The 71,134-nt window shown below is 48.2% G+C and overlaps 2 protein-coding genes and 1 long non-coding RNA gene across 6 annotated transcripts; all 3 read right to left on the bottom strand.

Annotated features, from left to right (window-relative positions):
* Positions 1-19,149: 19,149 nt before the first annotated feature.
* Positions 19,150-22,365, bottom strand: LOC103646288 (uncharacterized). Its single transcript, XR_002267534.2, has 5 exons — positions 22,004-22,365; positions 21,499-21,726; positions 21,096-21,150; positions 20,069-20,169; positions 19,150-19,416 (listed from the first exon to the last, which is right to left on the bottom strand). It is a non-coding gene; the product is annotated as an uncharacterized lncRNA (long non-coding RNA).
* A 5,704-nt stretch (positions 22,366-28,069) lies between these two features.
* LOC100273422 (putative protein kinase superfamily protein) lies at positions 28,070-31,708 on the bottom strand. 4 transcript variants are annotated; one of them, NM_001147859.1, is made up of 7 exons: positions 31,062-31,263; positions 30,483-30,851; positions 30,072-30,369; positions 29,842-29,974; positions 29,294-29,380; positions 29,071-29,209; positions 28,070-28,399 (listed from the first exon to the last, which is right to left on the bottom strand). In NM_001147859.1, the coding sequence occupies exons 1-6, from the start codon at positions 31,180-31,182 to the stop codon at positions 29,093-29,095; spliced, it is 1,125 nt and encodes a 374-aa protein (NP_001141331.1). In that variant the 5' UTR covers positions 31,183-31,263; the 3' UTR covers positions 28,070-28,399; positions 29,071-29,092. The 4 variants fall into 4 exon arrangements, 3 of the variants coding, with proteins under 3 accessions (NP_001141331.1, XP_020403127.1, XP_008667516.1); XM_008669294.4 differs by lacking the exon at positions 28,070-28,399 and having other exon boundaries at positions 28,803-29,209; positions 31,062-31,708; XR_004855887.1 differs by lacking the exon at positions 28,070-28,399 and having other exon boundaries at positions 28,825-29,209; positions 29,294-29,546; positions 31,062-31,291.
* A 25,257-nt stretch (positions 31,709-56,965) lies between these two features.
* On the bottom strand, positions 56,966-66,133 carry LOC100281716 (uncharacterized). The gene is made up of 4 exons (NM_001368086.2): positions 65,595-66,133; positions 60,600-60,875; positions 58,913-59,050; positions 56,966-58,823 (listed from the first exon to the last, which is right to left on the bottom strand). Exons 1-4 carry the CDS (start codon positions 65,937-65,939, stop codon positions 57,273-57,275), a joined length of 2,310 nt encoding a protein of 769 aa, NP_001355015.1. The 5' UTR covers positions 65,940-66,133; the 3' UTR covers positions 56,966-57,272.
* Between the last annotated feature and the right edge of the window lie 5,001 nt (positions 66,134-71,134).

Raw genomic sequence — 71,134 nt, forward strand, 5'->3', positions numbered from 1 at the left:
TTTGGTGATTGATGCCAACACAAACCAAAGCAAATATAAAAGTGCAGAATTGAACTAGTTTGCATAGGGTAAGTGCAAAGGTTGCTTGAAATGAAACCAATAATCATTTCTACTAGATATGCATGGATGGCTTTCTTCTAATTTAAAATTTTGGACCACACTTGCTCCACATGTTTTGTTTTGCAAATGTTTTGGAAATTCTTTTCAAAGTCTTTTGCAAAGTAGTCAAAGGTAAATGAATAGGATTTTGAGAAGCATTTTCAAGATTTAAAATTTTCTTCCCCCGTTTCAAATGCTTTTCCTTTGACTAAACAAAACTCCCCCTTAATTAAATCCTCCTCTTAGTGTTCAAGAGTGTTTTAGATATTAATTTTGAAGAGGGTATACCAATTTGAAATTGTATCAATAATAAGATACCAATTTGAAAACACTACTTTAAAAACAAATTGAAAGACTAAATTTTTTGAAATTGGTGGTGGTGCGGTCCTTTTGCTTTGGGCTAATACTTTCTCCCCCTTTGGCATGAATCACCAAAAACGGAGTCATTAGAGCCCTTTTAAACTACTTTCTCCCCCTACGGTAAATAAAATATGAGTGAAGATTATACCAAAGTTGGAGAGCGGTGCGGAGCGACTGCGAAGGATGAAAAATTCGATGGAGTGGAGTGGAAGCCTTGTCTTCGCCGAAGACTCCATTTCCTTTTTCAATCTATGACTTAGCCTAAAATACACTTGAAAGCCACATTATTCATAGCAAACAGATATGATCAAAGGTATATAAATGAGCTATGTGTGCAAAACATCAATCAAAATTCCTAAAATCAAGAATATTTAGCTCATGCCTAAATTTGGTAAAAGTTTGCTCATCTAATGGCTTGGTAAAGATATCGGCTAATTGTTCTTTGGTGTTAACATATGCAATCTCGATATCCCCCTTTTGTTGGTGATCCCTTAATAAATGATACCGAATGGCTATGTGTTTAGTGCGACTATGCTCAACGGGATTATCCGCCATGCGGATTGCACTCTCATTGTCACATAGAAGAGGAACTTTGGTTAATTTGTAACCGTAGTCCCTAAGGGTTTGCCTCATCCAAAGAAATTGCGCGCAACAATGACCTACGGCCATATACTCAGCTTCGGCGGTAGAAAGAGCCACAAAATTTTGCTTCTTTGAAGCCCAAGGCACCAGAGATCTTCCCAAGAACTGGCAAGTCCCTGATGTGCTCTTTCTATTAATTTTACACCCTGCCCAATCAGCATCGGAATAACCAATTAAATCAAATGTGGATCCCCTGGGGTACCAAAGGCCAAACTTAGGAGTATAAACTAAATATCTCAAGATTCGTTTCACGGCCCTAAGGTGAACTTCCTTAGGATCGGCTTGGAATCTTGCACACATGCATACGGAAAGCATAATATCCGGTCGTGAAGCACATAAATAGAGTAAAGAACCTATCATCGACCGATATACCTTTTGATCTACGGATTTACCTCCCGTGTCGAGGTCGAGATGCCCATTAGTTCCCATGGGTGTCTTGATGGGCTTGGCATCCTTCATCCCAAACTTTGTGAGTATGTCTTAAATGTACTTTGTTTGGCTAATGAAGGTGCCCTCTTGGAGTTGCTTTACTTGAAATCCTAAGAAATACTTCAACTCCCCCATCATTGACATCTCGAATTTTTGAGTCATGATCCTACTAAACTCTTCACATGTAGATTCATTAGTAGACCCAAATATGATATCATCAACATAAATTTGGCATACAAACAAATCATTTGCAAGTGTTTTAGTAAAGAGAGTAGGATCGGCTTTTTCGACTTTGAAGTCATTAGCGATAAGAAAATCTCTTAGACATTCATGCCATGCTCTTAGGGCTTGCTTGAGCCCATAAAGCGCCTTAGAGAGTTTATAAACATGGTTAGGGTACTCACTATCTTCAAAGCTGGGAGGTTGCTCAACATAGACCTCTTCCTTGATTGGTCCATTGAGGAAGGCACTTTTCACGTCCATTTGGTAAAGCTTAAAGCCATGCTAAGTAGCATAGGCAAGTAATATACGAATTGACTCAAGCCTAGCTACGGGTGCATAGGTTTCACCGAAATCCAAACCTTCGACTTGTGAATACCCTTTGGCCACAAGTTGGGCTTTGTTCCTTGTCACCACACCATGCTCATCTTGCTTGTTGCAGAAGACCCACTTAGTTCCTACAACATTTTGGTTAGGACGTGGAACTAAATGCCATACCTCATTCCTCGTGAAGTTGTTGAGCTCCTCTTGCATCGCCATCACCCAATCCAAATCTTGAAGTGCTTCCTCTACCCTGTGTGGCTCAATAGAGGAGACAAAAGAGTAATGTTCACAAAAATGAGCAACACGAGATCGAGTAGTTACCCCCTTATGAATTTCACCGAGGATGGTGTTCATGGGGTGATCTCGCTTGATTGCTTGGTGGACTCTTGGGTGTGGTGGTCTTGGACCCTCATCATCTTCCTTGTGTTGATCATTAGCATCTCCCCCTTGATCATTGTCCTCCTCTTGAGGTGGCTCCTCTTGATCTTCATCATCATCATCTTGAGCTTGATCCTCATCTTGAGTTGGTGGAGATGCTTGCATTGAGGAAGATGGTTGATCTTGTGCTTGTGGAGGCTCTTCGGATTCCTTAGGATACACATCCCCAATGGACATGTTCCTTAGCGCGACGCACGGAGCCTCTTCATCATCTAGCTCATCAAGATCAACTTGCTCTACTTGAGAGCCGTTAGTCTCATCAAACACAATGTCACAAGAAACTTCAACTAGTCCAGTGGACTTGTTAAAGACTCTATATGCCCTTGTGTTTGAATCATAGCCAAGTAAAAAGCCTTCTACAGCCTTAGGAGCAAATTTAGATTTTCTACCTCTTTTAACAAGAATAAAGCATTTGCTACCAAAGACTCTAAAATATGAAACATTGGGCTTTTTACCGGTGAGGAGTTCATATGATGTCTTCTTGAGGATTCGGTGAAGATATAACCGGTTGATGGCGTAGCAAGCGGTGTTGACCGACTCGGCCCAAAACCGATCCGAAGTCTTGTACTCATCAAGCATGGTCCTTGCCATGTCCAATAGAGTTCTATTCTTCCTCTCCACTACACCATTTTGTTGTGGCGTGTAGGGAGAAGAGAACTCATGCTTGATGCCCTCCTCCTCAAGAAAGCTTTCGATTTGTGAGTTCTTGAACTCCGTCCCATTGTCGCTTCTTATCTTCTTGATCCTCAAGCCGAACTCATTTTGAGACTGTCTCAAGAATCCCTTTAAAGTTTCTTGGGTTTGAGATTTGTCCTGCAAAAAGAACACCCAAGTGAAGCGAGAATAATCATCCACATCTACAAGACAATACTTACTCCTGCTGATGCTTATGTAAGCAATCGGGCCGAATAGATCCATGTGGAGTAGCTCAAGCGGCCTGTCGGTCGTCATGATGTTCTTGTGTGGATGATGAACACCAACTTGCTTCCCTGCTTGACATGCGCTACAAACCCTATCTTTCTCAAAATGAACATTGGTTAGTCCCAAAATGTGCTTTCCCTTTAGAAGTTTATGAAGATTCTTCATCCCAACATGAGCTAGTCGGCGATGCTAGAGCCAACCCATGTTAGTCTTAGCAATTAAGTAAGTGTCGAGTTCAGCTCTATCAAAATCTACTAAGTATAGTCGACCCTCTAACACTCCCTTAAATGCTACTGAATCATCACTTCTTCTAAAGACAGTAACACCTATATCCATAAAAAGACAGTTGTAGCCCATTTTGCATAATTGAGAAACAGAAAGCAAATTGTAATCTAAAGAATCTACAAGAAAAACATTGGAAATAGAATGGTCAGAAGATATAGCAATTTTACCCAATCCTTTGACCAAACCTTGATTTCCATCCCCGAATGTGATCGCTCTTTGGGGATCTTGGTTTTTCTCATAGGAGGAGAACATCTTCTTCTCCCCTGTCATGTGGTTTGTGCACCCGCTATCGATGATCCAACTTGAGCCCCCGGATGCATAAACCTACAAAACAATTTTAGGCCTTGTTCTTAGGTACCCAAACGGTCTTGGGTCCTTTGACATTAGAAACAAGCACCTTGGGTACCCAAACACAAGTCTTGGACCCCTTGTGTTTGCCCCCAACATATTTGGCAACTATTTTGCCTGATTTATTAGTAAGCACATAAGATGCATCAAAAGTATTAAATGAAACATTAAGTTCATTTGATGCAATAGGAGTTGTCTTCTTAGGCAATTTAGCATGGGTTGATTGCCTAGAACTAGATGCCTCACTCTTATACATAAAAGCATGATTAGAGCCAGAGTGAGACTTCCTAGAATGAATTCTCCTAATTTTGTGCTCGGGATAACCGGCAGGGTACAAAATGTAACCCTCGTTATCCTGAGGCATGGGAGCCTTGCCCATAACAAAGTTAGATAATCTTTTAGGAGGGGCATTGAGTTTGACATTGCCTCCCTGTTGGAAGCCAATGCCATCCTTAATGCCAGGGCGTCTCCCACTATAGAGCATGCTTCTAGCAAATTTAAATTTTTCATTTTCTAAGTCATGCTCATCAATCTTAGCACTTAGTTGAGCTATGTGATCATTTTGTTTCTTAATTAAAGCTAGGTGATCATGAATAGCATCAACATTAATGTCTCTACATCTAGTGCAAATAGTAACATGCTCAACGGTAGATGTAGAGGGTTTGCAAGAATTCAATTCAACAATCTTAGCATGTAATATGGCATTTTCATCTCTAAGATTGGAAATGGAAACATTGCAAATATTTAAATCTTTAGCCTTAGCAATTAATTTTTCATTCTCATTTCTAAGGCTAGCAAGAGAGGCATTTAATTTTTCAATCTTAGCATTTGAACTAGCATTATCATTTCTAAGATTGTCAATTGACTCATTACAAACATTTGATTTCTCAACCTTAGCAATTAATTTGACATTTTCATTTCTAAGGTTGGAAATAACATCATGGCAAGTGCTTAGCTCACTAGATAATTTTTCATATTTTTCTACCTCTAGAGCATAAGCATTTTTAATCTTAACATGCTTTTTGTTTTCTTTAATTAGGAAGTCCTCTTGGGTGTTTAAGAGTTCATCCTTCTCATGAATAGCACTAATCAACTCATTTAATTTCTCCTTTTGTTGCATGTTTAGGTTGGCAAAAAGCGTTAATAAATTATCCTCATCATCACTAGAGCAAGCCTCATCACTAGATGTTGCATACTTAGTGGAGGATTTAGATTTTATCTTCTTCTTCTTGCCATCCTTTGCTATGAGGCACTTGTGGTCGACGTTGGGGAAGAGGAGGCCCTTGTTGATGGCGATGTTGGCGGCGTCCTCGTCGGAGGAGGAGTCGGTGGAGCTCTCGTCGGAGTCCCACTCCCGGCAAACATGGACATCGCCGCCCTTCTTCTTGTAATATCTCTTCTTCTCCTTTCTTCTCCCCTTCTTGTCGTCGCCCCTGTCACTATCACTTGATAATGGACATTTAGCAATGAAATGATCGAGCTTACCACACTTGTAACAAACGTTCTTGGAGCGTGGCTTGTAGTCCTTCCCCCTCCTTTGCTTGAGGATTTGGCGGAAGCTCTTGATGATGAGCGCCATCTCCTCATTGTCGAGCTTGGAGGCATCGATGTGGACTCTACTCGGTGTAGAGTTTTCTTTCTTCTCCTCTGTTGCCTTGAATGCCACGGGTTGCACATCAGGTGTGGAGGAGGCACCTTGCTCGATGATTTTCTTGGAGCCTTTGATCATCAACTCAAAGCTCACAAATTTTCCTATTACTTCCTCGGGAGACATTAGTGTGTATCTAGGATCACCACGAATTAATTGAACTTGCGTAGGGTTAAGGAACACGAGTGATCTAAGAATAACCTTGACCATTTCATGGTCATCCCATTTGGTGCTCCCGAGGTTGCGCACTTGGTTCACCAAGGTCTTGAGCCGGTTGTACATCACTTGTGGCTCCTCCCCTTGGTGAAGCATGAAGCGACCGAGCTCCCCCTCGATCATCTCCCGCTTGGTGATCTTGGTCACCTCGTCTCCTTCGTGCGCGGTCTTGAGCACGTCCCAAATTTCCTTTGCGCTCTTCAACCCTTGCACCTTATTATACTCCTCTCGACTTAGAGAGGCGAGGAGTATAGTAGTGGATTGGGAGTTGAAGTGTTGGATTTGTTCGACCTCCTCTGAGTCGTAAACCTTGTCTCCCTTCTTTGGTACCTGCGCTCCATACTCAACAATATCCCATATGCTTTTGTGGAGTGAGGTTAGGTGATGCCTCATTTTATCACTCCACATAGAATAATCTTCACCTTCAAGCATAGGTGGTTTGCCTAATGGAACGGAAAGTAATGGAGTGTGTTTTGAAATACGAGGATAGCGAAGGGGCATCTTACTATACTTCTTGCGCTCATGGCGCTTAGAAGTGGCGGATGTCGATTCCGAGCCAGAGGTGGAGGGTGACGAAGAGTCGGTCTCGTAGTAGACCACTTCTTCATTTTCTTCTTCTTGTCACCCTTCCGTTGGGACTTGATGGAGGAAGAGGATTCCTCCTTGTGCTTGTGGGCGGACTCCCTTGAGTGCGTTCTCCCCGAGCTTGCGAACTTGTCGCTGGTCCCGATCTCCCTCTTGGTGGATGCTCCCGACATCACTTCGAGCGGTTAGGCTCTAATCAAGTACTGGGCTCTGATACCAATTGAAAGTCGCCTAGAGAGGGGTGAATAGGGCGAATCTAAAATTTACAAACTTTAAGCACAACTACAAGTCGGGGTTAGTGTTAGAATTAAATTCGAGTCTGGAAGAGAAGGTGAAAACAAATCACAAGCAAATAAGGCGGATGACACTGTGATTTGTTTTACCGAGGTTCGGTCCTTGTCAACCTACTCCCCGTTGAGGTGGTCACAAAGACCGGGTCTCTTTCAACCCTTTCCCTCTCTCAAACGGTCACTTAGACCGAGTGAGCTTCTCTTCTCAATCAAACGGGACACTAAGTCCCCACAAGGACCACCACACAATTGGTGTCTCTTGTCTTGGTTACAATTGAGTTGAACACAAGAAAGAATGAAGAAGAAAAGCAATCCAAGCGCAAGAGCTCAAATGAACACAAGTCTCTCTCTCACAAGTCACTATTTGATTGGAATGATCTTTGGACTTGGGAGAGGATTTGATCTCTTTGGTTGTGCCTTGTATTGAATGTTTTAGCTCTTGTAAGGTGTTTGAAGGTTGAAAACTTGGATGCAATGAATGGTGGGTGGTTGGGGGTATTTATAGCCCCAACCACCAAAGTGACCGTTGGTGAGGGCTTCTGTCGCATGGCGCACCGGACAGTCCGGTGCGCCACCGGACACTGTCCGGTGTGCCAGCCACGTCACCCGGCCGTTGGATTCTGACCGTTGAAGCTTCTGACTTCTGGGTCACCGGACAGTCCGGTGGTGCACCGGACAGTCACTGTTCACTGTCCGGTGCGCCTTCTGGCTCTGCTCTGACTTCTGCGCACACTGTAGCGCATTAACTCCCATTGCAGACGACCGTTGGCGCTGTAGTAGCCGTTACTCCGCTGGCACACCGGACAGTCCGGTGCTACACCGGACAGTCCGGTGAATTATAGCGAAGCGGCTCCGAGAATTCCCGAAGGTGAGCAGTTTGGAGTTTGGTTCCCTGGTGCACCGGACACTGTCCGGTGGCACACCGGACAGTCCGGTGCGCCATACCAGGGCACACTTCGGTTGTCTTTTGCTCTCTTTATTTGAATCCTTTATTGGTCTTTTTATTGGTTTGTTGTGAACCTTTGGCACCTGTAGAACTTATAATCTAGAGCAAACTAGTTAGTCCAATTATTTGTGTTGGGCAATTCAACCACCAAAATCAATTAGGAAAAGGTGTATGCCTATTTCCCTTTCAGACCTGTTTGGGGAGTGACAACCCGGGATAACAATGCAACCATGAGGGTGGAATGAGACGCCCTTATCTGATTAATTAGAGGAACCAGAGGAGTAGTTGGCTTCGTCGTAGGGCCGTCAATGGTGTCCGGGCACACTACTTGCTCTGCCGAGGCTGGTTGCAGAGGTTCTTTGATTTGGTTTTGTTAGTCACCCTTCCTCTAGGTAGATGTATTGTGTTTATCAAACTGGAGAAACCTAACGGGCGACTATGACCTCTGGGAAATCTTTGTAAAGGCTTCGTAGTGAGACCCTGCTAGGTCACCTTGGTAGTGATCAATGGGGAGGCTAGAACCCTGGGCAGAATGGGAATCACGGCTTGTGGGTAAAGTGTGCAACCTCTGTAGAGTGTTAGAAACTGGTATATCAGTCATGCTCACAGTTAAGAGCAGCCTTGAGATCCTCTTTGATTAGAAGAACTTTGATTACCTTTATGATGATGATTAGCAATGATGAGTATAATTCTGATCTATGGTATTTCCTCTTGGAGGGAGTACTTCTGGGTAATAACTGGGTTATTACTAAAACTTGGCTCTACTTATAGTAATAGAAGTTGACCAACTAAAAGCAACTGCTTAACCTTAACTCCACATATAGCTAGTCCACTTTAGCCAAACGGGACATTTGTTGAGTACGTTGATGTGTACTCACCCTTGCTTTACAAACCACCCCACCCCAAGTTGTCCCCACTGTACTCAGTGCTCAGGAGGAGATGTTGGCAACATGGAGGACTTTGAGGAGTTCTAGGACTACGACGAGTTCTAGTTTACTTTAGTGGCAAACCCCCAATCAGTTGCCTATGTAGGCTTATCTTCTACATTTCGATACTCCGCACTTTGATGTTAATGTTAAACACTATGGATATGTATTAGATTCTATGGATGTCTTAGACATCTTGATGTAATAAAGTACATTTCTGCTATTTATTTCGAGCATTATGTGATGATGTCCAATTACGTTGTGTACGTGAGTTCTGATCCTGGCACGTACATGGTTCGCATTCGGTTTACCTTCTAAAACCGGGTGTGACTATAGGATATGGAAAACTCCTTCAATTCTGATATGTCCTCTTCGGAAAATTGTTGGCCACCCAGGAGCCGAAGGTCGAAATTCTTATCTTCTGAAGTGGTCTCTTCAATTCTGTTTCCCTTATCAGGAGGCACTGCAGCTACATCTTTTTCAGCAACCACATCGATATAAGGCTATCAATTTTTGACATTGTGGTTGCAAGATTATTGGCTTCGGCTCCGGTGGTATCTTCAACATCGACAGGCATAATAGCTTTATCCGCCGAAGCAGGGGGCGGGGCCTATTCAATAGCTTGCATCACATTCATCATCCGTTGTTTCTTCTGCCCTCGGCTTTCCCCTCGGTAGCCAAAGCGGTTTCATTTGACTGCAAGAGGCTAGTCAGATCTAACCTTAGAGGACTTAGCATTGCAAACGAGGTGGATTCAATCATTATCTTCAAAATTTCTGAAACATCAATAGCAGAAGGCGAAGAAGGACCTATAGTCTTATCTGGCACATCTTGTACCTTCGTCTCTACAGAAGATATTCTGACGAGTTTTCGCTTCTTGGGAGCTAAATCCTTCGGCTCCGATAGAATTTTTTTGCTTCTTCAAAGCTTTCTGGTCTTCCTTGACTAACCAGATGACTTGTCTATTCAGAATGCTCACAACTCTTTTCCTTTTAGCTCCTCCGGCCCCTTCATCAAGTCTCTCGTAATCTGGATACTCAAAATTCAGAGCATCCATCACATGGTTCAATCTTCATTTTTGATGGGTGCCGAAGGCAGCAGTCATCAATTGATCATCTTTCTTCGTATAATTTCCAAGAATTTCATTGCACATCATCTCTATCATCTCTAGCCATTCAGTGCACGGTTTGCTAAATTTCTTCTAGAATTTAAACTTGTAAGGAAGTCGAACAAGTTCATACTTCTTTCCTTCCTCCTTTTTCTTCGGCACTCCCCAACCGCCAGAGGTTGGAAACATCATGTTCGCCAAGATTCTTGTACCAAGTTCCTGGTGCTAATGTGCTCAGCCACAACGCTAAACTCCACCTCAGCAAGTTGGCATGGGGACCCCCAGCTGCATATTGCACAGAGGTCGAGTCATGCTGAAGTTCAGTCTCAAGGGACTCATTACCATGCTCATGAGCTTCTCCCTTTTCTTCTCATCGGCTTTCACGTCAAAGCACTTGTTTGTCCACCCGGTCGGCCATTTGGTACAGTAGCCAATCATGGGGAGCCTTTGGGTCCTTCTGTTATGCAAAGTTGTAGCATCCAAAATTCTTGTGCAGGCCATCGGCTCTTGCCTTCGTCTGATAATGAAGCTCGTGCACCCGACAGAACCCTTCGGCGTTGGCACTTTTTCCTTGGCTTCGAAGAGCCTAGATATACACGCTAAGCCTAACAATGGCGTTGGGGGTCAGCTGGTGTAGGTAGATTTCAAACTTTTTCAAAACTTCACCAATCATCTCATAAAGGGGAACCGAAGTCCTGCCCTGAAGAAGCTCTTGAAGACTATAAGTTCATCCTCTTTTGGCTCTGGAATCGTCTCCTCTCTAGCAAAACGAACCAATTCATCATCATTTTCTCCAAAATATCCTAGTTTCTTAATTAGAACTAAATCCTCAGCTTTAACTGTGGATCTCCCGAATTCAATTTGGATGGGCTTAGTCGGACATAGGATACTATCATCATCCTCACTTTCATTTTCACTTTCAACTTCAACCACGGTCTGTTCAGCTTCGGCATTAGTAATAACTTATATCAGAAGGATGTAAATACTACATTTCTTAATAGTGAATTAGTTGAGAATGTCTACATGGCACAACCCAATGGTTTTGTCATGAAGGGCAATGAAAACCTAGGATATTGTCTAAAGAAAGCATCGAGACAATGATATCTTATGTTTGACAAGATAATTAGAACTCCAGGTTTAAGGATGTAGGAAACGGGTGACGCCTAAGAGGGGGGTGAATTAGGACTTCCAAACTTTTACTAAACTAGGCCACAATTAAATCCCTAGAGCAAAACCTTTGCAAGTAATCAAACTAGAGTGTGCAAACTAGGTTTTGTCTAAGTGTTGCTATCTCTACCGCAAAGGTTAAGTTTCAATCTACACTAAACAAGTATGACTACAAGATTGAAACTTAAATGCTTAATATAAATATGGAAAGTAAAGAGCTAGGTAGAGAAGCAAACTCTCGTGGATGACGCCGGTATTTTTACCGAGGTATCCGGAACCATGCAAGGTCCCGACTAATCCTCGTTGGTGCCCCTACGCAAAGGGAAGCCCACGCGAGGGCCAAGCACCTCGGTCGAGTAACTCCGTAGAGAGCCGCGGGCCTTCTCCACGCGCAAGTGGTGCTCCGCTTCCGGCTCCTCTCGGACGCTCCCCGCCGTCTCCACTATCGAGCTTCCGGCCGAAACGCCGCGGGCCTCGTTCCCTCCGGTACACGGTGGCGGCCGTGACACAAACGCGGTTGTCACGGTCTCGCAAGACTCTCGCCCCACTCGATACAATTACAACGACTCACGCAAGAGCCGAGGGGTTGTGTGGTTTTACAAAACTCACTCAACTAACTAGGGTTCACCTAGAGCAAGCGCTAAAGCGGTCTAACTAACCTAAGCACTTCGCAAAGCACCTACGCTAATCACCGAGTGATTCTATTAAGCACTTGGGTGTTTGAGCTCTTGGAAATGTGCACTATATGCCTTGGTATGTTGCTTGGGCTCTCACACTTGAGAATGGCCGGTTGGGGTGGTATTTATAGCCCCCACACCCCCAACTAGCCGTTGGACAGAAAGCAGCAGCTTTCTGTCGTCGGGTGCACCGGACAGTCCGGTGCACCACCGGACACTGCACAGTAGATGTCCGGTGCACGCCACGTCAGCCGACCGTTGGCGCCTGTAGCAGTCGACCGTTGGATCCGACCGTTGTCGTCTGCCCGTTGGCACACCGGACAGTCCGGTGCACACCGGACAGTCCGGTGCTACAGCCAGAGAGCGCATGTCTGTGGCCTCTCTGCGCAGACTGTCCGGTGCCTCACCGGACAGTCCGGTGCGCCACCAGGCGCTGGCTGACAGCCCTTATCTTGGATTTCTTCGCTGATTTCTTCGGGCTTCTTTGTTCTTGAGTATTGGACTCCTATGCATCTTTTTATGTCTTCTTTTGAGGTGTTGCATCCTCATTGCCTTGGTCCAATTCTCTTCGCATCCTGTGAACTACAAACACAAACACTAGAAAACTTATTAGTTCACGGATTGTGTTGTTCATCAAACACCAAATCTCAATTAGCCAAAAGGCCCGGGGTCCATTTTCCTTACAATCTCCCCCTTTTTGGTGATTGATGACAACACAACCAAAGCAAGCAAATAATACAAGTATTTGAGTGAAAATATGCAATCTACTTGCTAAGATGCATGATTGTCCCCATAATGTGATATTATGGACTTAAGCCTCCCCCTAACTCCATAATTCACTTACCTCCTATTTTTGGACCAAATAACCAAAACCACTTGAAAAAGTCATTTGGAGATATATAAAATTTTAAATTGGTGGTGTTTGGTGTTTGATATAGTTTTCATTGCTTTGGTCCCTAAACTTCTCCCCCTTTGGCATCAACCACCGAAAAGGAAGACATTAAAAGCATGTAGGAAGTAAATAAAAGCTTGCCCTCATCAAGAATTGAATCAAATGATATCACTAGAAGGGTATTAAATTAAGCCATGAATGATACCAGATGTAGGAGTCCTCAAAAGATTACTCCCCCTAAATGAGTATTCTCCTTTAGAAAGAGTTTTTCTCCCCCTTTAGAGATGAAGAAATACTCCCCCTGACAGAGATCCTCTACTTAGGAAAAAGCATGTGAAAAATTAGAGGTGCAAGACATGATTTGAAAAGACTAACTTCCCTTATGCATAGGTAACAGAATATGAGTTAATCACTTATGCATTTTTAGCAACATGGAAGTATATGATATGAAATATAGTCTAATCAAATATTGGAGAAGACATGTAAATGATACTGAATGTAGTCTCAAAAGATACCAATTGAAAGTCAATGGTGAGCTTGAGAGACATGAGAGTTCTTGGAGATTTTGCAGTGGAAGATTGTTGTCTTTCTCCGGGAACTTCATTTTCCTTACAATGAGACTATCACATGAAATAGACTTGAAAAGGTGTTAGTCTCAAAGTGTTAGATTATAGAGTAACCTTCCCCTAAAGGTGTGCATACAAGTTTTGGATACTTGTAGGAGACATGCACTTTGATTTGATATCAAGAGGGGCAAATTATCCATAATCCAAACTTTGGCACATATAAGTTAAATGATACACTTTGTAGAAATCAAAATTTTCAATTGATGCATCATTTATTATGGAGTGATATAGAAGCTATGTGCCGTGCTTAAATAAACATTTTAAGCCATGTAGGTTTGCTTAAGTATATGAATTAAAACCAATCAATCCTACCATATGATTTACCTAGTATGCATGATTTTAAACAGAAGTACATAATAAATGTAATACTAGGCAAGAAAGGTAAACTAGATAAAAGGTAAATAGATACGCATATCTAAAAACAAAGAATACAATAAAACTAGTTACCTTAGTCATGGGTGGGAAATTTGGGTCCAAAATTTTCACTAACCCACTTGGCAATAAACTTGATCCAATATGATGTATCCCATGATATACATCCCAATTTAGCCAAGTCTCCAAATTTCCCGAAGACCTTTGGTCCACTCACTTCCCTTTCGGGATCCAAACCTTCTTGGTGCTTTTCATGGTTGAAATTATCTCCTTTGGCACCCACATGCGTTTGGCCCCTTTTCCTTTGTTGGCTTGCTTGTTGGCCTTGATTGCTATCACCTTTCCATTCTTTTTCTTCTTGATCAAATATGGTGTAGCATCCTTTTTGTTCACCTTTTTGATGTAGGTGTTTGAGATTTTGCTTGATGGCTTTTGCTTGAGCTTTTGCCTTTGTTTATCCTCGGTCATCGCCTTGCATTGGAAAGACTTGTGGCCTTCCATGTGGCATAGCCTACAAATCACAGTTTCTCCCTCTACAGGCTTGTTCACTCCCGCAGTGGTGTTATCCTGTGGAGGTCGGATTTGTTTGGCTTTGCCTTTCTTGTCATACAAAGCCTTGCCAAGGCGAGCCACTTCTTGCTTTAATTGTTCATTTTCCTTTGCAACCTCATCCGAACATGTCTCTACAACAATATTCTCAACAACGACTTGGTTGCAGGGGTTAGAATCATCAATTAAATCAAAGCAGGAAGTAGAAGCATCTTTCTTAATTATTTCAGTTATTTCAACTAAAGATGCTGCTGGGGTGCTACCAATGTTTTCTAGCTTAGTAGTTAGCTCATTATTGTGTATGCTAAGAATTTCCATTTTCTCTAGCAAATTTTCAATAGCTTCTTGGGAGCTAGCTAACTTAGCCTTAAGTTTTTCATTCTTTTTAATAAGGCTATCATCGGTAGCAGTGGATGGAGCACTAGATTCTAATAGCTCAATTTTAGTTGATAGCTCATTATTTAAGTTTGCAAAAGTTTTAAATTTTTCTAGCAAACCTTTGTAATCATTTTGAGAGCTAACCAACTTATTTTTCAAAGTTTTAAGTTGAGCTTTTTGCTTAGTGCAAACATCCTGGAAAAATTCTATGGCTTCCGCAAGCTCTTCTAGAGAGGGCTTTCCCTCACCTTCATCATCACTACTACTTTCATCACTAGAGGATGGAATGCTTTTGTTACCTCTTGCCATAAGGCATTTGTGTGATGACCGTGATGAGCGTGATGAGGATCGGTGGCTGCGCGTCCTTGGAGGTTCATCTTCACTTGAAGAATCATCCCAAGTTCTAACACTTGTGAGCGCCTTGCCTTTGCTCCTCTCCTTTTTGGGTTTGGCCATATTTGGACAGTTGTCCCTGAAGTGGCCCTTCTCCCCACATGCGAAGCATCCTCTCTTCCTTTGCTTTTTCCTGTCAATGTTAAAGAGAAGATCCTCGACCTGCAGGGGCACACCCATTAGATTAATCTTGCGGATCATCCTCATTACCTTTCCGACACGTCGGATTGTTTCTTCGTCCTCGGAGGATGATGTGCATGGTTGATTATCTTCACCATCATCACTTTCTTCTTCTTCTTCCTCTTCTTCGCTTGAGGAACTTGGAGTGGGAGCCTTCTTTTTGCCCTTCCTTTCATCACATGCAAAAGCATATGGTCTTGAGGAAGTTGGCTCCTCTCCCCGACTCATTTTTCGCGACATCTCAAAGGCCGCGATTTTCCCAATCACGATGGTCGGGGTCATGTTGCTCAAGTCCTCCATGTTGTGAAGGATGGTGATGATGCTCCCATATCTTTGTTGTGGTAGCAGGGAGATAATCTTCCTTACAATGTCCGCATCACCTAGCTTATTAATGCCAATAGAATTGAGCTCATTGATAATTAGATTCAAGCGAGAATACATGTCTCTAACAAGCTCATCATCTTTCATAGCAAAAGAATTATACTCATTTAAGACTAGGCAATGTTTTTGCTCACGGACATTGGATGTGCCGTCATGGAGCTCATGCAATTTTAGCCAAATCTCATTAGCAGTTTTCAGGGTAAATACTTGATTGAAAATATCCATGCTAAGAGATTCATACAAGCAATTTTTGGCTCTAGCATTTAAATGAATTTCTTTTTCTTCACTCGTGGTGGGTTTCTCGGGATTCTTGAGGGGTTTCATCCCGTCACGAGTGACTCTCCAAACACCTAGATCAACGGCCTCTAGGTAACAAGCCATTCTAGCACTATAATATGGGAAGTTAGTGCCGTCGAAGTGTGGTGGCCTATGGGTATCCATCCCTTCCTCTAAAAAGCGTCGGCTCTTTTTAGCGGTGAAGCTAAAGCGTTTCAAATGAGCCAAACCGGGTTCTGATACCACTTGTAGGAAACGGGTGACGCCTAAGAGGGGGGGTGAATTAGGACTTCCAAACTTTTACTAAACTAGGCCACAATTAAATCCCTAGAGCAAAACCTTTGCAAGTAATCAAACTAGAGTGTGCAAACTAGGTTTTGTCTAAGTGTTGCTATCTCTACCGCAAAGGTTAAGTTTCAATCTACACTAAACAAGTATGACTACAAGATTGAAACTTAAATGCTTAATATAAATATGGAAAGTAAAGAGCTAGGTAGAGAAGCAAACTCTCGTGGATGACGCCGGTATTTTTACCGAGGTATCCGGAACCACGCAAGGTCCCGACTAATCCTCGTTGGTGCCCCTACGCAAAGGGAAGCCCACGCGAGGGCCAAGCACCTCGGTCGAGTAACTCCGTAGAGAGCCGCGGGCCTTCTCCACGCGCAAGTGGTGCTCCGCTTCCGGCTCCTCTCGGACGCTCCCCGTCGTCTCCACTATCGAGCTTCCGGCCGAAACGCCGCGGGCCTCGTTCCCTCCGGTACACGGTGGCGGCTGTGACACAAACGCGGTTGTCACGGTCTCGCAAGACTCTCGCCCCACTCGATACAATTACAACGACTCACGCAAGAGCCGAGGGGTTGTGTGGTTTTACAAAACTCACTCAACTAACTAGGGTTCACCTAGAGCAAGCGCTAAAGCGGTCTAACTAACCTAAGCACTTCGCAAAGCACCTACGCTAATCACCGAGTGATTCTATTAAGCACTTGGGTGTTTGAGCTCTTGGAAATGTGCACTATATGCCTTGGTATGTTGCTTGGGCTCTCACACTTGAGAATGGCCGGTTGGGGTGGTATTTATAGCCCCCACACCCCCAACTAGCCGTTGGACAGAAAGCAGCAGCTTTCTGTCGTCGGGTGCACCGGACAGTCCGGTGCACCACCGGACACTGCACAGTAGATGTCCGGTGCACGCCACGTCAGCCGACCGTTGGCGCCTGTAGCAGTCGACCGTTGGATCCGACCGTTGCCGTCTGCCCGTTGGCACACCGGACAGTCCGGTGCACACCGGACAGTCCGGTGCTACAGCCAGAGAGCGCCTGTCTGCGGCCTCTCTGCGCAGACTGTCCGGTGCCTCACCGGACAGTCCGGTGCACACCGGACACCAATGTTCGGTGCGCCACCAGGCGCTGGCTGACAGCCCTTATCTTGGATTTCTTCGCTGATTTCTTCGGGCTTCTTTGTTCTTGAGTATTGGACTCCTATGCATCTTTTTATGTCTTCTTTTGAGGTGTTGCATCCTCATTGCCTTGGTCCAATTCTCTTCGCATCCTGTGAACTACAAACACAAACACTAGAAAACTTATTAGTTCACGGATTGTGTTGTTCACCAAACACCAAAACTCAATTAGCCAAAAGGCCCAGGGTCCATTTTCCTTACAAAGGACAATTGTGTTTATGCTAAGTTTAAGAATGGGAAATTCATCTTTCTCGTATTATGCGTGGATGATATCTTGTTGGTAAGACATGATAAGAATATGTTGTTCAAAACTAAAAATTTCCTATCTTCACGCTTTGACATGAAAAATCTCGGAGATGCATCTTATGCCTTGGGAATTAAGACTCGTGAGATAGAAATAAAGGGGGTATTATGTTTATTGCAAAAAACATGCATACAAAATGTTCTTAAGAAATTTAGTATACATGTGTGTAACCACAAACCTGCTCATGTAGTAAAGGGCGATAAGTTGGGGAGTGATCAATGCCCTAGGAACCAACATGAGATTGATGAATGAAATCAATTTCATACTCTTTAGCTATCGAAAGCATAATATATGCTTAAATATGCACTCGCCCAAACTTGGCATTCATATCCAGGATGTTTGGCTTTCAGAAGAATCTAGAAATAGAACACTAGAAAGTTGTTAAGAAAGTCTTACAGTATTTTTCAGGAACAAAATGCCTCATGTTAATATATAGAAAGTCAAATAGCCTTAAAACAATAGGCTACTCAAATTCAGGTTACGTGGGGTGTGAAGAAGGCAGAAAGCCCACATCAAATTATATGTTCACACTTGCACGAGGAGCTATATCGTGGAAAGATGAAAATAAACACCCACTACACCATCCATAATGTATGTTGAGTTTGTCACATGTGTATGAGGTAACATGGCATGCTACATGATTTAAGAAATTTATACTTTAGTTTAAAAGTGGTAGACAATATATAAAAACCACTGAAGTTATACTATAATAATAATCCAATAGTATGTTACTCCTACAATAATAAGTCAAGTGCTACTACTGAGCATATTGATATTAAGTATTATGTTGTTAAGGAGAGAATCCAAGATCAAAATAGTTGACCTTGAGCATGTACGAACAAAGTAAATGCTTGTGGATCCGCTCACTAAAGGGCTTTCACCCAACATGTTCATAAAATGTAACAATCTCTCTCAAGTGTCAAGTATTAAGTTATTCACTTCAAGATAGAAATGTGTGCTAGAGTTATTGAGTTCAGTTGTATTTAACAAGTTCCTGTAATGCCTCAGTTTTGGCACACTAGAATCATAAGTTAAGTAACTAGGTGAGTGCCCGTGCGTTGCAACGGGAACATATAATACCACGATAACTTATGTAAAAATGTATGTTATATTGTTATGAGAAAAGGTCCATGGGCACCTGGTTGGCCTGGGGGCGACAGCGACATCTTGGTGTAGCGTGTGAGGTCGTGCCCGTAGAGCAAGTCGTCGTGGCCCTCAGAGTTGTCCTCAGAGAAGGTTGCGGGACGAGGGGCCAGTGAGGTGGGCTAGACCCCGCCGCACACCGAGAGGAGCCTGAGGAGCAGGTCTAATATGCTCCCACCACATCGTCGATCAGCGCATGCCCGAGGTGGTGCGGGGAGGACGGGTAGTCGCTGGTGGTGGCTGCGGAGGCGGGGCATTTTCAGTGGTGTGGGGAGACGAGGGCAAGGGTTGCAATCGGTTGTGTATGAGAAGAATGATGGGAACGAAATGGAAAGGCCGAGCGCCCGAGTCAAACAAGTGGAATTGACGACGCAAAGGTCGTAGGTGAGGGCAACGACAAGGTTTCTGGGGGACGAGCGGGCGGGGACAACAATCAGGAGGACGGGGGCGAGGGGGCACCGGGACAAGGGCATGGCCTCGCCCCTATGCACGCCCTCCTTTGCCCCTTAGTAATAGGAGTAGAGATATGATATTTATGAATAATATCAATTTTCTTGCTACCTTAAATGCTCAACCTATAAATAATGCACTAAACCAAAATCTCAAACAACATATGTTCAACAAGGAAATGATTGTTTGTGAAATGAAGTTTTGCATTACAAAGTCCAAAGGGCTATTTCTTTTAGCCACATCATGTTTTCCCTTTAGCATATCTTACCCTGCCATTCCATCTTTTTAAAGAACAATTATTTCCCCATCCTTATTTTCTAGTGTTGGTGTTCAGCATTTGCATAACACCTTTGCTGGCACCGTCTGTCAGTCAAATGAGTTCTGGATCACTGGAACAAGCAGAGCATAGAAGCGTTAGAAATATCATGGCTTACCACTCTAGCAAAACAAATATAGAACCCATGAAAGGAACCACTATTATCTGCTTTGGTACAAGCAATAAGGATAGCACAATGTGCAATAATGATAGGAAATAATGGTAAATTCAGCATGTAAAATAAAATAGCACTGACAAAATACATATTAAGACCAATGTTCAATATAAATCATGCAAACAAACTTTGAGGATCTCTTGATAGTGAAATGAGGCAATGAAAGGATCAAAACACAATGCATTACAAAGCAGGCATAAGATAATAAAAGATGTAGTATGTTACCGGGTAGAACAAAATGACACAAAAAAGATCCTACAGTTCAAATAAATAGAAGATACTAACATTCAAGCAGACAATAGAGCAAGGAATGCTACAGATCCTTGCATATCCATACATCCAAGAATGTGACAATAGAGCAAGAAATTTCTCAACTGGAGAAGCGCAACAACCAAGGCATCCAATCTATATTCATATATCTAATAACTACTTTCACAGACAAATCCAATAGTAAGCAAAATACTAACAAATAGAGAACACACTTGCATCAACCAAATAGCATCGTTGTCACCACTTTGCATATCCTTGAACTTTGCAGCACCCAACGAACCTTGTTAAAATGATGTCATATAGATTGTTCGCCATTTTGAAGTACATTGTGTACACTTGAATTCCACTCTTGTGCTCCAACACTTATCAGAATTGATTCATCTAGCAGTTCATGGTAATAAACTAATAGTCACTGTTAAAACAGAGGATAATCGTTATCTGTGGTGAACTACAAGTAAGACTCGATCTTAGAATTGGATGTGGCCATGTGGGGCTCTTTCTAGCAGCCACCACTGCTGCTTAACGTCGCCTTCCTACGACACTTGAATAGGCTGTCGACCTCCTACCATATCTAAAACGTCGTGTAACATCACTCTTGGCCTAGAGATAAGCAATTGTGTCAGATTGACAACTGCCATGGATTGATCACAACTTCGATTCTTTTTCTTGAAAATGCGTGACAGTATTACTAACCAAAAAGACCAAGTACCGGTAAAGCTAAAGCTATAGGATTATCATTTGTATAATAGTACTTCTACAAAGGTAACTGCCTCATGACATTGCTTTTGCAGAAAACCACTGATTCATTTATCCGTGGATCTATCCATGGCATTCATATAATTCTACAGTAAATCTCTTCTGGGAATCTATATAATTGTGTACTATTATTGCTGGTGATTGTTTATGAGATTTAGAAACACCATCTTCATCCTAGTTCTGGTTAGATAACCATCTGGACTGTATCTTTTCAAAATGTGTTTATATTAATGATTTAAGGTGTGGGTTTGATTAGTGTGTGCAGTCATCTTGTATTTCCATATGTGATGATAAAACTACTATAACCCCTACAGCAAGAGGAACGTAATCAGTTAATATATAGCAGGGGAGAGATTGCATACTTATATCACAATGGGTACTTTGAATTAACAGTGAAATATACATGTGGAAGTTTAAGTTGGGATTAAGATTTTCATTGCGGGTACAAATGATGATAGGTAGGTGGTAGCCATTGAACTAACTTTATATCTGATCAAACTTGTACACTCCAAACTTACATATTATATAAAACCTAGTGTAGTGATTCTTACCTATCCAATCCATCGCGTATAGTTCATATGCACATGCTATCACCTTCCGAGCAAACTGCAAAAACAATTAACTGGAAATGTAAGATCAATGGTTTTGGCATTCGCATCATCATTACTTGCACTCTGGGTTGAATCACATTTGCACAAACTTTGCTAACTAACCGTTTTATCTGTTATCATTCCAGCAACAACTTCAGCTATTAGTCATGGACACACTATTGCAAATAAAATGGATAAGATCAGGATGGAGAAAGATAACATCAGGATAAAACAACTATGCTACAAAATTGTATCCATCTCATTGGTATGTGGTTAAGAAATCAGGCTAGCCTTAATATACGACCAAGGTAGTGGAGCACCAAAATGGCCAACAGATGTTACCATACTCTGAAAATGTGCTAACCTTCCGCCTGCATCGCGTTATAAAGCTCCACCAGCCAGTCTCGCCCTGGAGCCATCCCAACACAGCACAACATGGGCAACATAATCTCACTCTATTGCGCCAACCCTTCCGCCTGCATCGCACTAAACAGCTCCAACGCCCACTCCTGCGCCTCCGCGTTGTCGCACGCGTACTCGTGTATCATGGCGTTCCTAGTGACAACGCTCTGCTGCAACTCAAAGACCAGTCCTGAAAATGGCACATTGTGTTTAGGCATGTATATTATTTATGTAATGGCACAAAGACTAATCCTGAAAATGGCTAAACTATTTAGACATATATTATGTACATAATGGCAAGATTGGATGTCATCAAAAAACAAAGATAATTAACCAAACATAAGAATGGCAAGAATTGTGTAAATGACTTTCAACATTGTTCACAACTCATAAGGTACTATTTTAAGGCATAAGAAATAATCTAACTTGCTTTTATAAGTTTAGCAAATTCAAGAGATGCCCTTTACCAGGGGTTGCCACCAAGGATCAAGTCAACACTACCAAATAAATTGAGAACGACCTCAGTGCCTCGGGAGGTAATGCAATCACCCAAAATGCCAACAACAACACCAATGAAGTTCAATAGAAGTGAGGTGGTAGGAGGTATCAATAAGGTAGTCCATTTGAATGTATATAGCTCTGAGAACTCATCATCTCCACCCTTTGATGTCACATTGATGCTTTTATCCACACCAGCTATGACCTTGAGATGTCCCTGCAACACAGCAAAGAGGTGCGAGGACACACCTCCAATGACCCGAAACTGCTCATTCCTCCATCAATCATCAATTCCAACACCACTCCATCTCATTTATAGGATGCTTGTAGTAAAAATGCAGATGAAAAGTGATATGAACTACAGGCATGGCAACATTATTCAGCAGCAGCAGATCCAACAATGAGCATAAGCTTCAGACATTCCGCAATATACAAAAATAAGTCGCTTAAACACAGAATAAGAGCACTTTAATTTGAACTGATCTTAGAGAAAAATGTGATAGTTTTTGTTAGCAACTTTCATGTATATTGATAGTCACTTGTGTTCCAAAAGAAGCCGCTCCTTCGGTTGATTATCCATGTGGAAGATGAGGTCCATAGATGACATCTTTGGAATGTGGGAGATGAGGTCCATAAACAACGCTTCGATTCATAAGTGTCATTTGGTTCACCTGCGGTGTTGCTTGATAAGCATTTGGAGCATTAACTTGATTGTGGGCGTTAACATGCTGATGAATATTTGCACTGGTATCCTTCTGGTTAGCCTTTGGCTTGCTCCTAGCAGTCCGTTTGTTCTCCATAGGACTGTCTGCAGTCAGCTTGTCCACTTGTTGTTGGATATCATTAAGTGGACTAATGGACAATTTTGACTTGGCGCTCCTTTTCAAGCTATAGGACCTGTACTCAAGATGGTACAAGGCGAGGGCATCAGAAGCATTGATCTCACACTGAGGGCCATCGCTAAGTTTTTTGGCCTCGGTGCAAAACATAAAAATAGGCCCGGAGACCTATAGTATATAGAGATAAAAACAATATAAAATGTATCCTTTCATATTTGATCTATTCTCATATTCTTGTCCTCTCATATTATCTATTTCAAAGTCGAGATTTCACAAAACAATAAAAAATCTTTGCCTTTTTATACCATTTATATTAAAAAACTTAAAAAGTTGGGGTCCTAAAAATTTGGAGGCCCTGTGCTGTCGCTCCAATTGCGTTGGGCACTGGACGACCTTGCTCACACTCAAAATGATGCCACTCATGGCTGCTTGATGGTTGTGAGTCCATGTAATAGGACCTATTCAAACCTACAAGATCTTTCATTACCTGCTCCCATGATTCATACCACCCATGACCAGTGTAATCTAACAATGACCTTTGCTTCCGGTTACCACTCTCGAATGTTCTTCTTGGAGTGTCAAAGAATAACCATTCATGGTGCAAAAATTATGGCAAAGGTGTAAGCATATATAAAAGTAAAATGTAAAACTAAAGTATGATTCGTACAACACAACATATAAGAATATATGACAAACAATTTCGTATCTAATTTATTATGTAAACAAATTGCAAATTAAAATAATCACCTCTCATTTGTTGATATGCTTTATCCTCTCCCATTCAATATAGTTTGCCTTGTCTTTATCTGTCTTCCACATTTGAAATTAGTGTTCGATGTATCCAAACCCACATTTTATACCTACCATATTGTACTCCTCCAGCCATTTTCTTCCTCGCAAGCCAGCAACCATTTTTTATCTTCTCCATGATTTCTCTCCTGGATGGCTCCTCTTTGGCTTTCGCTATCTGTTCGTCAATGCTAGCCAGGAGCTTAGAAGGATTCACGAGACCTGGTAAATTTTGTTAGCGTTAAAAATATCAAGCATCTGAATCAGAGTCGATCAGTAAGTACATGTACTGTAAATAGGAATGTCAGATTCTGCAGAGACCATGTCACGACAGGTAGGAAAAACCACATGATGGCTCATCAGTTTCGCAAATTCATTTCTAGGTACTGAGATTGAATCGAACCGATGTAATTGAAAAAAGAAGGAAAGAACAATCAGAGCCCATGTAGGCTTGCAGATCCCATTTCACCCTCGCATGGCACCTGACAAAGAGGATGTACACCGTCTCCACTCCTTTATACTGTTCACATAATAAAATTTAAAATACAAGACGGGATGGGAGGTAGGATGAGTAAGTTGATGTTGTATCCCTTGTAGAAAGAAACTGTCGCTGCTGCAAGTGTGCTTCTCTTCTCTCAGATCAGTAGCAGCAGTAGAAGGGCAGCTGCTGCTTATTCATTCAAGAAACGAGATAAGTTGCTTTGGAACGGTGGGACGGAGGAGAAAACAACTTGGACGGACTCCTCCATTCCTGTCCAGGAATTGCCGCTTCTCAGTTCAGATAAGAAAACAATTTCAGAAAAGTCCCAGTTAGTACAAACCATTCGGTCGTGGTAAAAGTAACATTTGAAGGAAACCTCATCCTCTCCCCATTTGAGATATTCCCTCGCTCGCTCAGCAGGACGCAGCGGCTGCTGTCAACAACTGGCTGTCCGGCACCGCATTTAAGCTTCACCCTCCCCTCCGGCCTCCTCCACTAAAACTCGGATAGATCTCAGTGCAGTGCTTCCCTGTTCCCTCCATCGAGAAACAGCAAACATCCAGTGCAGAGAGAGAGAAGCGCCATGGCACTCTGAACAAGAAAAGAAAAGAAAGAGCTAGAGAGAGAGATCTCACTCAGCCAGTCTCTCACAACACAATGCCGGCAACCACCAAGCCGATCTTGCTCCCAAGGGCGTGGGCAGCAGCGCCACTCCTCCTGCTGCTGCTCGTCCTGCACGGGAGAGGAGGCCACTGCTTCGGTATGGAGGCGGAGCTAGAGATGGACTCGGAGGCGCACCGGCGGCTGCTGTGGGAGGCGACCACGGGGCGAAGGTACACGCAGGGCGTCGTGGTGCCGTGCTCCAGGACCGGGTGGTGGCGATGCAGCGGAGGAGATCCCGGGCGCATGGCTCGCTCCGGCAAACCTCGAGGCGGGCGGCGGCAACGCAGTGGAGGAGAGCCTGGGCGCATGGTCCGCTCTAGATTCGGGGGGAGGAGCGATGGTTTCGGCCTTTCAAGTAATGGGGTGACCTGTCTGCGGGGCTGGTTGGTGAGAGCGGACGATGGTGCGTGATCATGCGGATTAGATTACAGAACAGTAGAACGGGTGGCTGAGATCGTCTAACGGCAGAACGGCAGGCTACCCTTACAGGCTTAATAGGTAGTAGAGATTAAGAAAGTAACTCTTAAGTATAAGTAAAGAAGTATAAGATCAAAGTGGGAATGTTGGATTGGTCTTAGTGACCTATTTCTAGCTTATCCTAAATAGATTACGTCCTAGTTTATCCTATCTCTAGATCCAGTTTAGCCGCACCCTAATTACCATAGTTGCGACTCACTTTCACGCCTGCGCTATATAAAAGGCTAAAGGTGTCGACTCTCAAACAACTGTTCCACGGAATACCGTGCCACTTCTCTAAGCAATGAACAACAAGAAGAGAAGAGAACATCTAATGGCTAGTCCATCGAACACCAAAATTTAAACTGTTATTGTTCTTAATCTAGTGGTTAGGTAAAGTCGCTGCCAGATTTGCCGAGTAAGGGGATAAACTGGGATGTACTGCTTGGTTCAACGGCTGAGCAGAAAAGCCAAGATGAGGAAGAAGATTGTTACCTTTGATCGGAGGCGTAGTCAGGGTAGTTACTACCCCAAATCCAGCACCCCGGTTAGCTGTTGTCGCGCCATACACATCATGTTCTTGTCCGCAGGAAGTAGAGAAGTCCCCATATGGGTGTTCATCGACAGAATTTGTTCCTCAGAACCCCCGTCGAACACCTTGCGTGCAGCAGAGTAATCACCTTGAATAGCCACCATTTCTTTCACCTAGGCGGAGAGCTAACTAATCTCCACCGGCAGATTGCCCACATCTGCCTCAATGTGAAGTCTCCAAGAGGACAGATCACGAACTGCAATATTTTCTTCTAGAGCTGTCTTGATCGACTCATTATGTGACTGCATCGCTTGAAGTAGCTTGGACAGTTCGTCGATGCCTTGCTCCATGACGTCGGATTGCTTCTAAGCGCGGGTTTTGTACTGCGGACGCAATACGTAGCTTGGTGGTTCTGCTAGGATCGGACGGATGAATCTGATACCAGTTGTGAGAACACTAAATTGGGGTGGGATGTGCACCGCTCCTGGGACACTTCTCTCACGAAGATCTTAGAAGTATAGAGTATGGTGGAGATTACAAGGCGGATTCGCCCACCATCCGGACGCAGTTAGCCAAGAGTTCTCAAAATCCTCCACATCACGCTCAAGCTTCTTAGGTCCCTTCTTAACCCCCTCTCCAAGCTCCCCTGGCTTACAACACGCACACACCCTAGTGGGTCCATTCCAGCCCACTAAACCTTGAGTTGGGCCTCTTTTTCATGTCTTGGCCTGCTCCTCACTGATGATTCATCATGTGTCATGACACTAATGCACTAATGCTTATTATGTACCATAGTCTCTTCCCTCTTTTTGGGGGCAAAAATGATAGTTAACTTATGTTGTTGATTTAAAAAAAAAGAAAAACTGACCTGGCAGGCAAGACATCCTTTGGTATTGGTTCGCTGTCTAACTTGTCACACTTTGTCTAACTTTCTGTCTAATGTTAGTTCTTCAATTCGAACGACTAACATTAGACAAAGTGTTAGCCACGAGCCAAACATGCCATCAATAAGAACTCGCTCAGGTGAGAAACCCCAACTGATTTAGTGACCAGCTCATTCCCTGTGCAGTTTTTTTTTGTACACCTTCACAAATCATTCTCAGAGAAAAATATATTGTTATTACAAACTAGCCCATTGTTTTATGCATGGTCGTACCAAAGATTTGGCAAGAAAAAACTGCTAAAACTAAGGCATGAATAATTGCCATAAATTTGGCATGCTAATTGTGAGATGTTGCCAAATTTTGGTAGCCAACCAAGTGGCTGCCAAAATTTTGGCTTGCCCATGTTTTGGTAAAATTTTGGACATCAACCAATCAGACCCAATGAGGCGATTTCTGTTTCACAGGTCCTCTGAGTTGAGTCTTGTTTTGTAAATATGACTGTTGGTGCCGCTGATGATGTAAGCGACTCATTTTTTGATTGAATAAATCAAGAACTGACATTTTTTTGTGGAGGGGGTCTCTAATCATGTCTATGCTCGCACTGGTTTCTGGCAAGGCATCTTAGCGGAACTGATGAGAGAAAACCACTGCTGCCAATTTGAGATTACACTCAGCCCCGTTTGTTTCGTTAGAATTTTATTTTATTTTAATAATTATAATTTAGACAAAACTAATTAAGTTCATATATTTATATATGTAATATATTTGTATATTATCCTAAATTATATGAGAGAGATATTTATATACTATATTTATGTTATAACGAAGCAAATAGAAGAGTGTGTTATAAGTTGTACATCGGAAAAATAATATTTAATCTATAGAATCAATTTCCATTTCTCATCCATGAATTTGAGATAGGCTTATATGATAACTTTGGAAAGTGGTGGAATGTCACATACTAAAAAAATAGCCTATTACATTAGTAAAATTCTAATTCCTCAAAATGAAAGGAAACAAACGCCCCCTTAAGGTACATCTCATGCTTATAATCTTTTGTTTGTATGAGGAACATTAGTGACCAGCATGTAAATGATGACTTGATGGCACTGAAAAATATAAACCTAATTTGCTGGCATAACGGTACAACAGTTCATCTACATGTTCAAAGTCTTTTTAGCAGTGCACTCTAAACTTACATAGGAACATCTCATTCATAAGGATTTTTTCTGAAGTCGATTTATTTGGTCCTGCAGGTAGGTATAGAAGAAATTCTTCTTCTTTTTTTGCTGAGAGTAGAACAAATGACTTGTCAACTGTATACGCAAAAGAAATATCTATACACGCAGAAGCAGAATTCGGGCCACCTTGTTCCTCTGTTTTCTTGTTTTATAGCCCCACATTTTGGGCCAATAGATTTTTTTTATTATGGAAACAAGAGTTCCGGCTTTAGCATACAAATACGTACATCCATTACATAACGATTATTGCACCATAGAGTAGTTGCTTGAATAATTAAACTAACTCAAAGAAAACAAAATGTCATGACTATAGAAAACACTAGCCATCTTCAATTCTTGCATTCGAGCGCCATCCATGCATTGCAAAAACTTACATCGCCACCACCTCCAAAGCTCGACATGCATCGAGAATTTGTTGGTGCTTTTCCTCCTTCTGTAGAAGTCTCCAGAATCTGAACAGTGAGTAACCCTAAAAATAACCTGCACAATTGATAGTATTGGTTTATGATTAAACACCACCTCGTTTCGACAGAGCCAGATGGACCAAAATAAAGCTGATATTCAAGTCAGTAATAATTTTTTGTATGCCAGAGCATTATTAGATTCCCAAGATCCGATAATATGATTAATGCTAATGGGCATGTCTATTTTTAAAGCAAAGTAAATGATTCTCCATATACTTTTGGGCCAATAGATGGAACACAACTAATGCAAAATGACAGTGTACAACTTTTGTTGTTGATTTTTTTTTTTAAAAAAAGAAAAACTGACCTAGGGTGCAAGACATTTTTTGGTATTGCATGTCTAAGTTTAGTACTTCAATTCGAACGACTAAACTTAGATAAAATGTGGCGAGTTAGCCACGAATTAAATATGCCATCAATAAGAACTCGCTCAGGTCGAGAAACCCCAACTGATTTAGTGACCAGCTCCTGTATCTTTTTTTTTTTGTACACCTTCACAAAACATTCTCAGAGAAAAATATATTGTTATTACAAACTAGCCCATTGTTTTATGTGGTCGTAACCGCAACCCATTCCGTGCTGCTTCCAAGGATAGTATCCATTCTCAGATAATAACCGCTGCTCAAACATGGCCAGCTTACTTAACATAGCACAGCAAGACATGCATGATATTCACAGCTATAGTACCAAAATTCGGCACGCCATCAAATCAGACGACGCCCTGCTGGTCTCGCAAGACGGCGTAGTTGATGACGCGGGCGACGGTGCCCATGGACGGCCGGAAGGTGGGGTCGTACTGCAGGCACTGCACCGCGATTCGCCCGAGCTGCATGCAGGTCGACAAGGTTAGGTACGGTTCTGCAGAAGAAAAGTTTTCGTGTGTAGAAAATTGTTATGGGTTAAGAGAGACCTTGACAGCTCCAGCAGGAGGATACTGATCACCAAGTTGCGGATCGATGCATTCCTGAACCCTGTCTTCCGTCAGCATCGGAGTTGCCTGATGCATCAACATGATCAGGAAATCGCCAGACGTTTTTTTTTTCTCTCCCATTTTTTGGTGCTCGTTGGGGTTGGGGTTATTCCATCCAGGGTGCATCAACATTATTGGTTATAGCACTCGGAGGGCAAGCTCCATCGATTTTTAATCTGGGGTCTAGAACTTTCTTGAAGTTGAACAAAGAAAACACATTTTGATCAGTTTGACAGAATGCCACCCAAATCTTCCACTTGTGTCTAGGAAAGTACCTCTTTCGATCGATTCTCAGCTGGGTTAGGTAAGAATGCGGTGATTAGTAGTAGGATACACTAACTGGTTGCAATTATTCCAGTTTGGTTTCGCGTTTATTTTTCACTGTTTGATTGATGCGGACTATCATTTTGGTTGCCTTCAGATTACGTAACTAATAATGGAATCAGAGTCAGGGGGTGGGTGACCTACAAGTATTCGATAATTCTTACCCAGTTCACCAGGCTTCGCTGGCCCGGCGGCAACGTCCGGTCCAATGGCTTCCTACCCGTCAGGAGCTCCAGGAGAACGATGCCGAAGCTGTACACGTCGCTCTTGTCCGTCATCTGGCCCGTCATGGCGTACCTGAAGGAACAACCACGAATCCGTCAGAGACCCACCCGACCCGATCCCAAACATGAAACAGCAGTGCTGTGCTGCTACACGAACTGAAGGCACGTACTCGGGCGCCTGGTAGCCGAAGGAACCGAGCGTGTGCGTGGAGCGGTTGAGCCTGGCCATGTCCGCGGCCTGGCTGAACATGTTGTAGTCGGCGATCTTGGCCCTGAAGCCCTCGAACAGCAGGACGTTGGTGGAGCGCACGTCCTTGTGCGTCACCGGCGGCTGCACCATCTCGTGCAGGTACTCCAGCCCCCTCGCCGCGTCCAGCGCGATGTGCACGCGGTGAATCCAGCTCAGCAGCACCGGCCTGGCGGCGCTGCCCTGCTCCGGCGGCGGCAGCCTCAGCACATCCCTGTCCCCTGCGTACGTGGTTGGTTCGTTGTCGTTGGTCCAAGAGTGGCTGCTGCCTGGATACATGTTTCTGACCACCACCAGCAGCAGCAACAGCAGGGGAGGGGGGAGGGAGACCCACCGTGAAGCACGTCGTGGAGGGTGCCCATGGTGGCGAACTCGTAGACCAGCACGCGGAGGTCGCCGCTGATGGTGTACCCGAGCAGGCGGACGAAGTTGTCGTGCTTGAGCCTGGACGCCACCCCGAGCTGCTTGAGGAAGACGTCGTTGGACGCGTGCTTGGAGGGCTTCTCCAGCCGCTTGACGACAGCCAGCCTGCCGCTCCGCGTCGTGGCCTGGTAGACCTTGGCGTAGGACCCTTGCCCGATCAGCTTCTCGCCTGAGAAGGACGCCGTGATCCCGTTCAGCTCGCGCAGGGGCACCTCCGGCACCTCCACCGTGATCACCTCCTCCGGGGCGGGGGCGGGGCCGCCTGACCCTCTCCGTTTTTCTGAAGCAAAGCAGCAATAGTTATCCAGCAAGCAGCAATAGCCAGGTTTCAGAATTTTCATAGCAGAGCAAGGGACATGCATGCACACACTCGCATAAAAGCAAAATAACGGTGCTTTTTTTTACTGCAAAACACGAGGATAATAATCCGATCGAAACCTAAGGGGCCAGACTATCAGAGCAAAGAAGAAAAAAGGAGCAGAAAACGCACCGCTCCCAGGATCCGCCGGGAAAGCGTACGAGTTCTTGGACTGCTTCCTCCCGATCCTCGGGAAGCAGCCGACGTTCCCGGCGTCGCCGAACACGCTCTTGGCGTTCTCCCACCACCCCATCGCCGGCGCACGCGGTGGCAGCTGCCGCTCCTATGTAAATAGTAGTAACTCTTATCGGTGGTTGCAGAGGTTAAGCTTCTCCTAGTCCTAGCTAGCGTTCTGATGAGCAAGACGCAACGACCGGTGGCTGTCGGCTTATGTAATCCGCCGATGGTTTCGCTGAAATTTTCTCAACCCGTCCCGTCCTGTTCCTGTGGACGGCAACGCTGCAGGAGGGAGAGGAGCAGCAGGAGGCCAGCAGCGCAGAGGTGGACAAAGTTCCGAGACCGACGAACGAGCGGGCGGGCCAGCGATGTGAAGCACGGCCGCGACATCTCGGTCGCGGGGGGCCGGCCAGCGATGTGAAGCTCCGGCCTCCGGACAGACCGTGTACATACGTGTTTGGACTTTGGACCGAGTCCAGTCCGCGGTCCGTTCGCACCGCTGCACCCACGACGCCCGACGCCTCACGTCGTTTGCTCGTCCTCCCAACCTGCCCGCCCCCGGGAGAGGGCGTTGGTCACTCACATGGCTAACGTGTCGCTGGCGTGCAGTGCCTCTGAGCTCGACACGGCTGCTCTCACGCGTGCAACGGAATGCCATGCGCTTGGTCTTCGCGGCAGGAATAATGTCCCGGCCGGAGCGGCCCCCCCGCGGGCGGTGACCGCTGCGAAACGTCGAAAACTCAGTTAGGGGATGCAGTTCATCTCACGTCACGCAACAATCTTTTGATTTTAGTTTTTTTACACCACATATAATAAAAAGTAACGAGATTAATATGCGAGCCAATATTCCCTATACCTTCTCGTTTCTAAGCATATCCAATCTACTTCTTTGCAGTCGATGAGATCATCATATCTTCAACACTTCACCTATATATCAAAAACATTGTTTTGCACTATAAATTACACTTTTTGTAGAGTGTTGTTTACATATAAGAACGAGAAAGGTAAGCTGCTAGAGGTAGCCTAAGTGTCGGCGTTTCGGACCCGAGGACCCTCAACCGGACCGACTAGTGAATTTTGTGCCGCGTGTCCCTATCCAGATGGGTTGATGCAAGATGAAACACAAGAGAAGGGATGAGGTTTATATTATTTTGCACCGGGGTGCTTGCAGTAGGGGCTACAAGCTTCGTGAGGGAAACCGGCCCTAGGCCTCTTGAGAAGCCTAGTGTTGCGGAGTGGAGTTCGATGTTTGAGTGAGTCCGTCTCCATCGTTCTTACCGCCCGTGCCTCCCTCTCCCTCTTGAGAAGGCTCTGTGCATCCCCTTTTATAGATACAAGGGATGATACAACTGTACATATGGGGTGTAGCTATGTGCTAACATGGCCGGCGGAGAAGTGCTTGAGCCCTGTATGAAGCGTAGCTGGCGGTGCGGCCCTAGGTCCTGCTGACGTTTCTTTGCCTTCGTAGAGAGCTTGAGAATAATCGACGTCATGGGCGCATGCAGGGAACCATCATTACCTGTTGCCGGAGTAATCTAGATGTGACACCGGTCTTGTTCCTTCGTAGCCTGAGGCGGCTAGCTAGAGGTAGGGTAATCATGTGTCCCCTGTAGCGTAGTCGGTCCGAAGCCGAGGTCGGGCGAGGCGGTGACTTCTCCGAGGCTGAGGCCGAGGTCGGGGTCGGGCGAGGCGGAGACCTTCTCCCGAGGTCGAGGCTGAGGCCGAGGTCGGGGTCGGGCGAGGCGGAGACCTTCTCCCGAGGCCAAGGCTGAGGCCGAGGCCTGGGGTTGGGCGAAGCGGAGCTCCCTGTTGCGCCCGAGGCTGAACTCGGGAAAGGCCGTGACTCACTGTTGTTAGTCTTTCCCTGGTGGTTGACACAGTAGTCGGAACGGGGTAAATAGTGTTGTTTTCCTGTCAGGACGATCAGTAAAGGGGCGAAGTGACCGCGGTCATTTCGACCTTGCCAACTGAGGCGCGCGTGTCAGGATAAGGTGTCAGGTGATCCCTGCATTAAATGCGCATGCGATACGATCGGAGGTAAGGCGATTTGGCCGAGGTTGCTATACGACAAAGTTCGCCCGAGCTTAGCCTCGGGCGAGCCGAGGGTGCGCCTGCTGCCTGAGGAGGCCCTCGGGCGAGGCGTGAATCCATCCGGGACCACTGTTCTTGCCCGAGGCCGGGCTCGGGCGAAGCGAGATTGCGTCCCTTGGTAGATGAGGCTTTAACTTTGCGATGTGCTTACCATCCTTTACGGTTTGTTTTGAAGATGTTTTCCAGCTATGCTAAGGAGTATTGGGGGTACCCCTAATTACGGTACCCGATAGTAGCCCCCGAGCCTCAAAGGGAGTGTAGACACTCGCTTGGAGGTTCTGCCGGATTTTTTTTTGCAAGGGGACTAGCCTTTCTCGGTCGTATTTTGTTCCGATGGGTCCGCGCGAGCGCACCCGTCGGGTGTAGCCCCCGAGGCCTCGGAGGAGTGGTTCGACTCCTCTGAGGTCTTAATTTTTCTTGTGATTCCTCGTTCGGCCTTGTTGTTCCCTCGTGCGGCCTGGCCGCAGACCGGGTCCATGGTCAGGCTCCAAGTTTTTAAGCTGGTTAGTTGACGTGGTCAATAATTTGGTCGTAGCCTGGTGCGAGAGCAGCCTCCGAGCCTCTGCACGTACCGAGAGGACGATCGAGGACCGTCTCGGCTTTTTATTGTACGCCCCTTCGTCGCCTTTCCGCAAGGAGGAGGGGGGAACGCGCCGTGTTACCCTTGATGGGCACCGAACACTGTGTTTCCAGTGAGTTGCTAACGGGTAATCCGAGTGGACGCCCGAGCCCCATTCGATAAGGGTTGGCTAGTGGCCCAGAGGCGCGCTCCAAAAGTACCTGCAGGTGATTTGCTGGACCCGGGCCCATTTGATAGGGTTCGAGGGCTCGGTGCCTCCCTCTGGTGGGATTCCATTACAAAATTGTTCCCGCTGGTCTCGGAAATGTCCTAGGGTACCTCGGGAGCGTAGCTCGAGCCTTGGCCATGTAACGGACGTACCTAGGGTTATCCGTGACTCTGCATGTTCTGGGCGGCTGTCGAATCCCTTCGAGGGGCCAGCCTTCGAACCCCTGATCAGTAAAGGGCTCGGGGCCCGAGTGCTCTAGGGCGGTCGCCGAACCCCATGGGGCGCAACCTTCGAACCCCTGATCAGTAGGAGGGCTCGGGGCCCGTTTCCTTCGCTACGAAGGACTCCTTCGAAATGTCCCCTTTTTCCCGATCCCTGTGGAGAGAGAGAAAGAGTGAGGAAAGGAAGAAAGGAGATATTTTGAAACAGTGTGGCGCACCTTTTTGAGGCAGCCATCATAGCGGAGGCGAAACGGCGCCCGCCCGCCTGCCAGAGGAGACGTGTGTCCTGCCAGGGAGTTAATGCGACAGAACGGGCAACTCGCGGGGTATCTGTTGCGCGTGCGCGAGTCGTTCGAGGAACAGAAAAACCGTTTTGCCTTCGAGTTTGAAATCCATGAAGGGTTCGGGCGAAGTTTTGGGTGGGTTTCGCTCGGGCCTTTATATACCTAGGAGGGGGACCAGCAACAGTTCTTTACCCTGCCACTCGTGCTTCCGCTCTTGCCTTCTGCCTTTGCTTTCGCAACCTGAGAGAGTAGACAGAGATAAAAAACTGTGCACCTCTTCCCCTCCGCTTCCACCGCCTCCGTTCGGCAATGGCTGACAAGCTGACCGTTATTCCGCCGCGTGACCCGTGGCCATTTTCCACCGTCACCGCAGAGGATCTGCAGGCCCTTGTTGCCGAGGGTTTGCTCCATCCTCTCTCCGGCGGGCCGCAGCCCGAGTGGCTGGCCCCTGGGAGCGAGGCTGACCCAACTCCGCCAACGAGGTACATGGTCAGCTTCACCCCCTTCCATGAGCGGGGGTTTGGGATGCCGGCGAGTCGCTTCATGCGGGCGCTCCCGCACTACTATGGGGTGGAGCTGCATAACTTCAACCCCAACTCCATCACGCTGGCGGCCATTTTCGTGGTGGTTTGCAAGGGGTTTTCGAGGATTGACCCCCACTGGGACCTGTGGACCCATCTCTTTTGTGCGGAGTTTTTTGCTGCGTCGACGGACGTGAAGAAGGTCCATATGGCGGTGCGGGCTGGTGGCTACACCCTTCAGCTGAGGTCGGGGCGCGCAGAGCAGTACATCCCGGCCTCCCTTGTGTCTTCGAACAAGGGGTGGCAGAACCGGTGGTTCTATCTCCGGAATGACGACGGGGTGCTACCGCCATTTTCTCAACGAGTGGTGACCGCCGCCGGTGATAGCTGGCGTTGGGGGGCCACACGCGAGAACCAGGAGAAGCTCCAGTCCATTCTCCGCGCCCTGCAGAAGCTTCAAGCCGAAGGCCTTACTGCTGCGGGGGTCGTCGCCGCTATCCACCGCCGGAGGGTGCTCCCATTGGCCGAGCGGCGGTTGCGGCTTTCGGAGATGAAGCCGGGGGTTGATCTGGAGGGTTCACGGATGTCTCCGACCCCCCTCTCCACCGACGACCTCCTCAAACGGGTAGCGGGCACGGTAGGGAGGCTGGACGCTGGCGTTCTTAACCAGCCCCCGATGCGTCCCGAACATGGGTATGTGTCCCTGGTAAGTGTCCAACCCTTCTTCTGTTTTGCGTCGTGTTTCTTACGTCTTTAGTCCTTACCCTTGGGATTTTTTGTTCGTCCCCAGGGGCTGAGGAACTTTAAACTCTCCCGGCCATCGGTCCCGGAGGACGCGGCGGGCCGGACCACGCGTAGCCTTGCCGTGGAGAAGGACAAGGAGAGGAAGGACGCGGAAAAGGCCCGAGCACGTGAGAGGATGCAAGCTCGGGAAGCCTTGGAGAAGCGTCGTAGGAGGCAAGCAAGGGATGGGCTCCCGTTGGAGTCGTCGCCGGACACGCCTGACGATGATGATGACGAAGACGACGACATGGCGGCCCGGCTTAGCCTTAGTCCGGATCCGAGGCTGGGCCAGAGGTCATCAAGCCAGCCTCCAGGTGGGCTGGCGCTACCAGAGTTAGGGGCCGGGACGCCGGGGTCCTGGTCCGAGGAGCGGAGGCGGGCCGATGGGGTACTTGACCCCTTGGCCAAGATAATCGAGGTGACCCCGGGGGGTCAGGCCAAACCGCATGTCCCCCAAGAGCACGTGCTCGTGCCAGCCGTACGGGAAGCCGGTCCCTTGACGGTCATAACGTCACTAGGGCAGGCCGCCCCCTCGGCGCCTCGGGCGTCCGAGGCGGAAGCGGCGTCAAAGCCGGCTGTGGGACAACCCCCGGCAGCGCCTGCGGAGACTGGGGCTCGAGGGGTCTCCCCGCAGGCACGATTGGCCTTGCCCCGAAGCGGGTAAGTATCTGAGGGTACCCCTATTTCAGTTATTTCGTTGTGTGTCTTGAATTTGCCCCTTCTCCCTTTCAGAAAGCGGAGGCAGGGCTCGGCTGGACTGGCCCCCACAAAGGCGCTTAAGATGGGGCCGGCCTCTGCAGCCGGAGTTGCGGCGCGCCATGCTGGTTGGTTGGCCTTCGCGCAAGGCGCCCTCCGGCGGGGGGCCCAAGCGGCACGGGCTGTCATGGGGCAAGCCTCCTAGGTCGAGCCCCCTGTTGGAGCGGCCATCATGCCGGGGGAGGCCGTTGACGTGGCCGCGGCCCCGAGTCCGCATGTCTTGTTGCCGGCGCCGGCACCGATTCCTGCCGGGGCCGTTGCTGATTCATCCGTGGAGCCGCCCGCCACCGCCGATGTTGAGATGGCTGGGGCGCCTCTGCCCTCGGTCACCCCCGATCTCCCCCATTTTCGACCATGAGGAGGGGGCGGCTGTTGTTGCCGAGGTCGGTGAGCGGAGGCCTGTCACCTTGGCCGAGGAGAGGCCCAACACGTCGACTGCGGCGGCGCCCGATGCATCGACTGCAGGGGGACCCGGCGCCTCGATCGCGGGGCATGCAGAACCGTGGCTCGTCTAGGGGAGCAGCGGCCTTATCCCCATGTAGCTCAATCCCAATGAGTGGTGTGGGCAGCCGCTCCTGTTCTGGAGCCGCGACACCTCGGAGCCCCTCCTTTCCCTTAACGATGAGTTGGAGGAGCAGTTCCGGGGTAATTTCCATGAATATACCGAGGCGGCGATGAGGTCGCTCCGGACGACCATGGAAATCCTTTCTAGGGACGTTCCCAGGGTCTTCCAGGTAAGGATTTAGGCGTACGCCTCGCGTGATCAGGGCATTCTTTGTGATATCCTATTTTTCTTCCTCAGGAGCTCACGGACATGAGCACCGCTAAGTCGTTGTTCATCCGTCGCGAGAGCGACGTTTGGGAGTCGCTGCGGTCCCAGTGGGCCACGCTTACTGAGGCGAATGAGCGCCTTACCCAATGGAGCACCGAGGTGGCGGACCTTCGGCTGCTATGTGATGAGCTGAAGTCGGAGGCAGCGACGGCGCGGACAGAGGCGGCGTCGGCACGAACAGAGGCTTCGTCGGCATGGGAGCAGGTGGCCTCCCAGGCCGAGGAGATGCAGCAGCGGCAGCTGGAGCTTGGCCAGGTCACCAGCGAGCGGGACCAATTCTGGAGCCAAGCCGCCGAGGGCGGGAGCCGGGCTGAGGCCCTTAGGGGATAGCTGACTGAGGTTACGGAGCGGCTAGCCGAGGCGACCGCTCGGGCCGGGACCCTTGCGGAGGGCCTGGCCGTGGCCATCGGGTCTGCCTGGTCCGCCCAAGCCATAGCCTCACAGCAGCGCGCCCAGGCCGAAGGTATGTTTTGCCTGCTCTGCGACTTTGTTTCAGCTTCATCCTTTTCTTCGTGTCTGAAGGATATCGTCCGGTTGTCTTTAGGGTTCAAGGCGGCTCTCGACGAGTCAGTCAAGAACTATAAGGCGCTTGCCCAGGCGGCTGAGCAGAAAGAGGTCGACCGCATGGCCATGTCCGAGGCCATCTCGACCTTCTGCCGGACCTTTGGCCTCGACGACGTCCCTTCGGGCAGCTCCCCCCAGAGTCGCCTGCGGGCCTTGGGCGGCCACGTGCGTAGCAGACTCCACGGGGCGCTGCACACTGTGTTAGGCGGGCCTTCACCGTCCTTGCTTCCCACTATGACTTGGATTTGGAGTGGGTCAGCGAAGGCTACTGCCTACCTGATGATGAGGACGCCGCCCTGGCGGAGGTCCAAAGGCTTGATGCGGCTGCCGAGGGCCCAGGCGCGGCATTGGCTTCCTTCTTTGAGGTGGAGATCCTTCCACCTGCGTCACCGTCCGAGGTCGGGCCAGATTCCGCCGTGGGTAGGAACGACGCTGAGGGTGCTGCTCCTCCCCCTACCGACGCCTGAGCCTATGGGGAACAGTTTGTTCTAAGTATGTGTATGTTTCTTGCGGCCACTGAGGCCTAAATGTTTTTAGTGTTAGAGTATAAAGCTGTGTTTTCTTTCCTCTCGTTTCAAGCGTTAGGACTTGTTCGGTAGCAGAATCACTTATCCGGGCGCGAGTTACTTTTCACGGAAGGTGATGAGCGAGGTATCCGTATCCCGGAGGCGTAGGAGTCCCTCGGCTCGGTCGGCCTTGCCGTTCAAGGTCTCTCTCGCTTGTTTTTAGGATTCTGTTATCGATATAGTCGAAAGGCACGAAAGCCGTTTTCTACCCGAGCGTTAGGACTTGTTCGGTAGCAGAATCACTTATCCGAGTGTGAGCTACCTTTCGCGGAAGGTGATGAGTGAAGTATCCGTATCCCGGAGGCGTAGGAGTCCCTCAGCTCGGTCGACCTTGCCGTTCAAGGTCTCTCGTGTCGTTTTTAGGATTCCGCTATCGATATAGTCGAAAGGCACGAAAGTCGTTTTGGTAGAAAACTTTTCCAAGGAAAATTTTGACGTAGAGGGGGTCCCCCCTTCTAGCCCCCGAGGGAGGGTCGGTTTTTGCTGAGGCAAGGCCGATCCTCCCTTGCCAGCTAGACTTTTTATTTGTACATGTAAAGGGACCGAGATACATGAACGACTTGAAACACTTTAAGGGTAAAAGCGACGTAGCTGTTCGATGTTCCAAGCGTTGTTGTAGACCTCGCCTTGATCGTTGGCCAGCTTGTATGTCCCAGGCTTCAAAATTTTAGCGATGATGAACGGCCCTTCCTAGGGAGGAGTAAGCTTGTGGCGCCCTCGGGCGTCTTGTCGTAGCCGAAGCACCAAATCTCCCACCTGGAAGCCTCGGGGCTAAATCCTTCGGGCGTGGTAGCATCGCAGAGACTGCTGATACCGCGCGGAGTGTAGTAAGGCTACGTTCCGAGCCTCTTCCAGCTGGTCCAATGAATCCTCTCGGCTGGTTTGGTTGTTTTGTTCGTCGTACGCCTTTGTCCTCAGGAGCCGTATTCTAAGTCCGTGGGTAGGATGGCCTCGGCCCCATAGACTAGAAAAAACGGCGAGAAACCCGTGGCCCGGCTCGGCGTCGTCCTCAGACTCCAAACCACCGAGGGTAGCTCTTTTATCCACCGCTTGCCAAACTTGTTGAGGTCGTTGTAGATCCTTGGTTTTAGCCCCTGCAAAATCATGCCATTGGCGCGCTCCACCTGCCCATTTGTCATTGGGTGAGCCACGGCGGCCTAGTCCACATGGATGTGGTAGCCTTCGCAGAAGTCTAGAAACTTTTTCCTAGTGAACTGCGTGCCGTTGTCGGTGATGATAGAGTTTGGGATCCCAAAGCGGTGGATGATATTTGTAAAGAACGCCACTGCCTGCTTGGACCTGATGCTGGTTAAGGGTCGGACTTCGATCCACTTGGAGAATTTGTCGATGGCGACCAGCAGGTGCGAGAAGCCCTCGGGTGCCTTCTACAAGGGACCGACGAGGTCCAGACCCCACACAGCAAACGACCAAGTGATAGGCATTGTCTGTAGAGCCTGAGCAAGCAGGTGTGTTCGTCTCACGTAGAATTGACACCCTCGACAGGAGCGTACAATCCTAGTGGTGTCGGCCACTGTGGTCGGCCAGTAGAAACCTTGTCAGAAAGTGTTTCCTACGAGGGCTCGAGGTGCTGCATGGTGACCGCAAGCCCCCGAGTGTATTTCTTGTAACAGCTCTTATCCTTGGGCGACGGATATGCATCGTTGGAAAATGCCTGAAGGGCTACAGTGGTACAACTCTTTTTCATCACCCAGTAAAACGAACGACTTGGCTGAAAGGGAAATGTGCCCTTGGGCCATTTCTATAAGATTTTGGTGATTAAGTGCTCCACACAAAAATGCTTTGAGTGATATTTGTGCCAAAGACTCAAGAAGTGCAAATCAAGATTAAAGGTATGTTTCTAGACTTAGTATATTGTTTTGAAGACTAATGTATTATGTCTAAGTGCTAGAAACAGGAGAAATCGTTTTGGAGAGAAGCTGGTTATGTTCAGCCAAAAGACTGCTCGGTCTGGGTGCACCGGACTGTCCGGTGGTGCACCAGACAGTGTCCGGTGTGCCAGGACCAGTCCAGATGAACAGCCTGCTCTCAGGTCTCGACGACGGCGTACGACTATAAATCACCGGACTGTCCGGTGGTGCACTGGACTGTCCGGTGAGTCGTCTGCGGTGAAGTCGTCGCTCTCAGGAAACAGTCAACAGCGTACGGCTAAAAATCACCGGACTGTCCGGTGGTGCACCGGACTGTCCGGTGGTGCACCGGACTGTCCGGTGAGCCAACGGTCGACTGCGCCAACGGTCGGCCACGCAATCCACGCGTGACGCGTGGTCGGGCCAACGGTCATATGGGGGCACCGGACTGTCCGGTGTGCACCGGACAGTGTCCGGTGCGCCAACGGCTCCAAATCTTCAACGGTCGGTTGCGCTAATTTAGGAAAGCAATATGCACCGGACAGTGAATAGAGGATGTCGGGTGGTGCACCGGACTGTCCGGTGCGCCACCCGACAGAAGGCAAGAATTGCCTTCCTAGATTGCTTCCAACGGCTCCTAGCTGCCTTGGGGCTATAAAAGGGACCCCTAGGCGCATGGAGGAGCTATCCAAGCATACCTTGAACATTCTAAGACTCCCACACTCCATATTTGCGCACTCGATTGACATTCTTAGTGATTTGAGCTCCGTTCTAGTGGTGAACTTGTTGCGTTTCAATTGAGCTCAAGTCTTGGCTTGTGTGTGTGTGTATTGCTGGGATTTGTGTGTGTTGCTTCCCTACCTTACTCTAGTGCTTTCACTTTGATCCTTATTGTAAGGGCGAGAGACTCCAAGTTGTGGAGATTCCTCGCAAACGGGAAAGAGTAAAGAAAGAAGAACACTGTGGTATTCAAGTTGATCATTGGATCACTTGAGAGGAGTTGAGTGCAACTCTCGTCCGTTGGGACGCCACAACGTGGAGTAGGCAAGTGTTATACTTGGCCGAACCACGGGATAAACCATCGTGTCTCTTGTGCTTGTTCTCACTGTGACTATTGTGTTTCACAAGAGCTTGGTCCTTAGCCACTTGACTTTATTGTGCTAACCCTTAATCAAGTTTTGTGGCTTTAAGTTTTAAGTTTTTACAGGATCACCTATTCACCCCCCCTCTAGGTGCTCTCAATTGGTATCAGAGTCGTTCTCTTCAAGAAAGGGACTAATCGCCCGAAGGGATGGATCCTAAGGGAAAGGGGATGGTGATCAACGACAAGGAGAAGGAATCCTTCCTCAATGAGCCAAAAGACGACAATCCCACTGACTCAGGCTCAAGTCACAAGAAGAAGGACGGGAAGAAGAAGAGACACATTAAGAAGATAGTCTACTACGACAGTGACGAGTCCTCTTCTTCCCAAAGAGACGACGACTACGACGAGAAAAAGAAAACGGTCAACTCAAACTTTTCTTTTGATTATTCTCGAATTCTGCAAAATTCCAATGCTCATTTGCTTTCCATTCCTCTTGGTAAACCTCCACACTTTGATGGAGAGGACTACGGATTTTGGAGTCACAAAATGCGTAGTCACTTGTTCTCTCTTCATCCAAGTATATGGGAGATAGTAGAAAATGGAATGCAATTTGATAGTACGGATAATCCCATGTTTATCAATGAACAAATTCACAAAAATGCACAAGCTACCACTATTCTTTTAGCATCTTTGTGCAGGGAAGAGTATCATAAGGTGAGCGGCTTGGATAACGCCAAGCAGATTTGGGACACCCTCAAGATCTCGCATGAGGGGAATGATGTGACCATGATCACTAAGATAGAATTGGTGGAGGGCGAACTGGGAAGGTTCGCAATGATCAGGGGGGAGGAGCCAACCCAAACATACAACAGGCTCAAGACCCTGGTCAACAAAATAAGGAGCTATGGAAGCACGAGATGGACGGACCATGACGTCGTCCGGCTTATGCTAAGATCCTTCACTGTCCTTGATCCTCATCTAGTAAACTCTATTCGTGAAAATCCTAGGTACACCAAGATGACGCCTGAGGAAATACTCGAAAAGTTTATAAGCGGGCGAATGATGATCAAGGAGGCGAGATATGTTGATGAGGAGTTGAATGGCCCAATGCCGATCCACGAGCCTCAAACCGTTGCTCTCAAAGCAACAAGTAGCAGGGAGGCACTACCTAGCAAGGTGGCGCAAGTTGAGGCGGCCGGACTTAACGAAGAAGAAATGGCCCTCATCATCAAGCGTTTTAAGACGGCGCTTAAAGGAAGAAAGGAGCATCCAAACAAGAGCAAAGCAAAAGGAAAACACTCCTGCTTTAAATGTGGTAAGTATGGTCATTTTATAGCGAATTGTCCCGACAATACTAATGACCAGGAACAAGAGAAAGGCGGGAAGAGGGAAAAAGAAGAAGGCCTACAAGAAGGCGAAGGGCGAGGCACACCTCGGCAAATAGTGGGACTCGGATTGTTCATCGTCCGACTCCGACGACGAAGGACTCGCCGCCTCTGCCTTCAACAAGTCGTCGCTCTTCCCCAACGAGCGCCACACTTGCCTAATGGCAAAAGAGAAGAAGGTAAACGCTCGTAACACTCCCAAGTACTCTACTTCTAGTGATGAGTACTCTAGTGATGATGAAGTAGACTACACTAGCTTGTTCAAAGGATTAGATAGAGCTAAGGTACAAAAGATTAATGAGCTAATTGATGCATTGAATGAAAAAGATAAACTTTTAGAAAAGCAAGAGGATCTTTTATATGAAGAGCATGATAAATTTGTAAGTGTGCAAAAGTCTCTTGCTTTAGAAGTTAAAAGGAATGAAATGCTTTCTTGTGAATTATCTACTTGTCATGAGACTGTGGCTAGCTTAAGAAGTATTAATGATGATTTGAATGCTAAGCTAAAAGTAGCAAATAAATCTAGTTCTTGTGTAGAGCATGTTGTGATCTGCAATAGGTGTAAGGATTTTAATGTCGATGCTTGTAGTGAACATTTAATTTCCATAACTAGATTAAATGATGAAGTGGCTAGTCTTAATACCCAACTTAAGACTAGCAAAAATGAGTTTGATAAACTAAAATTTGCAAGGGATGCCTACACTGTAGGTAGACATCCCTCTATTAAGGATGGGCTTGGCTTTCGAAGAGAAGCCAAGAACTTAACAAGTCAAAGGGCTCCTATCTCCGCCAAGGACAAAGGGAAGGCCCCTATGACTAGTAATGCTCAAAGGAATCATGCTTTTATCTATAGTGATAGGAAATTTTCTAGACATGCTAATAAGAGTTATAATGCTTTTGACTCACATGCCATGTTTGCTTCGAGTTCCAATTTTAATGGTAGACCTAGGAGGAACTTTGTGTCTCATGCTCCTAGGAAAGTGTATAATGGATCTACCACTGTCTTTCATGCTTGCAATACTAAGTTTGTTCTTTCATGTAAAAATGAAAAAGTGATTGCTAAAAGGGTGGGGGCCAAATGCAAGGGAGACAAGACTTGCATTTGGGTCCCTAAGGCTATTATAACTAACCTTGTAGGACCCAACAAGAGTTGGGTACCTAAAACCCAAGCCTAATTTGCCTTGCAGGTTTATGCATCCGGGGGCTCAAGCTGGATTATCGACAACAGATGCACAAACCACATGACGGGGGAGAAGAAGATGTTCACCTCCTACGTCAAGAACAAAGATTCCCAAGACTCAATCATATTCGGTGACGGGAATCAAGGCAAGGTTAAAGGATTAGGAAAGATAGCTATTTCATCCGAGCATTCCATATCTAATGTGTTTTTAGTTGAATCGCTCGGGTATAACTTGTTGTCCGTTAGTCAATTATGTAATATGGGTTACAATTGCTTATTTACCAATGTAGATGTGTCTGTCTTTAGAAGGAGTGATGGTTCATTAGCTTTTAAGGGTGTACTAGACGACAAACTCTATTTAGTTGATTTTTCGAAGGAGGAGGCCGGTCTAGATGCATGCTTAATTGCTAAGACTAGCATGGGCTGGCTGTGGCATCGCCGTCTTGCACATGTTGGGATGAAGAACCTTCACAAACTTCTAAAGGGAGAACACGTGTTAGGTCTAACTAATGTGCTTTTCGAAAAAGATAGACCTTGTGCAGCTTGTCAAGCAGGTAAACAGGTGGAAAGCGCTCATCACAACAAGAATGTGATGACTACATCAAGACCTCTGGAGCTATTGCATATGGACCTCTTCGGACTCGTCGCCTATCTTAGCATCGGGGGAAGTAAGTATGGTCTAGTTGTTGTTGATGATTTTCCCGCTTCACTTGGGTATTCTTTTTGCAGGATAAAACAGAAACCCAAGGGACCCTTAAGCGCTTTCTAAGGCGAGCTCAAAACGAATTTGAGCTCAAGGTGAAAAAGATTAGAAGCGACAATGGGTCCGAGTTCAAGAACCTTCAAGTGGAGGAGTACCTTGAGGAGGAAGGAATCAAGCACGAGTTCTCCGCTCCCTACACACCACAGCAAAACAGTGTGGTAGAGAGGAAGAACAGGATGCTTATAGACATGGCAAGGACGATGCTTGGAGAATTCAAGACGCCCGAGCGGTTTTGGTCGGAAGCTGTGAACACAGCTTGCCACGCCATAAACCGGGTCTACCTTCATTGCCTCCTCAAGAAGACGTCATACGAATTTCTAACCGGTAACAAACCCAACGTTTCATATTTTCGAGTTTTTGGGAGTAAATGCTACATTCTAGTGAAGAAAGGTAGGAATTCAAAATTTGCTCCCAAAGCTGTAGAAGGGTTTTTGTTAGGTTATGACTCAAATACAAAGGCGTATAGAGTCTTCAACAAATCATCGGGTTTGGTTGAAGTCTCTAGCGACGTTGTATTTGATGAAACTAATGGCTCTCCAAGAGAGCAAGTTGATCTTGATGATGTAGATGAGGATGATGTTCCAACGGACGCAATTCGCACCATGGCAATTTGAGATGTGCAACCACAAGAACACCAAGTGCAAGATCAACCTTCTTCCTCAACAATGGTGCACCCCCCAACTCAATATGATGAACAGGTTCCTCAAGAGGAGGCGTGTGATCAAAGGGGAGCACAAGAAGACCAAGTTGAGGAAGAAGAAGTACCACGGGCCCCTCCAACTCAAGTTCGAGCGACGATTCAAAGGAATCATCCCGTCGACCAGATTTTGGGTGACATAAGCAAGGGAGTAACCACTCGCTCTAGATTGGCTAATTTTTGTGAGCATTACTCTTTTGTCTCTTCTATTGAGCCTCTCAGGGTAGAAGAGGCCTTGCTAGATCTGGACTGGGTGTTGGCCATGCAGGAAGAGCTCAACAACTTCAAACGAAATGAAGTTTGGACACTGGTGCCACGTCCCAAGCAAACGTTGTGGGAACCAAGTAGGTGTTCCGCAACAAACAGGACGAGCACGGGGTGGTGACAAGGAACAAGGCTCGACTTGTGGCAAAAGGTTATGCCCAAGTCGCAGGTTTGGACTTTGAGGAGACTTTTGCTCCTGTGGCTAGGCTAGAGTCGATTCATATTTTGTTAGCCTATGCCGCTCACCATTCTTTCAGGTTGTTCCAAATGGACGTGAAGAGCGCTTTCCTCAACGGGCCAATCAAGGAGGAGGTGTACGTGGAGCAACCCCCTGGCTTTGAGGATGAACGGTACCCCGACCACGTGTGTAAGCTCTCTAAGGCGCTATATGGACTTAAGCAAACCCCAAGAGCATGGTATGAATGCCTTAGAGATTTTCTAATTGCTAATGCTTTCAAGGTTGGGAAAGCCGATCCAACTCTTTTTACTAAGACTTGTGATGGTGACCTATTTGTATGCCAAATTTATGTCGATGACATAATATTTGGTTCTACTAACCAAAAGTCTTGTGAAGAGTTTAGCAGGGTGATGACACAGAAATTCAAGATGTCAATGATGGGCGAGTTGAACTACTTCCTTGGGTTCCAAGTGAAGCAACTCAAGGACGGCACCATCATCTCTCAAACAAAGTACACGCAAGACTTGCTCAAGCGATTTGGGATGAAGGACGCCAAGCCCGCAAAGACTCCAATGGGAACCGACAGACATGTCGACCTCAACAAAGGAGGTAAGTCCGTTGATCAAAAGGCATACCGGTCTATGATAGGGTCTTTACTTTATTTATGTGCTAGTAGACCAGATATTATGCTTAGCGTATGCATGTGTGCTAGATTTCAATCTGACCCAAGGGAGGGTCACCTTGTGGCCGTTAAGCGAATCCTTAGATATTTAGTTGCTACGCCTTGCTTCGGGATCTGGTATCCAAAGGGGTCTACCTTTGACTTAATTGGATATTCAGACTCCGATTATGCTGGATGTAAGGTCGATAGGAAGAGTACATCAGGGACGTGCCAATTCCTAGGAAGGTCCCTGGTGTCGTGGAGTTCTAAGAAACAAACCTCTGTTGCCCTATCCACCGCTGAGGCCGAGTATATTGCCGCAGGACAGTGTTGCGCGCAACTACTTTGGATGAGGCAAACCCTCAGGGACTTTGGCTAAAATCTAAGCAAAGTCCCACTCCTATGTGATAATGAGAGTGCTATCCGCATGGCGGACAATCCTGTTGAACACAGCCGCACAAAGCACATAGACATTCGGCATCACTTTTTGAGAGACCAGCAGCAAAAGGGGGATATCGAAGTGTTTTATGTTAGCACCGAGAACCAGCTAGCCGATATCTTTACCAAGCCTTTAGATGAGAAGACCTTTTGTAGGCTGCGTAGTGAGCTAAATGTCTTAGATTCGCGGAACTTGGATTGATCTATAGCATACATGTGTTTTATGCCTTTGATCATGTTCCTTTATGCATTTTATTGCTTATTTACGGTGCTCAAGTTTTGCAAGGGATCCACGGACCTCACAAGTCCATGTGTGAATGATGCACATACTTAGGGGGAGAAATGCCACAACTTGACCCTTCGAGACTAACCGTGTGCTTGAGTTTTCGTTTTAGTCTCAAAGGTGGATTGAAAGGGAAAAGGTGAACTTGGACCATGCAAGACTTCCACTGCACTCCGATGCGAGGGTAATTTACTCCAAGTTCATCTTCGTGCTCTTATTGCCTTTTACTCTTAATTGAAGATTTTGGTGAGGCAATGGGGTTTAAGGGCCAATAATAATCCCGTTTTGGTGCTTAATGCCAAAGGGGGAGAAATTAAGGCCAAAGCAAGAAATGGATCAGCTACCACTTGAGAATTTTGAAAATAGTAGAGTTAGAGCTTTTGTTTTGTCAAAACACTCTTATTGTCTCTTATTGTCAAAAGTTGGCCTCTTGTGAGGAGAATGTTTGATTATGGGAAAAAGGGGGAGTTTTTGAATCTTTGATCAATTTCTCTTAGAATACCTCTCTCTATGCCTCAACAAGTGAATTTGACTTAGAGATAGGAATTTGAGTTTGATTTGCAAAAACAAACCAAGTGGTGGCAAAGAATGATCCAAATATGCCAAATTTGAATCAAAAACAAATTTTTGTTCTCATTTGCATTGATGTTGCACTTCTTCTAGTTGCTTTTTGTTGTGTTGGCATAAATCACCAAAAAGGGGGAGATTGAAAGGGAAATGTGCCCTTGGGCCATTTCTATAAGATTTTGGTGATTAAGTGCTCCACACAAAAATGCTTTGAGTGATATTTGTGCCAAAGACTCAAGAAGTGCAAATCATGATTGAAGGTATGTTTCTAGACTTAGTACATTGTTTTGAAGACTAATGCATTATGTCTAAGTGCTAGAAACAGGAGAAATCGTTTTGGAGAGAAGCTGGCTATGTTCAGCCAAAAGACTACTCGGTCTGGGTGCACCGGACAGTGTCCGGTGTGCCAAGACCAGTCCAGATGAACAGCCTGCTCTCAGGTCTCGACGGCGGCGTACGGCTATAAATCACCGGACTGTCCGGTGAGTCGTCTGCGGTGAAGTCGCCGCTCTCGGGAAACAGTCAACAGCGTACGGCTAAAAATCACCGGACTATCCGGTGGTGCACCGGACTGTCCGGTGAGCCAACGGTCGACTGCGCCAATGGTCGGTCGCGCAATCCGCGCGTGACGCGTGGCTGGGCCAACGGTCATATGGGGGCACCGGACTGTCTAGTGTGCACCGGACAGTGTCCGGTGCGCCAACGGCTCCAAATCTTCAACGGTCGGCTGCGCCAATTTAGGAAAGCAATCTGCACCGGACAGTGAACAGGGGATGTCCGGTGGTGCACCGGACTGTCCGGTGTGCCACCCGACAGAAGGCAAGAATTGTCTTCCTGGATTGCTTCCAACGACTCCTAGCTGCCTTGGGGCTATAAAAGGGACCCGACCCCTAGGCGCATGGAGGAGCTATCCAAGCATACCTTGAACATTCTAAGACTCCCACACTCCATCTTTGCGCACTCGATTGACATTCTTAGTGATTTGAGTTCCGTTCTAGTGGTGAACTTGTTGCGTTTCAATTGGGCTCAAGTCTTGGCTTGTGTGTGTGCGTATTGCTGGGATTTGTGTGTGTTGCTTCCCTACCTTACTCTAGTTCTTTCACTTTGATCCTTATTGTAAGGGCGAGAGACTCCAAGTTGTGGAGATTCCTCGCAAACGGGAAAGAGTAAAGAAAGAAGAACACTGTGGTATTCAAGTTGATCATTGGATCACTTGAGAGGAGTTGAGTGCAACTCTCGTCCGTTGGGACGCCACAACGTGGAGTAGGCAAGTGTTATACTTGGCCGAACCACGGGATAAACCATCGTGTCTCTTGTGCTTGTTCTCACTGTGACTATTGTGTTTCACAAGAGCTCGGTCCTTAGCCACTTGACTTTATTGTGCTAACCCATAATCAACTTTTGTGGCTTTAAGTTTTAAGTTTTTACAGGATCACCTATTCACCCCCCCCCCTTTCTAGGTGCTCTCATTGGCGCGCCGAGCCAGTCGCCGAGCTTCGGCCTTGTCGAGGGGTAGCTCTCCTCGGAGGAGATATTACAGGTATGGGGTCTACTAGTTTGGGTTTGGTGTGACCCCATTCTGCTCTATCTCGACACGCATGGCCTCACCCTCGGCGACTGAGGGTACCTCGGGCTGGGCCGAGGTCTCCTCGAGTCTGGGTGCGTCGTTGAGTTTGACAGATGGTTGATATATGTCTCTGGAGAAGACATTCGGGGGAACTGTTGTCCGTCCCGAGGCTATTTTAGCCAGCTCATCCATAGTCTCGTTGTATCGTCGAGCAACATGATTGAGTTCCAGCCCATAGAACTTATCTTCCAAGCGCCGAACTTCATCGCAGTAGGCCTCCATTTTCTAATCGCGGCAATGAGAGTTCTTCATGACTTGGTCAATAATGAGCTGCGAGTCGCCACAGGCGTTGAGGCACCGATCCCCTAGCTCGACGACGATGCGCAACCCATTAACCAAGGCCTCGTATTCGGCCACGTTGTTTGACGCCGGAAAATGGAGGCGTATTACATAACGCACATGTTCTCCGAGGGGTGAGATGAAGAGCAAGCCCGCGCCTACTCCGGTTTTCATCAACGACCCATCGAAGTACATGGTCCAAAGTTCGTCTTAGATTGGGGCCGTTGGCAACTGGGTGTCGGTCCATTCAGCCAGGAAGTCGGCCAAGACTTGGGATTTTATGGCCTTCCGAGGTGCAAATGAAAGTGTTTCCCCCATGAGTTCCACTGCCCATTTCGCTATCCTACCCGAGGCCTCTCGGCACCGGATGATCTCTCCCAGGGGGAAGGATGACAGCACAGTCACCGGATGAGACACGAAGTAGTGTCGCAGTTTTCGCCGTGTTAGAATCACTGCGTATAGTAGTTTCTGGATTTGCGGGTAGCGGATTTTGGTCTCGGATAGCACCTCGCTGATGAAGTAGACTGATCTCTGGATGAGCAGTTCATGCCCCTCTTCTCGTCTCTCGACTACGACCGCAACGCTGACCACCTGAGTGGTTGCGGCGACGTAAATCAAGAGGGCTTCTCCTGCGGCGGGGGGCACCAAGATGGGCGCGTTAGTAAGGAGTGCCTTTAAGTTTCCGAGGGCTTCTTCGGCCTTGGGAGTCCAAGTGAAGCGCTCGGCCTTCCTTAAGAGGCGGTACAAGGGCAATCCTTTCTCGCCAAGGCGCGAGATGAAGCGGCTCAGAGCCGCGAGGCATCCCATGACCCTTTGTACTCCTTTCAAATCTTTGATGGGTCCCATGTTGGTGATGGCCGCGGTTTTCTCCGGGTTGGCCTCGATGCCTCGTTCGGAGACGATGAACCCTAGGAGCATGCCTCGGGGGACTCCGAAGACACACTTCTCGAGATTGAGTTTTACGCTCTTCACTTTTAGGCACCTGAATGTTACCTCAAGGTCAGAGAGGAGGTCGGAGGCTTTCCTTGTTTTGACAACGATGTCATCGACGTAAGCCTCGACCGTTCTGCTGATGTGCTCTCCGAACACATGGTTCATGCACCTCTGGTATGTTGCACCTGCATTCCTCAAACCAAATGGCATAGTAGTATAACAATACATGCCAAAAGGTGTGATAAAAGAAGTCGCGAGCTGGTCGGATTCTTTCATCTTGATTTGGTGATAGCCTGAATAGGCATCGAGGAAAGACAGGGTTTCGCACCCAGTGATGGAGTCCACAATTTGATCGATGCGAGGCAGAGGGTAGGGAACCTTGAGAAATGCTTTATTTAGCCCAGTGTAGTCTACACACATCCTCCACCTCCCACCTTTTTTCTTTACAAGTACAGGGTTAGCTAACCATTCTGGATGGAATACCTCTTTGATGAACCCTGCAGCCATTGGCTTGTGGACCTCCTCGCCTATGGCTCTGCGCTTTTCTTCATCAAAATGGCGCAGGTGCTGTTTGATGGGTCGGGCTCCGGCTCGGATGTCCAGTGAGTGCTCGACGACATCCCTCGGTATGCCCGGCATGTCCGAGGGACTCCATGCAAAAATTTTGGCGTTTGCGCGGAGAAAGTCAATGAGCACTGCTTCCTATTTGGGGTCGAGCTCGGAGCTGATCCTGACTTTCTTGCTAGCGTCGTTGCTAGGGTCGAGAGAGACAGAATTGACTGCCTCGGCTGGCAAGAAGTTGTCGGCGTGCCGCTTCGCGTCAGGCACCTCTTTGGAGAGGCAATCCAGGTCGGCAATGAGGGCTTCGGACTCGGCGAGGGCTTCGGCGTACTCCACGAATTCCACGTCGCACTCGTAAGCGTGGCGGTACGTGGGTCCGACGGTGATGACTCCCTTGGGGCCAGGCATCTTGAGCTTGAGATAAGTGTAGTTGGGGACGACCATGAACTTGGCGTAGCATGGTCTTCCCAACACCGCGTGATAGGTCCCTCGGGACCCAACTACCTCGAAGGTGAGGGTTTCCTTTCGGAAGTTGGAGGGAGTTCCGAAGCAGACGGGCAAGTCAATCTGCCCGAGGGGCAGGATACGCTTTCCGGGTGCAATCCCATGAAAGGGTGTTGCACCGGCCTAGATTTCAGACCGATCAACCCCCAAGAGCTCTAGGGTCTCGGCGTAGATGATGTTGAGGCTGCTGCCTCCGTCCATGAGGACCTTGGAGAGCCTAACGTTGCCGATGATAGGGTCGACGACGAGCGGGTATCTTCCTGGGCTCAGTACGTAGTCGGCGTGGTCGCCTTGGTCAAAGGTAATGGGCTTGTCGGACCAATCTAGGTAGACTAGTGTTGCTACCTTCACCGAGCAGACCTCCCGGCGCTCCTGCTTGCGGTGTCGAGCCGAGGCATTCGCCACTTGCCCACCATAGATCATGAAGCAGTTGTGGACCTCTGGGAACTCTTCTTCCCCGTCGCCTCCTTTCTTGTTGTTGCCTTGGTCCTTGCCACCCTCCGCCGAGGGTCCAGCCTTATTGAAGTAACGCCGGAGCATAATGACTCTTCAAGGGTGTGCTTGACGGGACCCCTGTGATAGGGGCACGACTCCTTGAGCATTTTGTCGAACACGTTGGCCCCTCCGGGAGGCTTCCGAGGATTCCTATGCTCGGCAGCAGCGACGAGATCCGCGTCGACGGCGTTGCGTTTTGCTTGCGCCTTCTTCCTGGTCTTCTTCTTCATGCCACGCTGGACGGACACCTCAGGGTCGTCTTACTTCTGCCTTCCCTGAGGCTGCTTGTCCTTCTGGAAGATGGCTTCGACCGCCTCCTGACCAGAGGCGAACTTGGTGGCTATGTCCATCAATTCGCTCACCTTGGTGGGTGTCTTGCACCCCAGTTTGCTTACCAGGTCCCGGCAAGTGGTGCCGGCGAGGAATGCTCCGATGACGTCCGAGTCGGTGATGTTAGGCAACTCGGTGCACTGCTTTGAAAACCGCTAGATGTACTCTCGCAGGGATTCTCCTGGCTACTGGCGGCAGCTCCTGAGATCCCATGAGTTCCCAGGGCGCACGTACGTACCTTGGAAATTTCCAGTGAAGGCCTTGACTAGGTCATCCCAGTCGAAGATTTGCGCAAGGGACAAATGCTCTAGCTAGGCCCGGGTAGCGTCAGAGAGGAAAAGGGGGAGGTTGCGGATGATGAGGTTGTCGTCGTCCGTCCCTCCCAACTAGCACGCTAGCCGGTAATCCGTGAGCCACAACTCCGGCCTTGTCTCCCCTGAGTACTTGGTAATGGTAGTTGGGGCCCGGAACCGGGCCAGGAACGGCGCACGTCGTATGGCCCGGCTGAAGACCCGCAGACCTGGTGGTTCGGGTGAGGGGCTCCGATCCTCCTCACTATCGTAGCGTCCCCCGCGTCTGGGGTGGTAGCCTCGGCGCACCTTCTCCTCGAGGCAGGCTCGACGGTCGCGGCGGTGTTGATCGTCGCTGAGGCGATCCTGGGCTGCAGGTGTCTCGTCTCCTGTAAGCTCGGTGTGGACCGAGGCCTCGCGCATGTGTCGGGAGGACGCTACGTGATGCTCCGAGGGGCACCCTTGCCTTCGGGAGGCAGAGCTCTCGGCTCGTCGGGCTGCGGCATTTTCCAGGAGGTCCTTGAGTTCGCCCTAGATACGCCGCCCCTCGGTGGTAGATGGCTCCGGCATCGTTCAAAGTAACACCGCCGCTGCAGCTAGGTTCTGGCCAGCCCCGTTGAAGGCCGGGGGCAGCCTTGCCCTGGCATCGTCAATAATACGGCGCTAGACGTCATGGCCCGATGACGCGCTCCTCCGGTGAGCGCTCGGCCTGCCCACTCTTGCTTGAGGTTTTGTCGGAGCTGCACAAGTAGCCCTATTTCTTCGTCGAGCTTGGCCTGCATCTCGCTAAGTTGCTCGAGCTGTGTGCCCTGACCCCCCTTAGGGACCTGGGCCACAGCTAGCTCCCGCGGGATCTCAACGCGAGACGCAGGCGCAAGGGCACCGTCATTTCCTGGCATGCCGGGGTGGTTGTCTCTGTCATGATCTTCCTGATCGATGTGGAAGCACTCGCGAGTTGGGTCGTAACCCTCGTCGTCAAGGCTGTGGCCATCGTCAGAGCAGCCGGAGAGGCAGTGGTCACATGCGGACATGAAGTCTCGCATGGCACCGGGATCACGGAGTCCGGAGAAATCCCAACTGACATCGAGGTCATCCTCTTCCTCGGAACTCGCGGGTCCGGAGGTTGAGACGGCCATCAGTCGGTCCCAAGTTGACCACATATGGTACCCCGGAAGGTCAGGATATGCCCTTATGAAAGCGCTTAACGAAGCGGGGTCGCTTGGTGGGGTTGAAGCTAAATCTAAAGGGAACAGGATGGAAAACTGAAGGTACCTCTTGGTTGGTGGACGGCGGTGAAGTTGCATCGGAGATGGAATGTGTCGTTATCTCAGGTGCGAGACTAATGCCCGACAAGTCCCTCGCAAGGGTGCCGGCGTCATCAGTCTGCCTGGGGCTAGCATTTTGCTGGGAAGCGACACCCGTCGTTGTCTCAGGTGTGAGGATAACACCCGACATGTCCCCCGCAGGGGTGTCGGCGTCGTCGACTCGCTCTGGTCCGACAGCCGATGAGGTGCTGCCTCCTGCCTGGCCATGGTTGCCCCGTCTCCGTCTCCTCCGACGAGGAGGGTGGCGGGGTTGACTCGGGTGTTCCTCTTCCGCCACGGGGAGATGTTGTCGTCGAGTTCGCCTCCGCCGGGCGAGCCGACGACCGTCGTTGTTGTCGTGCTACGGGGGGAGGAGTATCATGTCGTAGCTGCCGTCGGGGGACATGAACTCGAAACTCCCAAAGCGGAGCACCGTCCCGGGCTGAAGAGGCTGCTGAAGATTGTCCATCTGGAACTCAACGGGAAAGTATTGTCAACATGCAGCTTCCCCTACCTAGCGCGGCAACTGTCGGCGTTTCGGACCCAGGGGACCCTCAACCGGACCGACTAGTGAATTTTGTGCCGCGTGTCCCTGCCCAGATGGGTTGATGCAAGATGGAACACAAGAGGAGGGATGATGCTTATATTATCTTGCACCGGGGTGCTTGCAGTAGGGGCTACAAGCTTCGTGAGAGAGGGAACCAGCCCTAGGCCTCTTGAGAAGCCTAGTGTTGCAGAGTGGAGTTCGATGTTTGAGTGAGTCCGTCTCCGTCGTTCTTACCGCCCGTGCCTCCCTCTCCCTCTTGAGAAGGCCCTGGGCATCCCCTTTTATAGATATAAGGGGATGGTCCAGCTGTACATATGGGGGTGTAGCTATGTGCTAACGTGGCCGGCAGAGAAGTGCTTGAGCCCTGTATGAAGCGTAGCTGGCGGTGCGGCCCTGGGTCCTGCTGACGTTTCTTTGCCTTCGTAGAGAGCTTGAGAACAATCGACGTCATGGGCGCATGCAGGGAACCATCATTACCTGTTGCCGGAGTAATCTAGATGTGACACCGGTCTTGTTCCTTCGTAGCCTGAGGCGGCTAGCTGGAGGTAGGGTAATGATGTGTCCCCTGTAGCGTATTCGGTCCGAGGCCGAGGTCGGGCGAGGCGGTGACTTCTCTGAGGCTGAGGCTGAGGCCGAGGTTGGGGTCGGGTCGGGGTCGAGCGAGGCGGAGACCTTCTCCCGAGGCCGAGGCTGAGACCGAGGTCGGGGTCAGGCGAGGCGGAGCTCCCTGTTGCGCCCGAGGCTAAACTTGGGAAAGGCTGTGACTCACTGTTGTTAGTCTTTCCCTGGTGGTTGGCACAGTAGTCGGAACGGAGTGAATAGTGTTGTTTTCCTGTCAGGACGATCAGTAAAGGGGCGAAGTGACCGCGGTCATTTCGACCTTGCCAACTGAGGCGCGCGTGTCAGGATAAGGTGTCAGGTGATCCCTGCATTAAATGCGCATGCGATACGGTCGGAGGTAAGACAATTTGGCCGAGGTTGCTATACGACAAAGTTCGCCCGAGCTTAGCCTCAGGCGAGCCGAGGGTGCGCCTGCTGCCTGAGGAGGCCCTCGGGCGAGGCGTGAATCCGTCCGGGACCACTGTTCTTGCCTGAGGCCGGGCTCGGGCGAGGCGAGATCGTGTCCCTTGGTAGATGAGGCTTTAACTTTGCGATGTGCTTACCATCCATTACGGTTTGTTTTGAAGATGTTTTCCAGTTATGCTTAGGAGTATTGGGGGTACCCCTAATTACGGTACCCGACACTAAGAGAAAGCACTGTCACCATATTTTTATTGACTCGACACTAAGCACCTATGTCTTCCCCAATCTCGATGATATAACCTATTTTTTTATGTTCCGGTGGCCAAGGTTGCGTGCTAAGATTCTATGGAGTCAACAATAATGGCATTGGGGCCAGTTTTTGGCACACAAAGTCTAACACTACATCTTAAACTCTTCGAGTTTTTGGACCTGCCCGAGCCAAACCCTCATAATTATCTCAGATCTGATCAAGATCCAGATCTACAGCAAGGAGTGAATTTTGAAAAACTTTGAAGAAATAAAAAATTTATAAATATGAAATGAACTCCTACCCTAATGTGCTCAAATTACTCCCACTCAAGCCAAGAAAAGAAGAGAAAGGGATCATCGGTCTTACCTTAGTTGTTGTTCTCGTCGACGACTACTGGAACAGGTAGCGCGACTGTCAACATTGTAGGGGTAGTGTGGCCACCGACCTTATAAACGCATGTGCGCATGGGTCAAGGGCACCACCGTCAACATTGTAGAGGTAGTGTGGCCACCGACCTTATAAGCGCATGTGCGCATGGGTCAAGGGCACCACCACGAAGCCGCTCGACGGCGACATGCACACCATAGGTTGGGATCGTGGCCAACGAGAGACCACATGGTGGCATCACGACTTCAAATCTCTTGTTCACCATCGGGGACAAAGGAAGGGATATGTGTGGCTCAGAGGAGGGAGAGCGAAGCACGATGGCATGGAGAGAAGGATCCAAACACGAGGATGATGAGAATGAGTTGTTTTGAGGGTCGGCGAAAACCGACAATGAGTGATGCTGTCGTGGTTTCGAGGGTCGGCGAAAACCGACCCGAAGCCTTAAAACTCTAAAATGAATTTTAATTTAGAACATAGGAGTATGTATTTATCAATCGATACTAATTTATATTATAATTTAGAACGGATGAAATAACTTTACATCAGAAATCGTAATTAGTAACTCAAATGGCGAAGTTTCGCATAGGAGACTGATAATTCAGATAGAAACGCACTACAAACCAGTTAGCTAAAGCAACTTCGATGAGACAACAGCCAGTCTATATACACACAACACAACACCATGCCCCTGAACCAAAAACCATCATGGCAAGCCAAAGCCTTCGAGCTGAAGACCAGCGCAGCTGCACCCCACACCGAACCACATAGCACCCCTACGGCTCTACGCCCGCTACAACTCTTTACAAGCACGCGCTCGCTGCAACCTACAGAGCCTAACGGAGAGAGAGCAGCCATGCGTCACTCACTCCTTGCCTCTCTTGCCAAACGCCGCCCTGGTGACGGCCCTGATGCCCCTCACCCACAGCTCCGCGGCCTCCTTACCGCCCTGGCACACGAAGTGCACCTCCCTCCCTGTCGCAGTCACCACGCGGAACAGCCCCGGCTCATACGCGTCCCCCTTCCTCTGCCTGTGCCGCTGGAACGCCGAGCTGCCACCGACCTCGGCCTCCCGGCAGATCACGTTGCGCCGGCTTGACCCGCCCCACCGGAGCACGCCCGCCGCAGCGACCATGCGCAGCGACTTGCCGTGAGGCCTCGCGCGTCCGCCCTTGGTGTGCTTCCTGACGCGCGCGCCCTGAAGGACCGCCTGCCGGCCCATCTCGTCCATGATCACGTCTTCGGCCTTGTTGAACGCCGCCGTAGCCAGCGCTGCTCGCGCCAGGGAGAGCGCCGTCTCGCCGCGCGGCGTCCGGAGGTCGCAGCGAGCGCCGTAGGAGATGAGAAGCTCGCACACGCCCGCGTGGCCTTCCCTGGCCGCGAGCATCAGCGGGGTGTAGCCGTCACCGTCGGGGATATTGACGTCGCAGCCCGTGCTGGCGAGGTGGCGCACCGCCGCGGTGTCGCCGCGCCGGGAGGCGCAGTGAAGCGCGTAGAAGCCTCCAGGCATGCCCTTCTCCAGCGCGAGCTCGAGCATGACCTGCTCGAAGAGGTCTCTCTTCTTGCTCTGCTGCGCCAGCCCGATGGCCGTCTCCCCGCGCTTGTTGCTCAGCTTCACGTTGGCGCCGGCGAATACGAGGGCGCGGAAGGCCTCGACGTTTCCCATCTTGGCAGCAGCCATTATGGGCGAGCATCCGTCCGAATCCTGCTCGTCCACGTCCACGTCTGGTTGAGAGAGCAGCACTTCCATCGCGGTCGCGTCGCCGCACAGCGCGCCGAACATCAGCGGGGAGAACACGCTCCGTTCGCTGGAGCGTGGGACGGCCCCGCACCGAATCGCGCCAATAACAGCCCGTTCGAAGCCGGTCTTCCATCCCCCAGAGGAAGCGACGGAGGCCGACGAGTCGCCAGCCGAGTTTAACAGCGCGACATCTGCACCGGCGGACACGAGAACTCGGAGGCAGTCCTCGCGTTTGTGGCGCGAGCAGATGATGGCGGCAGTGTCGCCAGCCTCCGCCCTCGCGTTCAGGTCGCAGCCCCTGTCAGCCAGCATCCGCAGGATCTCCGGCTGGCCGAGGCGCGCGGCCAGGTGAACCGGCCTGGACCTGTTGCTCCTGGTCGTCTTCACGGGAGCTTCCGAGTCTGCACCGGACGCCAGCAAGGTCTGGACGGCACCAGCGCTGCCGCATAGGATGGCGTGGTGGAGGAGCGTCCGGCCGAGGTGAGCGGCAGTCGACGTGAACCCGCTACGGAGGAGCATGCGTAGGATGGAGCCCGTGGACTCGTAGTACTCCACGGCGCACCATACCGCGTCGTAAGGTTCGGCGAGTCCGGCGCCGACGCGCAGCTCCTCGCCGGTGGACGCGTCCCAGGACCACGCTCCCAGCCTCACCTTCGTGTCCCTCTTCACGCCGGCCTGGACATGGAGTGGGCAGATGGTGTCAAGCGTCCATTCCTGAACATGAGTGTATTTTTGCGGCTGCTTTTCACAAATGATGCGCGCACCTGAAGCAGATGGCGGACCACAGCGACTTGACGGCTCACGATTGCTGCAAAGAGCGCCGTGCAGTCGACGTTGGCGTGCAGGGATGGCTTCAGCGACCGCAGGAGCACCCGGGCGGTCGCGTTTGGATCAGCTCCACACTGTGTTTGGGAATCAGACGAAATCAGGGGGTCGAGAACTTTTAGTCCCGTCTTATCGAATCGAATGTTTGTAAACTAGTTAGAGTATTAAATATAGTTTAATTATAAAACTAATTATAAATATGGACTAAACAGCAAAACGAGTCTATTGGACCTAATCATAGGCCATCCGACTAATCCGATTTGACCCGCTCGAAAAAACCTGGCACGATTCGACCCGATCAATTCAATAGACAGGTCCAGACCACAAATTTTGATCCGCAATAATTCACGAGTCGTGATTTTTAACTCAAAACCTGACCTAACCAAAAAAATCTGACTCAATCCGAAAAAATCTAACCTACCACGTCAAAAGAGAGGCAAGTACCGACCTGACTCGACACTAGACACGATCGTAATAAATGGCCTACGACCCAACCTTGATCCAACCTAAACCTGACCCGACAATTAAACAAATCTAGAATGAGTCTATTAAGACTAAATAGTCCAGGATTCATTAATATGATACTACTGTAAGTATTTTATAATTATATATTAGCTATGTTTAATAAATTTGTCTCGACGTTTAGCCTTAATCCGTTATGACATCCAGTAATTAATTTTGTAATTACTATTTCTAATACTTGTAATTAATATTAAAACATCCGATACGGGCCTGTTTGTTTCGGCTTCTGGCAGCTTCTGGCCATCAAAAGCTGCTGTGGACTGCCAAACGCTCAGCTTTTCAGCCAGTTTTTATAAAATTTGTTGGGATAAAAACTATCCAAAATCAACATAAATATATAATCGGTTGAGTCGTTGTAATAGTAGGAATCTGTCACTTTCTAGATCCTGAGTCATATGAACAACTTTATATTTCTCCACGCGTAATCGTAATGATACTCAGATTTTCCCCACAGCCAGATTCTCCTCACAGTTAGATTTTCAGAAAAGCTGGTGAGAAAAAAACTGAACCAAACAGGCCCGATATAAACTTAACGGGAAGCAAACAACCGCTAGACGATCGCCCAGATCCATTCGCTGTTTTTCGGTTTTTCCCCTGTACCACTACCCTTCCGCTTGCTCCGTTCCATGATATAAAAGCCCATTGGTCCATGGAAACTCAATGTTTTGGGCCCACGATGCACATACTGGCCCTGACGCGTGGACTGCGAAAATGTCGTATAGTAGTATATACGATATAAACCCTAGCGTTCTCTCTCTCTCAAACAAAAGCGCTTTTGTACAAGTTCTGAAACTGGACGCGGTTGCATTACTGCAACTGCAACCATGTACCCCTCCGTCCCAGAAAACAAAGTGTACTGATGTTTAATGTTAGTAACTACTCCCTTCATTTCGTTTTATTTATCGCTGGATAGTACAAAATTGTACTACTATAAGAATATGATCGTTGTATTTGAAGAGAAGAGAAAGCAGAAAAAAGATATGTGGAGTTATCTTCTTGTCTTATAATTAGAATAGAGGTATACTCTAGAAGTTTACTTGTTATAGGACGGAGGGAGGGAACAGAGCACATTTAGCAAGTAAGGAAGGTCCGATGGTCCAGTACCTTGATGAGCGTGTCGACCACGTCGACGAAGCCGCGCGCTGCGGCAGACACGAGCGCGTGGGCGGCAACACGGGGGCGGACGAGGTCCGAGCCCATGAAGATGGCCGCGAGGGCCGCCTGTCCCTGCAACGCAGCCTCGACGACGGCCTCTTCGCAGGCCGGCTGCGACGCGCCCGCACGCACAAGCAGCTCCGCCACCTCCGCGCACCCTTCCCGTGCCGCGGCCGTCGTCGGGTAGCCCCGGAACACCTTGCCGTTCACGTCCGCTCCCTTTGCCTGCACGCGCGTCACGACAAAGTGAGAACCGTGAAACCATCAGATAACGGGTGACAAAGTGGTTTTTTCTTGAGTAAAAGCCCAAGCATCCAGTGGAACACAATGGCACTCGTAGAGTGCTTTACAACAGGGCCCTTAAACCCGTCGCCGAGGCTCGTGAAACATTTTTGTGATCAATGGTCTCAACTCCAATGCTCATCTCACCTACACTGATTGCTTCTACATTTTTTTTTACTATAGTAGCATTCCTTCTCTTTACTCTCCTTGGCCTACAGACACTAAAGATAAGGGGCAGTAGCATCGAACAGGGCGTGGCGAAATGAGCATCGGGACCTGCAAGCAGCTGTCCGAGTAACAAATGTCGCTGTTACTGCTACTATGCCCGGTCAGGTCGGTGCTGTGCGGGCCACCAGATGGAGTGGCCGCGTCAGGTCGCTGGAAATAACCGGAGCAGTGGTTGGTTGCTCCATGGCTGGAATTCATTTACGCAAGAGACAGGAGGGGGGCCGCCTCCTGGCTGGAAGGTGGAGGGAATCTGGTCAAAATTCTGCAGGGTGATTGCTATGCTGCTCAGATCAAGAAATCCTCGTGCGTGGTGGAGCCAACCGCCTCGCCTAGCTTTCAGGAGTGCCAGCACGCCCTCCCTCCGTCGGCTTTGCAAAGTCACATCGACCTTGTAGCACTAGCACAGCGAATGAATTGCCACCACACAAGCTAAACACTGCCTCACCACACCACCTTGCAACGTACGCCGTACGATTCGCAAAATCGGGCGACAAGAGTTGCTGCATCGGTGTCGCGATCCAACCATCAGAACATCAAATCATAAGCAGGTCCTAGGGATGGATGCTACTGGTTAAACAGTCAGGCATGCGCATCTCACCCAAGAGGCCAAGAGGTAGCACGAGCAACAAACAGCAAAACACCGATAAAAAGGCACTGTTGACTGAACTGGGGTGATGTTATTCCGCTGAGGCGCGCCACAGTACGCGGAGGCCACGCAATGAAACACGGGCTGGGGCAGGGGGCCGCGCGCGGAGGCCCCCGCGGTGCCGCACCCACACTCGCACGCACCAGGCAGAAGGGAGTGCCCGCGGCTGTGCATGGGTGCCAGGTGCGTTACTGGCAGTGGCAGAGCAGCCCAGGAGGAAACGGGGAGGCAGGGGATACAGCTGGCCGCGGCCGCTACCCCGGTGGCAGAGATGAGGGGCTGATGGCTACAGGGCAGGGAAGACGACACGGCACGATACGGACGAGCGCTCTCCGTACCACGCCCAATACATTGCACTGGCACTGCGTCGCGCGGCCGGCCTCAGTCATTGACACATGCGCTGCCGTCTTTAATACAGCAGATAGACGAGGAGAAGGATCGTCGACCGGTCCTACTACCTGGCCTGGGGCCGGGAGGTGGACATGATGGGGAGTCGTGGGCAGATGGCTTCGTTTCATGGCGCGATGTAATACAGACAGCTCACAGCTGGTTCGGCTTGGACGCATTGGAGCGGCAGGGCGCACCAGCATGCATCTGGCTTCAGGTGCAGGTCGTGTGAGCTTCCTGGCAGCGTAGTACCACTATTTTGCCAGCGCCCACGGGCGGGGTGAGTGATCTGGCTCGGAACACGCACGGGTAGCTTCCTGGTAGTAAAATTGATCAAGTGTTGCGATTCGTGATGACAAACGAGCGATTTCAGACTGATCTAAACGAAGACCACACGTCGCTGCACTTTTTACTCCATGCCTGCTAGCCGGACGAGCCAGAGCTCCAAACAAAACGAAGGAGATGCTTCAGCGTGTTCCGTGACAAGGGACCGGGCACGGCCGGCCATGGCCATGGCCATGGGCGAGCGCCTGCTACCGGCAGAGGCATTTATTAGACTTTCGGCAGAGGTTATCAGGGGAGACGACGGCACAGTCGCCGTGCCGGGGGGCAGCGAAAGTACGCGGCCGATGCCGGGCGCATGCTGCGGCAGCAGCGGCATCCACTCCCATTCAATGGCGCGCGCCGCCCATGACGCCGGCCGGCGGATAAGCCGGACCGCGCGCCGGACGACCGTGCCACGACACGGCACGGCCGAAAGGACAGAGACAGAGTCCTGTATCTCGCCCGCGAATGGCCGCCCACTAGTCGTAGTCCTATTCGTAAATCCTCTAGTAAAACTCAGGTTCATCTTCCACTCTATGATAGATATAGTTGGCACCGATGATTATGTCGGCTCGACTGGATTGGACCCTACCTGACTACTGCTAGTAATTCTGCTATTTGATTTCCCATCAGAAATTCATAGCAGAAAGACTCGAGGGTGGAGCGTGACAGACAGGCGGGGTGCATCGCTGAATAATTAGGGCCGGAGGCGAAGTACCATAGGATCCCGTACCAGAGCTCAAGATGATGCGGGCGCACGCACACGAAGGAGGCGTGGAACGTGGTGGCCAGAGGCTGGAGCTGGACAGCGCCACAGCGGAGACCGGCCGGCGCCGGGAGGGGGAGGCACGTGACCGGTCATCCCACACCCGACCGCGCTCACGAGGAGAATATATTGGTCTCTACCCAAAGTGCTGAGCTGTTGTACTTGGTTAACAAACACTAGCCCAGTTTGCTTTCTACTCCTTACTGATTATGTTAGTGTTGTCAGGTTAACAAAACACAGGGCTCGCCTCCCGACCGGGCTCAGGTCAAACCCATCTACCCCTGCCTCCCAATCCTCAGTCCTCACACTAAAATACTCTCGAAGATTAATCTTATTTTTGTTTACTCGCCTGCAGTTTACAGTTATGGATCTCCAGGCCTGCCCAGTTTCTTGACGGGACAACACGGTGGGTCTGTAGAGCACGGCAGGGATATATTTTTAATACTTGGACCGATGGATCCCGTGGGTTCAGTCATTCAGCTACTGCTCCTTCTTTTAACTGGTAGTCGAATTAAGAACTATACTGCCACTACTGTACAGTAGAAGCAGTACAATACCATACCAGTACATACATACAATTTACAAACGACTACGGCCAATGCCTACACTACACGTATTCCAAGGATATCGAAGTTGTTCCAGCGAAGCTCCCTTTCCCCTGCGTAGAGACTGTCAGACTGCTTTGTTGCATGCCCCATTTGACGATTTCTACTTGGCTATGGAACAGAACGAGCATGTCCGTGCCCAATAAAGAACTCAAGCAAAAGTATGGACCACTGCATTTGCATTGCAGGGGAAGCCATGAGAATTGGTACAGGACCGTAGGCCAGCATGGTAGTCCCGTGCCGCTGTCACTGGGCTAAATAAACATAGTCATTAAGACCCGGTTGAGTTTCACCAAGATTTTATTATCTATTTAACCTTAGTTAATGATGACTAGTTATGAATGGTTGACCCGTATAGCTATAAAAAATTATACTCAAATAAAAAGATATTCATGTTTTTTTTACTTGTAATAGCTAATCTATTAGTATCTAAGGAAACAAACATCACACTGCTAACTAAACTTTAGTTGGTATAGAACCAAATAAAGGTTCCAAATGATTTATTTAGGCTAGCCGTAATGAACCGCATAATTTGGTCGCAGCCATTTGCAAGATGTCCCATAATGAGCTAGCCCTTTTATTAATAAGATTTATGTTCCATCTCTCTTATCTTCAGTTGGCAACAACAGCTGAATCCTACCGTATACTGCCAGCGCTAGTATACTAGTATGCAAAGGACCAAGCAATCGAGATGGGACTAGAGTACAAGTATGTATCGTGTATTCTACTTTGCATATATCTGCCTACAAATCCGGAGTCATAATTCCGAGCTATACATACACAAAGGGCAAAACGAGTGGGTCCGGTAAAATCTCTTGCGTTCCAACTTGTATTGATGTAGGCATTTAACAAAAATGGGGGTTTGTCTTTGCGCGTGCATTTACACAGTACGTAGAGTTATGATTGGCGTAAAGAACGACCCGTGTTGGTGGCCGGTACTTGGATCGACAGTGTGGATAAACACCAGCCTTTTTCTAGCAAGCGGAGACGAGGTGAAGTGAAGATGTAGGATTTTGCGGGAGTGGTACAAACACAGCGCCCGCTAAAACCATTCGAAAAAGGCGTGCGTAGCGCTTTTCACGCCTGCTCCAGCAGACTCTCTATATTATTCTTGACTATATATTCTTTCTAATTATTTGTAATAAAAATAGAGAATTTATAAAAAAATGTTACAGCAATTTCTTTAAAAGAGTTATCTAAATATAGTTGCCTTTTATCTAATTTTTTTTAGTAGCTATTCCTTAGAGTTCGTAAAAAAATAGGGTTTATGGTTCAGGGAAACTAGTAGAGAACGAAAAAATATAGAAAAATAGTTTTTTGTACAAATAATTCTTCAAACTTTAATTTAGCGAGTGATATTTGGAAAGACTTCATCCTCTTGGTAAAAAGGCTAGCCTACAACGCTGCAACAAACCATATGCTCTGGTCGGCAAATTTGAACGCAGATTGGCACCAAAAATCGCCCCAAAAAAATCAGTGAAGGGCCTACGCACGAACAGCTCGAAAATGCAACTTGCGTAGCAAACCACTAATTGTGCAGGAGCAGGACCCAGAACGCAATGCCCGAACGTATACAAAGTGGGGAAAAAAACATAAACAAGCGTGAATCGTGATGCGGATAGTCAGTCAATTCCGACGCGAGAAAACAGAGCAGGGAGGGAATGCGGTATGCGCGCGGGGGAGTAGGGGCGGGGTGGATCACTCACGAGCAAGGCGCGGACGAGCGCGACGTCCCCGTTGCCGGCCGCGAGGAAGAGCGGCGAGACGTCGGCGCGGATCTCCTCGTGCACGGCCCGCGCCTCGGCGGCGGCGTCCTCCCGGGGCTCCGCCTCCGCGACGCGACGCGCCCTGAGCCACACCACTCCGGCGTAGTTCACGTCCGCGCGCCCCGCCGCGAGCAGCTCGCCGGCCTCCCTCGCGTCGCCGCGCGCCACCGCCTCCACCAGCCGCTGCGACGACGCCTCCGCCTCGCGGGCCCCCTCCTCGTCCTCCGCCACCGGCCACACCTGCCGGCCGCCTGCGATCGCCGCGGGGCGCAGCAGCACTGCCATTCCCGAAACGCGGGGGTGTACTCTGCCCTGCTGCGGCCTCCTCGGTGTGTGTTCCTCCCTCGGTGTATGGGGAAACTTGAAAGGCCGAGGCGCGCCGGCACGGGCCGATATATAGGTGGAGACTGGAGACTCGGGTGGCGAGACGAGGAAGGGGGAGACGGGTGGTGAAGTCACCGCGCCGGTGAAAATGGTTCAGGTAGAGAGGCCGTTTGTAAGTGGGTGTGGGCTATGGGCCCAGATGCTCATAGAGTGTGCGTGACTAGTGGTCATGAATACAGCGCGCTCGGGCGCTCTTCCAAGTCCAGCTTGGCTCGCGGCTCAGCTTGAATAGCCAAATGGGGTCCCGCCGCCGGCGGCCGGCCCGTGCCAATGAAGCTCGCCTCGGCTAGATCTTTCTCTGTAGAGGGAGGTGGTGTGTTTTTTTTTATCAAAAACGACACCGTCCACTCCCGACCTTCACTTGTAAAGGCAGCTGATTTGCTACGGTTTCTATTTCTAAACAGTAAACAACAATGTAAATGCTTATTTTGTACTATTTTATATAATTATTATTTATTTTTAAACAATAAAGTACGTGTGGTCTGATAATAGCTGCGTGGATGGGATCGAACGCTGGGGTACACAGGACAATAGATGCGCGAGTGCTGTGCCTAAGAGCCACAGGGCACGGGACCGAGATGAGACGCGTGGGGTGGGAGAACCAGTCGGGTGCCCACATTAGGTTAGGTGGCTCATGCAAATAACGTGGATAGTTAGTTTTTGAATGCAACTATTAAACCTTTTTACATGAAAGCAACTTTGTTTAGCTCGGGTATAGTTGCATATATCGATGCTTATCAACTACATTCACTTGTACCAATCTCATACTACTATCATCGACCAATTCCCTTGGTTTTAAATTACATCAAGGATAACCCTTTTATTACTTATCATGCAATTTCTGTCGATACTAGATCTAAGTAGCCTTTACTCTCTGGTGGGTTAGATAAAAAAATTATTATTGAGCCCCTCACAAGATATTTAATTCGTTAGTCTTCTTATGGATCTATAATTTGAATCATCTGTACCTTGCTTATAGATTCTTAGTCGGCAGTTTTGCCTTAAAATATCACAAAATTTGACATAATTCTGCCTGTATTTGCTAAAACCATTGTTGTCTCGAGCAACTATTCACCCGACTTCATCATCACACCAACATTTGTTACACAAGCATTATAAAGCAAACTATGGAACCATCACTCACATAAGTGAACTTACTTATCTCTAGCATGCCATTTAAGGCTCTCCACCACACTGTTGTGAACAATACTAGATCATGTTTGTTTGTACTTGCGACCAGCTTGGCGAGAAGATAAACGTACTATGTCTTTCCAAGTGAAATATTTTTTTCTGGGGGGTTCACTAATTATCAAAGTCTTATCTTATGATATAAAACATGTTAATAACTCAAAAGATATATTAGCCATTTGAATTTTGATTATGTGTCTCATTAACTCATGAACATCAACAATGGAATTAGATACGTTTTTATACCCTAAATTTCTAAAGTTGAATTTGTATAAAACTTAGATAGTGAGAAAAATGTCCCCCAAGCAGGGCCCGACAATAGTAGGGAGTGGATTGGGGTAGGACGCAAAATGCTGTAGTACTCTAGTTCGTGTAAAAGAAGCCCCTACATATTAGGGGCAATTGTAATTTTCTCATGCCCCAAGTATGGCCTATAATTACGGGGTGGGCACTACCTTGATCGGTGATGAATTAATAACCATTCACTCCAGAATTCATTGTTGTCCCATTCTATCTAGCATTGTGTCACCTTCGCCTCTTTCCCTTCTCTATGGTTCATCCTCAGTCACCTCCGCGTTATTCCTAGTGATGGTAGGAGGCAGAGTGACAAGTACCCGTACACTAGGTACCTCAAGATAGCATAGATTGTTACCTTAACTAGGTCGAACCCGACCATAACAAACTCAACAATACTAGACCTGACCTAAACCCATAGCCATAGGCCAGTCCCCACCTAAACCCTAAGTTGGTCCTAACCATAGATTTCATGACCTGGACTCCCCGCTAGGTCGGTTCCGACCTCAATCACCTTATACAAACTCTAACCTAGGTCTCCCCAATCAATATACGGACCTTAGGGCCAAACCATATTGTACGTCCTCAATGGGACACCATGATCCAAAAGTAACATAAAAAGATAGTGGAATTAAAATCCACTGACCTTTCGGCACACGCTCCTGACATAGGGTACACGGTAAGAGGAAACATGTATTGTACTCTGAGGACTCTCCATCCAATATCCAACCACCTAACCTCAGAAAGGCACAAATAAGGAGCCATGAACTAGGGAAGTCCCCACCTCAGGTACAAGAAAGTCAAAGACTTGGACAGGAGAGTAGGAGAAGAAGGGAACTCCAAGGCAATCTACTCATACGACTCCTAGAGACGTACCTCACAATAAGGTTTTTAGAAATCTGCGGGAGCCAACTGTCCCCACGGATGAGAAGCATGATCGACATGGCGGACCTTTGGGGAGCGTGAGAAGGAACTCGTATCCAAATGTAGGGAATGACATACGCCATCAAAGTCTCCATGTAACAGTTAACACGCATTCCCTTGGTGGCTATATGAAAGGATGGGGGTCTCACTATAAAGGTGAAAGTCGCTTAGAGGGGGGTGAATAGGCAAATCTGAAATTTATAAACTTTAAGCACAATCTACAAGCCGGGTTAGCGTTAGAAATATAATCGAGTCTGAAAGAGAGGGTGAAAACAAATCACAAGGAAATAAAGCGGATGACACAGTGATTTATTTTACCGAGGTTCGGTTCTTGCAAACCTACTCCCCGTTGAGGTGGTCACAAAGACCGGGTCTCTTTCAACCCTTTACCTCTCTCAAATGGTCACCTAGACCGAGTGAGCTCTTCTCCTTAATCAACGGGTCACTTAGACCCCTTACAAGGACCACCACAACTTGGTGTCTCTTGCTTGATTATAAGTTGTTTGAGAACAAGAATGGAGGAAGAAGAAAAGCGATCCAAGCGACAAGAACTCAAATGAACACAAATATCTCTCTCTCACTAGTCACTAAATGTTTGGAGTGATTGTGGACTTGTGAGAGGATTTGATCTCTTGTATGTGTCTTGGAGTGAAGTCTATAGCTCTTGTATTGAATGCAATGGCTGAAAACTTGGATGCCTTGAAGTGCGGTGGTTGGGGGGTATTTATAGCCCCAACCACCAAAATAGTCGTTGGGGAGGCTGTCTGTCGATGGGCACACCGGACAGTCCGGTGCGCCAGCCACGTCACCCAACCGTTAGGGTTCGACCGTTGGAGCTCTGACAACTGGGACCACCGGACAGTACGGTGGTGCACCGGACAGTCACTGTTCACTAACCGGTGCGCCTTCTGGCGCCTGCACTGACTCTGCGCGAACTTTCCGCGCACTGTAGCTGTGTCAGCCGACCGTTGAACTCGACCGTTGCGCTGGCGACCGTTGCTCCGCTTGGTGCATCGGACAGTCCAGTGCTACACCGAACAGTCCGGTGAATTATAGCGGAGTGGCTCTCCAAAAACCCGAAGCTGAGCAGTTCAGAGTTAATCTCCCTAGGGCACCGGACACTGTCCGGTGCGCCATACCAGGGCATCCTTCGGTTGGTTTTGCTCCTTTCTTTTTGGACCCTATCTTGGACTTTTTATTGGTTTGTATTGAACCTTTGGCACCTGTAGAACTTATAATCTAGAGCAAACTAGTTAGTCCAATTATTTGTGTTGGGCAATTCAACCACCAAAATCATTTAGGAAAAGGTTTGACCCTATTTCCCTTTCAATCTCCCCCTTTTTGGTGATTGATGCCAACACAAACCAAAGCAAATATATAAGTGCAGAATTGAACTAGTTTGCATAAGGTAAGTGCAAAGGTTGCTTGGAATTAAACCAATTAATACTTTCATAAGATATGCATGGATTGCTTTCTTTCTTTTAATATTTTGGACCACACTTGCACAACTTGTTTTGTTTTTGCAAATGCTTTTGGAAATTCTTTTCAAAGTCTTTTGCAAATAGTCAAAGGTTTATGAGTAAGATTTCGAGAAGCATTTTCAAGATTTGAAATTTTCTCCCCCTGTTTCAAATGCTTTTCCTTTGACTAAACAAAACTCCCCCTTAATGAAATTCTCCTCTTAGTGTTCAAGAGGGTTTTATCAATTGAAGAAGATCAAATATTTTTAGATACCAAATTTTTGAAAAACTCCTCCTTAACATATAGATACCAATTGAGATAGAATTTCTTAGAGGAATACTAATTTCAAAGATACCAATTGAAAAACATTTAACAATTTAGACTTGTTTTGAAAATTTTTTAAATTAGCGTGGTGGTGCGGTCCTTTTGCTTTGGGCTAATACTCTCTCCCCCTTTGGCATTAATCGCCAAAAACGAAGTCTTTAGGGCCCTTTTACTTTCTCCCTATTGGTACAAATGAATATGAGTGAAGATTATACCAAAGTGGAGAGCGATGCAGAGTGACGGTGAAGGTTAAATAATACCGATAGAGTGGAGTGGAAGCCTTGTCTTCGTCGAGAACTCCATTTCCCTTTCAATCTATGACTTAGCATGAAATACACTTGAAAACCACATTAGTCATAGCACATGAAAGAGATATGATCAAAGGTACATAAATGAGCTATGTGTGCTTATCAATCAAAATTCTGAGAATCAAGAATGTTTAGCTCATTCCTAAGTTTGATAAAGGTTTTCTCATCTAGTGGCATGGTAAAGATATCAGCTAATTGTTCTTTTGTGCTAACATAAGCAATCTCGATATCCCCCCTTTGTTGGTGATCCCTCAAAAAGTGATACCGAATGGCTATGTGCTTAGTGCGACTATGCTCAACGGGGTTATCCGCCATGCGGATTGCACTCTCATTATCACATAGGAGAGGGACTTTGGTTAATTTGTAGGCATAGTCCCTAAGGGTTTGCCTCATCCAGAGCAATTGCGCGCAACAATGGCCTACGGCAATGTACTCGGCTTCGGCGGTAGAAAGAGCTACTAAATTTTGTTTCTTTGAAGCCCAAGATACCAGGGATATTCCCAAGAACTGACAAGTCCCTGATGTGCTCTTTCTGTCAATTTTACACCCTGCCCAATCAGCATCTGAGTAACCTATTATATCAAAAGTGGATCCCTT

Source organism: Zea mays, chromosome 2 (assembly GCF_902167145.1).
Source record: "Zea mays cultivar B73 chromosome 2, Zm-B73-REFERENCE-NAM-5.0, whole genome shotgun sequence".
Classification (NCBI taxonomy): domain Eukaryota; kingdom Viridiplantae; phylum Streptophyta; class Magnoliopsida; order Poales; family Poaceae; genus Zea; species Zea mays.

Coding starts and splice junctions, on each gene's coding strand:
- LOC100273422 (NM_001147859.1), bottom strand. CDS start 31,182: ATGGGGTGGTGGGAGAACGCCAAGAGCGTGTTCGGCGACGCCGGGAAC. Junction 29,975..30,071: donor TTCGGCTACCAGGCGCCCGA/GTACGTGCCTTC, acceptor TTGTTCCTTCAG/GTACGCCATGACGGGCCAGA. Junction 29,381..29,841: donor AGCGAAGCCTGGTGAACTGG/GTAAGAATTATC, acceptor TTGATGCATCAG/GCAACTCCGATGCTGACGGA.
- LOC100281716 (NM_001368086.2), bottom strand. CDS start 65,939: ATGGCAGTGCTGCTGCGCCCCGCGGCGATCGCAGGCGGCCGGCAGGTG. Junction 60,876..65,594: donor CGCTCGTCCGCGCCTTGCTC/GTGAGTGATCCA, acceptor ACGCGCGTGCAG/GCAAAGGGAGCGGACGTGAA. Junction 58,824..58,912: donor TGGTCCGCCATCTGCTTCAG/GTGCGCGCATCA, acceptor CTCCATGTCCAG/GCCGGCGTGAAGAGGGACAC.